The sequence below is a fragment of the Myxocyprinus asiaticus genome, chromosome 15 (genome assembly GCF_019703515.2).
Source record: "Myxocyprinus asiaticus isolate MX2 ecotype Aquarium Trade chromosome 15, UBuf_Myxa_2, whole genome shotgun sequence".
NCBI classification, from domain to species: domain Eukaryota; kingdom Metazoa; phylum Chordata; class Actinopteri; order Cypriniformes; family Catostomidae; genus Myxocyprinus; species Myxocyprinus asiaticus.
The window spans coordinates 13,243,934-13,316,022 of record NC_059358.1 but is presented as its reverse complement, the minus strand read 5'-3'; the positions used below and the strand labels follow the sequence as shown (position 1 = coordinate 13,316,022).

At 41.4% G+C, this 72,089-nt stretch overlaps 1 long non-coding RNA gene across 1 annotated transcript; it reads left to right on the top strand.

Moving 5' to 3' along the window:
- Positions 1-23,599: 23,599 nt before the first annotated feature.
- On the top strand, positions 23,600-66,242 carry LOC127452958 (uncharacterized). Its single transcript, XR_007899339.1, has 3 exons — positions 23,600-23,674; positions 63,559-63,667; positions 66,155-66,242. It is a non-coding gene; the product is annotated as an uncharacterized LOC127452958 (long non-coding RNA).
- The last annotated feature ends 5,847 nt before the right edge of the window (positions 66,243-72,089 follow it).

The following is a 72,089-nucleotide window of genomic DNA, read 5'->3' as shown; positions in this document are numbered from 1 at the left end:
TTCAAATCTTTTGCATTCCCCCGAGAAACTTTGCGTTCTCTCGCAAAAATTTTGCATTCTCTCGCAAAGATATTTGCGTTTTCTCGCAAAACTTTTGCGTTCTCTCGCAAAGATATTTGCATTCTCTCGCAAAACATTTGCATTCTCTCGCAAACCCTGTCACCTGAATGATCATCGCATTCTTGTCTGGTGGTTCCTGCACTTGTGAAAGACGTTGTCCATCTTTCGCGGTAAGTTAATATATATTTAACTGGTATATAGAAGAATAAACCAAACTTCCATGTGATTATACTCAACACGCTGTAACAATTAATTGTTGTAGCTCAACAATGGAGGAGGATCTTCAACAGTTTTTAAGGTCATGACATGTTCCCGAAGAGGACATCATTCACATGAAAAGGGACAAGGTGGGTAATGTGTCATTATAGTTCAATGGGCCTACATTTAGCTGATATGTTAATGATAATGATGTAACCAAATGTGTTGACGTGTATCCCTATGTGTGTAAAGGTTTTAATATTATCGTTAAAAACCATGACCACATTTGTACACGTTTGCATTGTTATTACTAACCAAGGAAACCAAAGCTAGCGTATAGTCATACCACTTCTTAAGTCTCATCTTTGTTTTTAAATCAGAATTGATTTTTCATACCTTAAATACTTACTGGTTCACTAATAATGGTGTCATAATTGTGTCCTTGCAAAATCTAATAAGAGGGATCATTAAAATTGCACTTTTTTTATTTAATACTGTCCTGATGAAGCTGTTTTACATGAGATACTTACATTTAATTCACAATAACCTAAATGACACAAATGAGCCTGTTCAAAACTTTGCATCCTCCTGTTTATTGTTATGTTTGGCTTCCTGTATGATCAGTGACTGTATTTTTATTTTATTTTATTTTTTTTGTGTGTGTGTCCCTGCTTTGTCCTGAGAAGTAAAAATGCTTACTGTTCCTAAGATAAATCCTCCAGCTACTTCACTTTGTTTGGATTTCCAGCATCTTCTGCACAGTTTAGCTGTTCCCTACACTGTCTATATGATGTTGATAACCAACTTTTCACTTAGGACAATTTAAGAGAAATGTGCATAACTATTACAAACAATACAAACATTCATTGATGCTCAAGAAGGCAGTACAGTATTTTAACAACCAAGGGTACATTTATATCAGGATATAATCTGTGTAAACCTATTATTTTGTGGGAAATATGAGGGACAGTACTAAATATAATAATTTATCCCATATATAAATTACACAGATAATATACGGAAAAGTTTTATTTCACCATAGTTTTATATAATGTGTTGCCTTCTTGAGCATCAATGAATGTTTGCACCTTTTATAATAGTTGTGCGTGTGTCAAATATAAAAGTGTGAAAGCTGCATCTCAACCTCATATAGGCACTGCTTGAAAGACTCATGCACCACTATAAATTTACATTTATTAATTCAGCAGAAATTTTTATCCAAAGTGACTTACACTATGAGAAACAATGAATACATTTATCATAAGAGCTATTAAAAATATCTGCAGTACAAGTCTGTGTAGCAGAAAATTAGACTAGGCTAGAGCACAATTAAAAATGCAGAAATGAGAATGAAAAAGAGGAGTTTAAATTACAAAGAATTATGTTTGTTCTTGATCAGTTAAGTGTTTGTTTAAAAGGTGTGTCTAAAAGCTGTTTTGAAAGTTGTGTTAATCACAGCAAATCGGGTGCAGTTTAGAAACCATAAAGGAATAGTGAGAGTAAAGGTTCTTGAAAGTGATTTTGTCCCTTGTTCTAGACTAGAGGAACAATCAGGCACTGCTCGTTCACTGACCATAGATGTTCAGAGGTTTCATACACCTATAGGAGTGTATTTATGTAAGAGGTGCCATTGGCAGACCTGAAGGTCAGCTTAAAAGCTTTAATTTGATGTAAGCAGCTACAGGTAACTAGTGGACAGATACAAGTAGGGGTTTGACATGTGTAACAGAAAAAAAAAAAAGAAAAAAAAAACAGTAATTGATCATCATCAATCCAGTGACATATCAAAATAACAACTATTTTGAACCATTGTATAATCTTAGTTTTTTTTTTTTTTTCTTTTTTTTGTCTTATTTATTTTTAGTCATTGTTATTATGCTTGTGGAATATATGTAAATATATGTTGTGTGAAATAGCTTTATCAGGGCACTTCTAAATAAAATTTGGTAATTTTTAGTAATTCTTATGATCCCTCTTATTTTTAAACTCTTGTAGTCTGCAGGATGGGGACCACACAATGCACTTAACTGTAATTACAAGTTAAGATTAACTATTTTTTTAATTATAATATTGAATATTGGCATAATATTTTTTCTATAACAATTTAACAATTTTATGGTTGAAAAATATAAAAAATTTTCAGCATGGCATGTATATGTAGAGATTTGACTGTTACTTTTATTGTAAGTGTTACACATTTAAAAGTTCCACATTAATAAGTCTAGACTGTGTTAATTCATGTATTATGAATTCATGGGTGCATTTATGTTCTTTCAAGAAATAATATATAAAATCTGATCTTCTTTATATTTTCAGATTGACAAATCTGTGCTCTCTGTTATGACTGATGAGCAAATAGCAAAGTATATCAGTTCATATGGTGACCAACTGGCTGTCCTCTCCTTCTGTCAACAAACAGCAGCCTGCTCTGATAAAGAAACTCTGTTACAGAATTTGAGAGATAAAATTGAAGCAAGGAAGCTGGGATCAAAGTCAGCTGAAGCTTTGCATGGTAAAGCCTGTGTCTTCCCTAAGCAACAGTATTCGATGGCAAGACACAAAAATGTATCTGTAGAAAAAACCTCCCGAAGAATTGAAATTGGATGGCTTCATTTCTGCCATAATGGGTACCAACATGTGAGGACCAGTAATGGTGGTGGCACAAGACATGTGACAGTTCAGAAAAAGACCACTATTTTACAAATCATGGAAATGGGAAAGAACCTTTTTTTCCCAAATGGGGAGTCACCAAAAGGTCCAGAAACAGACTTTAATTTTCATGTCTGTGATTTTAAAAGAAAACAAATTCCCTTGGATAGCACTGTTGGAAACCTGTATGAACAAACCAAACTGAAATTGTTGAGATTTTATATTTGCACTAAACAAGAGGTGTGTCTCTCAGACTTAGAATCTTTATCTGATGGAGATAAAGAGGAATGTAATGAACAATCATTACTACAGGATGGATTAGACAGTGATACTGAAAGACCTGCTGCACAATTGTCCAGCCATGGATCTGACAGCGATGCTGAGGATTCAAGGACACAATTATTAGATGACAGACATTCATCTAACAGAGACACCAGGAGGAAGGTTAGTAAGATCATGAAGGCTTTGACTTTAGGTTTAAACTTTTAGTTACCTGAATGCATTTTTGGCATCATTTTTAAATACAGTGATAGAAGAGTTGTAAATTATAATTTAATTTAAAATGGCTGCGTTAATCATTGAACATTTTGTTGGATGTTCTTCAGAAACAACTAAGAATTAGCGCACAGAGGACAAGGAGAACCAAGGATGTTCCACAGACTGATTTGACCTCAAAGACCATGGATATGGAGACACCCTGCACTTCAAACAACTCTCTTTCTCCATCGAAAGATACCCAAATAACACACACAGTCCAAAGGCTCATAAGCAGCTCAAGTGATGAGGAGACTGATGATTTGCGGAATAATAGTGTGCTGCATCCAAAGAGTCCACAGCATTCACATGAGCTCTGTGATATTCAACGAGGCTATGAGTTCATTGACTTGATTAATCAGATTCCTCCGCTTCAGAACAACATAGTTGAAACCTTTGTAGATGATGATAAGGAAGACACAGTTGAATGGAATGAGGGTGATGACCTTGGATAAACAGAAGAAGACAGAGCAATTGTGATAACATGGAATTTGAACAACAAGAACATCATACTGGTAATGTGTTTTTCTTGTCTGGTTATTGTCAAGTCATATTTTTTATAAAGTGCTTTATACAATACAAATTGTTTAAAAGCAGCTTCACAGTAATAAACAGGAAAATAACAGTGTTAATGTTATTTGTATAGTGTCAAAATTATTCAGTTATGAATTAAATTTCAACTGTAAAGCAGCTCTACAGCAGACAATAGTGTCAATATTTAGCTTAAGTCAGTTCTGTGCTAATTCAGTTCAGTAAGTGTAGATGTTGCACATTTCATCAATTATGAAGCGGCTTCAAATGCAGCTCTACAGAAGACAATAATGTCATTATTCAGCTTAATTCAGTTCAAGTTTTTTTCTCATCTGATAGTGTCAGTGCAGTCAAATCGATAATATTACTGGATATTAATTGTCTTTTTGTCTGCTTTTTGCTACTCCCTTATCACTAGGCAATTGTTATCATCAGAGACACTACTTTTTTACTTTCGCTTAGACAATGTGTCTCACTTTGATTTTATGCATGTTTATTGATCCTCTAGAATGCAGAGCTGAATGAAGCTGAAACTGAGGCACCATCACCACCCTCAAGTAATAGCAATGCTATACTGCAGGTAAGAGCTAAAAACATGTTTTGCATGTTGAAGCCCTTTAGAAAACGGCTGTTGTTTCTTATTGGATAATCAGTCCTAATAGACCTGCACTGTCAATTCAATACACAATTGCATATTTTTGTGTAAGATTCTGCTTTTGTTTGTTTAGAGAAATATTTTTTTTATTTAGAAGAATGCACAGAAAGGAATAAAGGTGGGACAAAGATTGTATAGGTCATATATACAATATATAATACATATATTATGCTTGGCACTTGGTGGGAGTAACTGTTCTAAATTGTTTTTACCTTACTTTTTCTAGATGGATAGTGGAATGCCTTCACCACCAGAACATTTGCCATCACATTCAGGAAACCACCTGTCTCCTACAATTTCATCTGAAAATTCTGCAAATCCAAAAGATGTGCACACTTTAATACACAGGGTAAAAGTTGTAGAAGATCTTGTGGCTGTGTTCATGGATAGCAGCGTAATTCAATCTACACTGACAATGGAATTTGTAAACAAGAATGCTGTAGATGATGCTGGAGTGTCCAGAGAAGTTTACACTGCATTCTGGGATCAGTTCCTTGAACAGTGCAAAGGGGAAGATGAGTGGGTCCCTAGACTAAGACCAGACTTTTCTGAAGCTGAATGGGAAGCAGTAGGAAGGATCTGGGTAAAAGGATTACTTGATCTCGGTGTGCTGCCAGTGAGGCTTTCCAGTGCATTCATTTTAGCGTGCATGCATGGAATTGACTCAGTCAATGTTGATGTCCTGATGTCATCCTTCCAAAACTATCTCTCTTCAACTGAACGATCTGCCGTTGCAAAAGCTCTTCAAGGCACACTGGAGGAATGTGATGAAGAGGACTTGCTTGACCTCTTTACAAGAATGGGCTCTCATTGTATCCCTCCAAAAAACACCATAGAGGCTGCCATACAAACAATGGCTCATAAAGCCATTCTTCAAGAGCCCAAGTATATAATAGATTGCTTCTCCAAAACCATGCAATTTGCACTGATGAAAATACCAGACAAAGAAAACCTAGTGTCTCTGTATGCACAAAGAAGGCCACTGGCAAAAAAGTGGCACAGCTACTTCAAACATCACAGGTGATTCGCTCTCAGAAAGAACAGATGGTATTCAATCATCTGCAACGTTATGTCAGAAATGCTGACCAAAGCAAAGCAGAAAAATTTCTACGCATCTGCACTGGTTCTTTTGTTATATGTGTTGATCAAATCAAGGCAAGCTTCAATGCAGAATCTGGCCTCAGCAAAAGGCCAGTTGCTCATACTTGTGGAGCTACTCTTGATTTACCATATACTTACAGTTCTTACCCAGACCTCCACACAGAGTTTGATAACATTCTGTCCAGTGATTACATTGAAATGGACATCCTGTAAATTTGTTTACATTTGATTGTTGTAACATTCAATTTAGTTTATTCCAATGGGTTTGCAGTTTTCTAATAAGTGGTTCTCTTATATGGTACCATATGGTTTGTTCTCCTCAAAGCATAGCACCAGAACTGTACTCAGAGTACTGTTGAATTTGAGTTTTATTGTTGCTTGTGTTTTGTTTGCACAGAAAAGAAGAAATTTAAGCATGATGTTTTGAAATATACTCTGGACCGGTATGTTTAATTTAGGCTGCTGATGCAAAGTATTGAAACAGATGGCTATTCTGTTTTTAATCTTATACAATATCACTTTTGTTGTTAGTAAGGAAAGTACTCTGAATCTTTAACCTGTTTGTTAAAGGGATAGTTCACCCAAAAATGAAAATTCTGTCATTTAGTCACCCTGAAGTTGTTTTAAACCAGTATGAGTTTCTTTCTTTTGTGGAACATAAAATAAGATATTTTGAAGAATGTTGTTAACCAAACGGTTGTTGGTCCCCACTGACTTCCATAGTATGGAAAAAAAATATTATGGAAGTCAATGGGGACCAGCAACTGTTTGGTTACCAACATTCTGTATGGGATTATAAGCAAGCAGGAAACCGTGCACCCTGAGGCCGCGTTCATTGTGACCAGGGACTTTAATAAAGCCAGTTTCAAATCAGTCGAACCAACATACCACCAACATATTAGTTTTAACACACGAGGGGACCAGGTTTTGGACCATTGCTACCCTCCCTTCCGGGACAGCTACAAATCCCTCCCCCGCCCACCATTTGGCAAATTGGACCACTCTTCCATTCCTTTTTTTTAATTGTATAATGTGTATTCTATATTGTGTGTATTGTATACTGTACATTGTATGTTATTATTTGTATATTGTGTTGTGTGTAATTATGTGTATATTAGATTTTAAATTGTGTTGTAAATCTGATGTTTATTGTAAATTGGTATATGTCTTTATCACTGTCACGACTACTATGTTGCTTAGAACTGCACCCAAGAATTTCACACACTATTTCACTTGTGTATATGGTTGTGTGACAATAAAATTGATTTGATTTGTATCAATATTGTAATGTAGCAAATTCTAATTCTTCATGTATCAATATTGAGGTTTGGTAAATTCTAATTCTTCTTAAAAACATTCTACGATATTGCAGGATTTCTGCAGGAGTATTGTCTTCTAGCTATGTAAGTACATTTCAGATAAAAAAGAACCTTGTACAGTAATGCCCTGATCACATCTCTTAAATGCATGTATAAGTTCACAGCTTGATATGGGTCTCTTGGAAGGATCAACTGAGACTCAGAAATTATAACGTTGCACAGTTCATTTACATCTGGATCACATGGTATGGGGCGTCGGAAAGTGCATTCATTCTTGCACAATTGAACACTTTCAGTGTCAGCTGAGGTGAGGAAGTCTCTGGTGAGGTAGAGTTCAGGCAGTCCACACATCACACTGGGCCTTCCACTGGGGTTGCTGATGGTCTTTGATGACCTAATGGTGTGTGCATTCCAAACCTGTGCAGTGTCATCCAGCTCATCCTGCAAAACGTAACAATAACCCCACCCCCCCCCCCCACCCACAAAATTACTCAAAACTTTTAATAAATTCAAAGGAATAGTTTACTTAAAAAATTAAATCCTGTCTTCATTTCTCAATGCCTCATTGTTCCAAACATCCAGACATCTTGAAGAAAAAAGATGTTAAATTCTGCTTCAAATATACCATTTTGTGTTCCACAGAAAAACAGTCATATGTCTTTGGAACAATAGGAAGTTAACGAGGACAGAATTCTCTCTCTCTCTCTCTCTCTCTCTCTCTCTCTCTCTCACACTCACTCACTCACTCACCACACGCAAACAGCAAAACATAATTTCAAATGAACTCACTTGGATGAGTCCCATGTAGCAGAATTGGAGCAGACTTTTGTCCAAGAATCTGCCATCGAAGAATCCGTTGTCCCTGAGGTCAGCAAACAGGGAAATCCAAAATTCCATGCATTCTTTGCGCAGAAACCCCCACCAGTATTCTATCCTTTGGTTGGCAGTACTTGCACCTTCCAAATAGCTGTCAAGGCTTTCATCTGCGTGATTTATGTGAAGAAAACGCTGAAAGTCTCTAACATGTCCATTTTCATTTCCAAGATCCCCCCTAACAACTCTAGGGTATCCCCCCCAAACGCTGCACCGCTTCAATATAGTAACTTCCTATCAGCTTCGGATCGCTACTAGTTGTGTAGGCATTAAGCCAGATAATTTTCCTCGAAAAGCCATCAATGCAACCATTAATACAAATACCATATGGTTTTAATTTATCGTACGAGTTCAAGTGCCAAATAAAGTTGGGTCCTTTAGCAAAGTAGTTGCGCCGTCTGAGACATCTGGCTCTCCACACGGAAACTCCTCTAGGGTCCAATTCCTTCAGCACCAAGCGCACATCCTCTTTTCTCACACGCAGACCCCTTTATCTGCATTTAGCGTACATCCATCGGTACCCATGAAGTTGTCCAGAGTACTGCAGCTGATTATGGATGAACTCAACAAGGTTCACTAAGTCCGAGTAATGTTTCCGTCGAAATAATCCTCTATCGCGTAATATCCTTTTTAGGTGTCTTTCACTTAAGTGAAAACTATGCCTTGAGCTTAGCACTGACCTTATTTCTTTATACTTGAGTCCAAGCTCAAAGTATAACTCTATGAACCGCTCCATTGTGAACGTGTGATGCCTGAACCACTGCTTGGCTGCCAGCGTGAAATTAAACCGGAAGTACTGTTTGTTCGAACTCACAACTGGTTTTGCAAGAGAACGCAAAAGTTTTGCGAGAGAACGCAAAGTTTCTCGGGGGAACGCAAAAGATTTGAAACATTTTTTTCCTCCCATCTCATAATGTTTGCACCACCATGTCCATTTAGGGGCTCCGTACATAATACAGCATTTTTAGTCATTTTCGCAGATCCGTGTGAACAGGGATCTTTTTGACAACGTTGTCGTCTGTACGTGAAACTTTTCAAAAACGCAATAAATAAAACTGATACTTTTTGCAATGCTTGACATGCTTTTAAGTCATACAAATAATCAACCATCTACATAACTTTTAAGTGCATATGTTTTTATTTATCTTATAACATCAAACAATGTTTTGTTTTAAGTGAACCTCTTAACACTTAACAGAAAAACAAACAAACAAATAAAACAACTAACACCACCACCATTAAAGAATAAAAAGTACAATTCTTGTGCAAAAGTGCTTTTCACTTTTTCTGCTATTTGGCAGCGAAACCATATCGCTACAATTCACAGAAACAACTGGAATCCAGGCACCAAAATGTGGATTTGCAGTTGCCATTTTGTGTCAGGTATGTTGAATTTTGGGGTAAAATTATACCCTAGGTTATATATTGTATTGACTACTCATCAATTAAACATTTAGCATCTTATGTTCATTTATTCTCAGGCTGTGTTTTACCTCTACAAATATACAACGTTAGTGAGTGGCAGTGTTAGCTACAAACAAATTAGGCCTAGCTAGCTTACAATTTTCCAAATAAAAGTTGTAATATAATAAAAATATTTGTACATACCTGTCCACATACAACCAGAATATCCATTAGTGTCCTCGTCACTTTAATTTCGGCAACAAATCCCACCTTGAAGTACAACCAAGCGTCAAGGATTTTGTATGCCTTCAGGCTTTGTCGAAATCAGGTACATATAAATGTCAGGAAATGTAAGCGCAGCGTAGTTCTAGCAGGAAGACTAGCAGCTGTACATCATCACACCATTAGCTAGGTAACTCCTAGCCAATCACATGTAAGCCATTGCTTTATAAGTCTGCTCACAATCTATCACATTGCTGTTTCAGTGTGCTAACACGGCAATCATCAACAGCCACTATGTCCGACAAAGACTCAGTTTCGCTCCACGACGAGTCAATACCCACTCAGGACATAGATTTCAGTCCATGCTTCTTACCTCATATCCAGGATCAAACAGCTCCTCGGCGCAGCGAGCTTCTGCATACACAGGAGCTTCAATGGGATCGCTGCCCTCTCGGAAGTATTTTTGAAATGCTAGCCGACAAAGGCATCTCCATCGATCCCGATCTCTCTAGGTCTCAGGTGAATCAGCTAGCTCTCGACATCCTTGGAAACGCACCTTCTCTTCCTCAAGATGCAGCCACATCTTCTCAACTCTCTGCCCCCGTTTCAAAAACTATGGGGCATGAGTGTTCCACTAAATCCAGAACCCCGGTCATCTCACAGTCACGTCGGAGACTTCCCTCAGGCGAAGCCTCAGCATCTATGTCAACCAGAATTCTCGACTCAGTGCTAGAAGCCGTGAGATCAATCGCCGAGTCAGTTAAAAATATAGATTCCAGACTTTTACTCCTCGAATCTTCGCAACTTTCCATTTCTCCAGCACAGACAGCCCCTCACCCCGTAGCTATTTTAGCTAGCCCTCCCCATACGCACGCTTCTGCTGACTTCTCTTTGGCAAGCTCCTCCCCCGCTTACACGTCAGGTAGGAGTTTTCGTTTCACCCGCGGCAGCAAAGGTCTTGTCAGTGCTCAGAGTTCAAATCATCAAAGGTAAAGACGAAATTCAGCGTCTCTTTTGCTTCCCTCCCCCGCATGCGATCGTCAAATTGTGGACTGCAGGGATGTATCAGTGGCTGTAAAGTCTTCAGACCCCAGACTGTTGCACAACCTCCCCTTTCACAAATTCATCATCGCTTTCGGCATTTATAGAGACATTCTCTGCAGCGCCTTCTCCGAGCCCAGAGAAGAACTAGACTCTTACCTCGCATTGATCACCGATTTCAATCAGCAATATGGCAGCACGCTCTTCTATGAATATCATAAATTATTTTCAGCTAAATCCGCCATGTACATCTCCCAGTTTAATAAAAGAATTAACTGGTCCATCTCCAACACCGAGTTGCTCATCAGACATTTCGGGGGGCACCGAGCGCTCACTTGCGCCATATGCAGCTCTCATGGACATTTGTCCACAATGTGCCCAAAAACTGTATCCACTGCCTCATTACACAAGGTAGAGCCAAGAGGCCAATCAGCAAGGCATTTCGATGTTCGGGGTCGCTCTATTGACTATGTTTACTGCAGGCCCATTTGTAACAATTTTAATGAATCCATGCGTGCATTTCCTAACTGTGTTTTTTCTCATATTTGTAGTTTCTGCAAAGACCCGCATCCGAAATCTGTGTGTCCATGCCCTCCCCCCAAAAGAAAATCAATGAGCTTTTTCAAGGAAATTCTAACCCACAATCCCTCCAGCCCAGTTAATGTTTTGGTTCTCTCACATTACCTTTCTACTAATCCCGACCCAATTTTTGTTGATTTTCTTCTAAGTGGTTTGACACAGGGATTTCGGGTCAGCGTTCTCTCCCCTCATAACACACGCATGTATCAAATAATCTCCAATCAGCATCGGCAGAACCTGCAGTTGTGTCTGAATTACTGGCAAATGAACTAAATAAGGTTATCTTATAGGCCCTTTCAGGTCTCCTCCCTTCTGTCCTTTCAGGATAAATCCTATCGGCTTAGCAACTCGCAAATATTCAGGCAAGAAAAGGCTGATTTTCTATATGTCCGCTCCGCGATCAGGACACATGGCTAGCATGAACTACATGATTCCTCTGAGCCGTTTTCTCTTTACTACACCTCAGTCGATCATGCCATTCAACTAATCACCAAGGCCAGGCATGGCGCCCTCCTCGCTAAAGCAGATATCATAGACGCCTTCAAAATCATGCCTATCCACCCCACTAACTGGCCCCTTTCAGCGTCAGATGGCAGTCAAAATTTTACTTTGCTGTCTGACTCACTTTCGGGTGCAGAAGTAGCCCTCACATTTTTAATTCGCTATCGGAAGGCCTATGCTGGATCCTTCTCAATCATTTTAAGCTCCCCTTTGTACTACACCTGCTCAACGATTTCCTGCTTATCGATCATCCCGCTGCACACACCCCCATTTTTCACACCTTAATTGAGCTTTTTCACAAGTTGGGTGTTCTCCTCTCAAGTAAAAAAACCACGGGCCCCACCACATCTCTCACATTTCTCTGCATCATGCTCGATTCGCTAAACATGCAGGCTTCCCTGCCTAAAGATAAACTCGACAGGATCGTCTATTTGCATGTCGTTTCTCCAGTCAGTTTTGGTCTCAAAACACGATCTCCTGTCCCTATTAGGCCACCTCAATTTTGCCATGCGCATCATTCCTCAAGGCCGCTCCTTCATTTCCCGCCTCCTCGCACTAGCCTATTCCGTAGACAACTTCTCCGACATCATATCAATCGATGACGGCTGCCACTCGGACCTCCTCTTCTGGTCACAGCATTTAAATCACTGGAATGGCATTTCCTTTTTTCACAATGAAAAACCAGAATCTCCGGATGACATGTCCTTCTTCACAGACATGGCTCCCTCCGTAGGATTCGGGGGTTATTTTCAAGGATCATGGTTTGCAGGGAAATGGCCAGATTAATTTCTCAATATAGCTTCCAACGCTCCCTCATCCACTCTCTTCTAAATTTATCCAATTGTCATGGCCAGCGTCATATGGGGTTCCCTCTGGGCACGCAAATGCGTCGTAGTGTTTTGCAACAATTCTGCAGTCGTCACCATAATCAATATAGGCCGTTCCTCCTCCAGCCTCATCATGTCCCTTATGAGACGTCTGACATGGCAGAGCATTTCCTGCAACTTCATTATCTCAGCCAGACACATTCCTGGGTTTTTCAATGTAATAGCTGACTCCCTCACTCGATTTCACTTCCAGGAGTTCCATAGACTATGCCCCTCCGCCAGCATAAAACCCATTCCCTGCCTACCCCTCTCAGACCTCCTGCTGGATTAAGCCCCTCTCTACTACCCCATTTAAATTCCGCAACAACTCTCATGCAGAAAGGACTTGCCCGGTCCACACTTACTTCCTACAACTCCGCCTGGGCCCACTTTTCCTCCTTCTGCCAATCACACAGCACTCCTCTATTTCCCATTCTAATCTCCACAGTTTGCGTGTTCATTTCCTTTTGCTTTCATTCTAGACATATAAAATATCCCTCTATCAACAAAATGGTAGCTGGCATTCAATTTCATGCCAGATGCCACACTCCTGACACCCCCAGCATTTTCTCCAATCCCTCCATTTGACTGCTACTTAAAGGAGTCCAAAAATCCCACCCCTCCCTCCCCAACAAGGGGTTACCTATCACCTTTGACATCCTTCACCTCATGATTTCCTCACTCAGATCAGGTCTCTTCACAGATTATATTGATATTCTTTTAGAAGCAGCCTTCCTTTTAGCTTTTTATGGGTTTATGAGGTGCGGAGACTTCACCACTAACTTTCTCTCCTTTTCACCTTTTCGCGACCTTTCCTTTTCCGACATTTTCTTTTCCCCAAATTCTTTCTCCCTCTTTCTCAAACACTCTAAATCAGACCAAACCGGGCACGGCCGGAAAATAACCATTAAAAAAAAATATCTAGCCCATTTGGCCCCTTCACCTCTATGGTTAAATACCTGCAAACTCGTTCACATTTCGCTGCCAACTCATCTCTATTCATCACTCCATCCCTAGCCCCCATGTCGCACTACTGGTTCAGAAACCACCTCACCACAACCCTCAAACACTGTGGTCTCTCTCCTCATGTCTTCTCGGGGCACTCATTTCATATTGGAGCAGCTACTACTGCCGCTCATCGAGGTATTCCAGAGTCCACTATCAAGATACTCGGCCATTGGTCTTCCTCATCCTACCTGAAATATATTTGACCTAACACTCAAATCATCAAACAAGCTCAACTCTCCATCAGCCATAAGTTTTCATACCTATCTGGTGGTGGTTGGTGGCTCTCTCCCATCGCATCCTTCCCTACACAATGATTCAATTCAAGCACATTCATCATTCACAAGGATAACGCATAACTATGTCTACCCTCAAGCATGGTTTCCTTTGCATAGGTATTGCACAAGCCAGCTCGCCCTCACCAGAAAGTTCACACTAAAATGGGATATCTTTCAACAGGTTATTGCACATCAATATCGCCATTATCGTATGGCTTTATGTATGCTGTTCACCTTGGCAAAGATAACCATTAAACAATCTCTTCCCTCTTTGGAGGGTTTTCATAATCAAACGTTGTTTTCTTTCAACGAAGTGATTGCACGCGACGTCGCCATTATCGTATGGCTTTATGCTACGTTGTTCACCTTTTGGCAAAGATATCTCAAACAACTCTTCACTCATCAGAGGGTTTTCATAATCAAATGTTGTTTATCTTTCAACAAAGATACTGCAGAACAATGCTGGCCTAACGTAGGGCCTCATACCACGTTGTTCGTCTTTGGCAAAGATTCTGCACAACCAGGGGCTCCTCGATGGAGAGCCCAAAATCGCACTCAAGGACAAGGATAAAAAAAAAAATAAATAAAAAAAAAAACGCATGGCTTTTCCTATTGCAAAGGCATTGCACAACCGTGCCAGAGATATTGCGCATTTCATGTCAAATCTAGGTTCACATCTCTTCTTTTTTCCCCCCCTCTTCTCCAGAATGTATGCCTAACACAAGACCTGGTTCGTACCTGACTGGATCGTCTCTTTTGGTGGTATTATTCTACTTTCTCTCTCTTTTGTGGTTGGCTCCTCGCCCCTGCCTACTATCTCCGGCAGGATATGATGGTTCCGAGTACAACTTCTTCGGACCGCCAGACGGGGCTTACGCCAAAGAGAGATATTGCATTTCTGTTTTATATTCATTAAATAAATGTCATCTTAAATTTCACTCAAGTCTGCGAGTCTTCCTGATAGAAATGTAAGCGCAGCGTAGTTCTTGCGGGAAGACTAGCAGCTGTACATCATCGCACCATTAGCTAGGTAACTCCTAGCCAATCACATGTAAGCCATTGCTTTATAAGTCTGCTCACAATCTATCACATTGCTGTTTCAGTCTGCTAACACGGCAACCTCCACCACCCCACCACCACCAGTTGAGTCCCGTCCTGCACGGAGGTAGGCTTCTCGCCCCTGCCTCCTATCTCCGGCAGGATATGACGGTTCCGAGTAAAACTCCTTCGGACCGCCAGACGGGGTTTACGCCAAAGAGAGACATTAAATTTCTGTTTTATATTCATCAAATAAATTTCACTCAAGTCTGTGAGTCTTCCTGATAGAAACCCGATTCCTGGCCGCATGTCAATGTCCATGGACCACTGGTTCATTGGTAAATTGTAAGGATCAATGTTGAGACCAACTACCTTTAATTTAAGCAGATAATAATTTGTTTTACTCCCATTTTCACCGTTCCCTATCTGTCACTCACTCGACGTTGTGTCGATGTAGTGACACTAGGGGTCACTCTTGGGAGCCCGAGACACCTCTGGTCTTAGATAAAATTCCAATGAAAATTGGCGAGTGGTATTTGCATGCCACTCCCCCGGACATACGGGTATAAAAGGAGCTGGTATGCAACCACTCATTCAGATTTTCTCTTTGGAGCCGAACGGTCATGCTCACTGAGCTGAATTCCCACGACTGTTCATTCACCTCTGCTGGATCTGACGGCGCATTTTAGCGGCTTCTCCCCCCTCTGCACTGGTGCACTGCAGAGAATGCCCCTGGGCGCTTCGGCAGAAATAAAAGAGTATATTTCTCTAAAAGAGTATATTTCTCTAAAAGAGCAGCACACACGGAACGTCTTTTTAAAGACGTGTCTTTCTAAAGATGCTTTTCCGATTGTGTGTTATTCCTGGTTGCGCTTGTTATCTCTCGCCTTCTGACGGTCACGATCACTGTCTTTCATGTCAGGGCACTGCTCACGTGGAGACAGCGTTCGTGGATGATCATGTTCTCATTGCGAGGACATGTCCATGGCAACGTTGAGGTCGCGGCTTGCCTTCGTAAGAAAGCAAGCCACCCCAGAGGCTCCCCGCCTTGGTCCTTTTACCCATGGGTATGAGGCCAGCGCGGCAAGCACTGGGGGCTATTTGGGGACCCCAATGGGACCGCCTCCGCCGGGTATCCCCCCACGGACCTCCCATTCCCCAGCATGCTCGTCTGCCCCGATCGGGCTTCCGGATGAGTCCGCCGGCTCGTCTCACGGTAAGTTCGACCTCTTATTCGGAGCCCGCGAAAGTGATGAGCTCTCGAGCACAACATCGGAGAGCGGGCTCATCCAGTCGAAACCTCAGCTGGGCTCCTCTCTTCGGGGACGATTGCCCAGTCAAGGGCTGACGCGGAGATGACTACATGCTTTCCCAGGCAGCCGCGAGCATCGGCTAGAGTGGAACCCTCTGCTCTCCCTGAACCCTCGCGGCTCGGTGATTAGTTCCTGGGCTCGCAGCGCCGCTCAAAGCCACACCCCGCCCCGTTCCTTTCTTCCCGGAAGTGCATGAAGAGCTGACAAGGTTGTGGGAGGCACTTTTTACTGCCCGGTCCCGATCTTTTCAGCTTCCCTGCCTTCACTACCCTCTATGGTGGGGCAGCCAAGGGCTATTCGGCAATCTCCCGGTGGATAAAGATGCTCGCGGTGCACCTATGCGCGCAGAGCGCTGCCACCTGGCGCGGGTGCCCAAAGCCCCAGTCCAAGGCCTGTAGGTTTACGTTGTCTCTGATGGCCAAGGCCTACGGTGCCGCTGGACAAGCCGCCTCCGCCCTGCACACCATGGCTCTCCTGCAAGTCCGCCAAGGCGCTAAAGGAACTGCACGAGGGTAGTTCCGCCCCGGGATTGATGCAACCGACCTCGCTCTCCGAGCGACAGAGGTCACTGCGCAGTCTCTCAGGCAGACGATGGCCACACTAGTGGTCCAGGAGTGCCACCTTTGGCTCAACCTGGTCGAGATGGGCAAGGCCAACAAGACACGGTTCCTTGCTGCCCCCATTTCCCAGGCGGGCCTATTCGGCGACACTGTCGAGGACTTTGCCCAGCAGTTCTCGATGGTGGAGCAGTAGACAGATGCTAGCCGGCATATCCTGCCCCGGCGCGGCTCAAGATCCCGCACCCCGTCTACTCATTGCCAAGGGTGTCCCCCTGCGGTGACTGCACCGGCTCCGCCGCAGCCCGCCCCTTCGGCCCAGCCCTGGCATGGAGCCCACCGCAGGAAGCAGACGCCACCAGTCTCGTGGCCGCCCAGAACCCGTGAAAGGCTTCAAAGCGCCCTTGAGACGGGTTGACCCAGGGACAACGAAACCCGCTGCTCTGGAGCTGGTAAGCAGATCTCTCCATCTTTTTGTTATCTTTTGCATTTAATTGCACTGCATGCCCAAGTGGCTGCAGTACTCAAGAGCTCAGCAAGAGTGGTTTCCTTGTCCCTGTGTCACGTATCCAGTGTGCATGGCCGTCATCATGACCGCCGTCCACCACTCTATTTGGCAGGTTTGGCGCTCCAGCGGCGGTCTCCCGCCCCTGAGTGCCCAGCTGTGGCACAAATCCGCCCCTGATGTGACAGTCTCCACAGGTCATGGGGACAGGCCTCTTCCTACCCCATCCCAGGCTGTTCCGGGGGTGGTCACAAGGAGCCAGGTAAGTGCTTCGATGTCCTTAGACTCAGCATGGCCACGACGTGGTGTGTCAACTCGAGCTCCGCCCCGCCACGAGGCCCCACCTGTCGGTACATCCGATGACGTTGTCCCTTTGTTCCCCCTTGTGCAGAACTTGGACGCATGGCTTGTGTTTTCCAATCCGTCGCGAGGGCTGGTCCGGACCGTCCGACTCGTCTACGCAATTCACTTCGCCGGTGTCCACTTCACCTTGGTGAAGGACAAAAATGCTGCTACTTGCGTGGAGATCGCTACCCTCCTACAGAAGGGCACGATAGAACCTGTCCCTCCAGCCGAGATGAAGAAGGGGTTTTTCAGCCCCTACCTCATCATACCAAAAAAGGCGGTGGGTTACGGCCAATCTTGGACCTGTGAGTACTGAACTAGGCTTTACACAGACTCCCGTTCAAGATGCTGATGCAAAAACGCATTCTGGCGAGCGTCCGGCATCAAGATTGGTTCATGGCGGTAGACCCGAAGGATGCGTACTTCCATGTCTCGATCCTTCCTCGACACAGACCATTCCTGCAGTTCGCGTTTGAGGGTCAGGCGTATCAGTACAAAGTCCTCCCTTTCGGCCTGTCCTTGTCTCCTCGCATCTTTACGAAGATCGCAGAGGCTGCCCATGCCCCATTAAGGGAGGTGGACATTTGCATTCTCAACTATCTCAATGACTGGCTAATCCTAGCTCACTCTCGAGACATGTTGTGCACACCTGGTGCTCTCACACCTCAGCTGACTAGGGCGTCGGGTCAACTGGGAAAAGAGCAAGCTCCTCCCGGTTCAGAGCATCTCTATTCTCGGATTGGAGTTGGACTCAGTCTCCTTGATGGTGCGCCTTATGAACGAGCGCACCCAGTCGGTGCTGGCCTGTTTGAAGGCATTCAAACAGAGAATAGCGGTTCCACTGAAACTTTTTCAGAGGCTCCTGGGGCATATGGCGTCCTCGTCCGCTCGGGTTGATGCATATGAGGCCGCTTCAGCACTGGCTCCAGACTCGAATCCCGAGATGGGCATGGCACCACGGGACACATCGCGTGGCAATCACGCCGGTCTGTCACCATCTTTTCAGCCCTTGGACCGACCTCTCGTTTCTACGAGCAGGTGTTCCTTTATAACTGGTCTCCAGGCGCGTCGTGGTCATGACAGATGCCTCCAAAATGGGCTGGGACGCTGTTTGCAATGGGCACGCAGCTGCCAGCCTCTGGACGGGTCCACGACTGCATTGGCACATCAACTGCCTCAAGTTATTGGCAATTCTGCTCGCCCTGCGGAGGTTTCGGCCGTTGATCCAGGGCAAGTACGTGTTAGTTCAGACAGCATGACAATGGTAGCATATGTCAACCGCCAAGGCGGTCTGCGCTCTCGTTGTATGTCACAACTCGCCCGCCGTCTCCTCCTCTGGAGTCAGCAGCACTTTAAGTCGCTGCAAGCCACTCACATCCCGGGCAACCTCAACACTACAGTGGACGTGCTGTCATGACAGGTTACCCTCAGGGGAGAGTGGAGACTCCACCCTCAGGTGGTCCAGCTGACTTGGAGTCGATTCAACAGGCACAGGTGCACCTGTACGCCTCCCAAGAGTCCTCCCCACTGCCCGCTCTGGTACGCCCTGACCGAGACCCCCTCGGCATAAATGCGCTTACACACAGCTGGCCCCCTGGCATGCACAAATATACGTTTCCCCCAGTGAGCCTGCTTGCACAGACGAGGAGCAGTTCGTCCTGGTAGCACCATACTGGCCCACCCATTCTTGGTTCTCGGACCTCACGCTCCTCGTGACAACCCCCCCCCCCCCCCCCGGCAAATTCCCATGAGGAAGGATCTTCTTTCTCAAGGACGGGGCACCATCTGGCACCCGCGCCCAGACCTCTGGAATCTCCATGTCTGGCCCCTGGACGGGATGCGGAAGACCTAAGCAGTGGTAGACACGATTACTCAGGCTAGGGCCCCCTCTACGAGGAGCCTGTATGCCTTTAAGTGGTGTCTGTTCGCTAAGTGGTGTTCTTCCCATCGGGAAGACCCCCAGAGATGCGCAGTCGGATCAGTGCTTTCCTTCCTGCAGGAGAGGTTGGAAGGGAGGTTGTCCCCTTCCACCTTGAAGGTGTATGTTGCCGCCATAGCAGCACACCATAACGCAGTCGACGGTAAGTCCTTAGGGAAGCACGACCTGATCATCAGGTTCCTAAGAGGTGCCAGTGGGCTGAATCCCTCCAGACCACGCCTCGTTCCCTCATGGGACCTCTCTGTAGTTCTTCAGGGTCTACAGAGAGCCCCCTTTGAGCCTTTGCAGTCAGCCGAGCTTAAGGCACTCTCCTTGAAGACTGCCCTCCTGACTGCGCTCACTTCCATCAAGAGGGTAGGTGACCTGCAAGCATTCTCTGTCAGCGAAACGTGCCTGGAGTTCAGTCCGGGATACTCTCACGTGATCCTGAGACTCCAGCCGGGCTATGTGTCCAAGGTTCCCACCACCCCTTTTAGGGACCAGGTGGTGAACCTGCAAGTGCTGCCCCAGGAGGAGGCAGACCCAGCCCTGTCATTGCTGTGTCTGGTGCGCTATTTACGCATCTATATGGATCGCACGCACAGCTTTAGAATATCTGAGCAGCTCTTTGTCTGCTTTGGTGCACAGCGGAAAGGAAGCACTGTCTCCAAGCAGAGGATCGCCCACTGGCTCATTGACGCCATAACTATGGCATATGTCGCCCAGGACATGCCGCCCCCGGTAGGGCTACAAGCCCACTCTACCAGGGGTGTAGCGGCTTCCTGGGCCCTGGCCAGGTGTGCTTCTCTAACAGACATTTGCAGAGCAGCGGGCTGGGCAACACCCAACACCTGTGCATGGTTCAAGGTTTTGTCCCAGGTAGTGGCACGCAACACAAGCGGATAAGCCCGGGATAGCTGGCCGGGTGTATCACTTGCACATAGCGCCTTCCACCTCCCTTGGAGCTGAAGATGTGCACCATTAATTCCCAGTAGTGTTCACAAACTTTGTTCCCTGGTTGACTTCCTCCGAGCCCTGTGGCAGTCGAGTTTTTGGAGAGACTCGCTGCCGGCCCAGTACACGTGCGAACTAAGAGTCCTGTTCTGGGATAGGTGCTCCGCATGTGGTGGTTCACTGTAAGGCTAACCCCATGCGATATATATCTTCCGCTAATTCGTTTCCCTGTTGGCAAACTGTGTCTTCCTTGGGCAGAGCCCCTCTGCCCCAGTCTCCATGTTTGTAGTAACTCCTCCCCCATTGGGCAGGATCTATATTGAAGACTCTCCACATGGTTGGGTGAGGTGTGGTCTCCGCAGTGTCTTCCCCTTGGGAGGGACACCCCCCAACTAGACCTGGCGGCCCAGTCAGATAATCCCCCTTCTTTTTTAGGGAGTGGAAAAAAAGAAGGGGAAAAGAGGCCACGACTGGGTTAAGCCTGTCTCTATCTTTTGGGTAGTCGACTTGTCCCCAGAAAGGGCCGTTCGACACTCATAACTATGTTGGGGGAGGTTACGTGTCGACCTGGTGTGCTGGCTATGAGGCACACAGTTGTCTGCCCACCACACACCGCCAGTTCACATAACACAGTTCAGCCAATTGTGGCATTTCGTAAAGCGACCCCTAGTGTCACTACATCGACACAACGTCAAGTGAGTGACAGATAGGGAATGTCATGGTTACTTGTGTAACCTCCGTTCCCTGATGGAGGGAATGAGACATTGTGTTCCTCCTGCCACAACGCTGAACTTCCCGCTGAAATGGCCGGACCTTATATCGGCTCCTCAGCATAAAACTGAATGAGTGGTTGCATACCAGCTCCTTTTATACCCGTATGTCCGGGGGAGTGGCATGCAAATATCACTCGCCAATTTTCATTGGCCTTTTATCAAAGACCAGAGGTGTTTGGGGCTCCCAAGAGTGACCCCTAGTGTCACTACATCGACACAATGTTGAGTGAGTGACAAATAGGGAACGGAGGTTCCACAAGTAACCATGACGTTTTCCCTACTAAAGGCAGTCATGTTGCAGGATGTTTTTTTTGCACTCAGTCGACTGAGGGGGTGTGTTCCGGTGGGAAAGTGACATCAGTGCATACCTCTACTGACGGAAATCTGTCGTATCAATGGAAAACTTTAATCCCTGTGTAGAACACTCATGTCAAAACAACATAGTAAACAAACAGATATTTAGAAAGTAGGTCTTCACGTCATTTTTATAATAAATAATCAATAACATAAATATGCATTATTTGTTTTTCCATCAACATGGCAGCCAATTTGAATAATGAAGAATAACCACTGTCTTGCCTAAAGCAGAAAAGTACAACACTTGAACCTGCATCGTATATGTCATCATGTGCTGTGCCCATCGACAATGCCAGAGTCAAATTGAGATGATTTTCAGAAGCCATTGTGCTATGATTGCAGTTATGTTTATGCCATTCAGTAGGCCTATTTTTGAATTAATATGTCATATAAAGGTTATATATAATCTTCCTAACTTATATGCAGAACAGTCAAAGTTCCTCGACAGCTGTCAACGTGGACGTAACGCAGCTGATTTTCAATCCTTTCAATCATTCCGTGTTCTTGTTCGCAAATCCATGAGTCAAGAAAGAGCAGCAAATTCAAAAGTCACGTTTAAGTCATGTTTATGATACTACTATGATCACTATGAGTGCCAACTTCACAACATATCCCGCAGTGTTCTCAACAGCATTAAACTTCCTCACAATGCAAGTGAATGGTGACCTGAAGTCTGCAGGTCCAAAAATGACATGATGGCAATATAAAAGTAATCCACAAGTCTCCAGTGGTTAAATCCATATCTTCAAAAGCGATATAATAAGTGAGAGTGAGAAACAGATCAATATTGATTGTCCTTTTTTGTTTTTTAATGTAAATCTACACTTTAGAATGTGGAAGTGACTTTCACTTTCACATTCAGCCACCTACTGTTTGGGGCTGGTCAAAGGTGGAGATGTATAGGAAAAGGGGACTTAAATATTGATCTGTTTCTCACCCACACCTATAATGCCACTTCAGAATATATGGATTTAACCACTGGAGTTATATGGATTACTTTTATGCTGCCTTTATGTAACTTTTGGACCTTCTGAGTTCTGGTCACCATTCACTTGCAATGTGAAGACCAACAGAGCTGAGATATACTAAAAATGTCATTTGTGTTCTGCTGACGAAAGAAAGTCATACACATCTGGGATGGCATGAGGGTGAGAAATGATGAGAGGATTATAATTTTTGGGTAAACTATCCCTTTAATATGACCAACAGGTTTTTCAGGGCAAATATTTCTGGCCTGGAACCACCTTTTCTACAATGGACACATGCAGAATGGTTGCCGATTGGGGACCAGCTCTGGCACCAGCTTGGTTGTAAAGGGGCATGTGAGGTCCGTACCCTCCCTTAACCCAGAGCACAGTTTGCTGACCACCCACTAACCCCCCCACACACACACGCACACACACACACAACTACACACTCACATATTCACATGGGCTAATGTAATATTAACAGCCACTCTCTCTCTCTTCTAGTCTGGCCCATCCAGGTCATTCTCTCAGTTCACATTAAAAATGAATTAAAATTAAGTTGATTTCTATTATACACACTGAAAAAAATAATGAAGTGCAAAAAGTGAAAATTTTGAATAATTTAAAAATTTAAATGTACCCTAAACAAATTCCATCTGAATAAATATTTATAATTATTCTAAACAAAATTTCTGCAATACAAGTGAATGTTTTTTCTGTATATGCTGTGCTGTCACATTTCCACATTTTTTGTAAAATTATACCAGGTAATTACATATAATTACAGTATATTACATTATGTACATTTTATTAAATATTATACAAAGTTATATAGTTTTATACCATACTTTTTATAGTATACAATTTTTATACTATAAAACATTTTATCATTAAATTATTAGTTATTATATACATTTTTAAACATAATTCATCATTATCATGATGCTAGTGAGTGTATTCTCCATGTCAAACCACATATCCCAAAACTCACTGCTTCATTCATGTCACATGACTACAGGCAAGGAGCAGATGGTACAGAGTCATGTGATGTATTTAGCCGGGGTTGAATCTGAGATGTTTTGCTGCGTCTGATGTGAGTGCAAAGGCTAAGTGCTGTCTCCAGAAAAAGGGTAATGTATGAGAATCAGCTTTGTTCATTTGTCTGCTTAAAAGGATTGTTCCTTTTGCTCAGATTATCTCAGGTGGAGGTCAGTGTTTAAGGATGGAGAGGAGGTGAGAGGAAGGGGGAGAGTAGGCCAGAAAGGATGCTGTCTTGTTACCGTGGAGCATCAGCTACTGCTACAGCAGCATTCAGAAAGAAAAATCTGTGCTATTTTATAGAATGGTGTGTGAGATAATCGCATGCCATGTAGTCCATATAAACATAAAGACCCATCTGTTAAGTGGGTGGATGTCTATGTGTATGAATTTCAATGTCAGTCTCTATGTGTTTCCAGGAAATATATAAACTGATCAAATGTATAAATAAATAAATATTTCTTAACTCTTATCTGGTTGATTATGGCCATGAGAGGGGCCTGGTTTTTATGGCGAGTTAATAGTTCAACTTCATGCAGCACTGCGCAGACCGATCGGCGCTGGACTTGAAGCAGTGCATGCAGTGTGCTTTACAAATTTGTCTTGACTTCCCTTATGTAGCCTAGCCTGCTTAATGATGTGATGATGTGATTTGATTTCTCTGCTGAGGGCCTATTTAGTCAAATTGGGAACCCATTTATTTATTTATTTATTTATTTATTTATTTACTGATGTCTTAAAGGTGCACTCAGTAATTTTTTGTTGTGTCATCTTGGACTTACAGTGACACCTAGTTGTGTGGATGCAGCATCATTCAAAATCAATAGTTTTCAATTACAGATGCCATTAAAGAAATTCACTATTCACAATTAGCCATGATTAATTTAATCCAAGAGTGAAAGTGTCCAATAACAAGACGGTTACTGAGATTAAGCAAGTAGTATTCAGCTGGTCATGTGATTCTAAAATGGCAGCCCCCATGAGGGCGACCCTGCCCCATGTAGAATAAAACAGCTTTTATAAGGTTACTGATATGACTAGAGTCCTCATCTCATGTGCGTGGTCATGATTTTATTCATCTGTTTCAAGATTACTTTTCAGTTCTTTAGGAGTACATTTTTTTTTTTTGAGTGCACCTTCAAAGCTGCTGTGATTAATATATATATATATATATATATATATATATATATATATATATATATATATATATATATATATATATTATAATATATAATATATTATATATATATATATAATGTATGTATTTATGTACATTAAATGACTTTCTTTTCTGCCATCATAATGTGCAGAGACAACTAAGTAAGCCATTTGTACATTTATTTTCCTGCAATGTGCAAACTCTGTGGCACATTCAACATTGCTCACTTTGTTTCTAATGTCCTGACGTAACAACTTTAAAACTATAAATTTTCTTTTAAAAATGTCATGTAAATGCTTTTGTCCGACTAAAATTAAATCAGCCAATATTTGCAAAGGCGGACTAACAGACTGAATCGGACCACTTTTGGCCTCAGCATTGTGTGCATACATACTCTGAAGCACACAGGTGATGCGCGACTTGCATGTACTGCAGTGTATTTGACATCCTTTCTTCAAATATTTTATTATGCATTGTCATATATACTTGGACAGACAGATAAAAACTGTAGCTTGACTACACAAAAACCCACCACAGCTCAAATGAAACTCCACATGTATATGTATTGATTGGCTCAACCAATTATGTGAGTTTGGGATGTGATACTCGTTTTGTACTAAGATTGTAGAAGGGTGGAGTGTTTGGGAAACCATTTTGGAAACTGTCATTATTTTATCAATTTTGCTAGTGGCACAGAAATAACACACTACAGCATTTATGAGAAAGTTGTAATTACTGTTATATGTGTTTTACTTCTCTACCACAACAGGTCTTAATGCATATAATTACATAATTGTTTGTTGTACAGTTGACAGAAAAAAACAGTCCATGATTCAGACACTGATGCACTGAGTTTACCTTTAACATTGCCATGAATTTCAGTATTTGGTATGTTCCTCTTTTGTTCTGTTTTTATTGTGTTATATTTTAAATAGTAAAAATGATAGAATAAGCATAAACAAACCATAATTAATTGCACAAAGATTATTCACATTTTCTGTCAGCCTTTAGTTATCTATACATGAGAGCTTAATGACAAAGCATTGGATTTGGCTCACAGATTCAGCTCACATTCACACTGATAAGACTAATTGCAAAATAATTGAGTTTACATCAGCAGACATCACATAGATCTCATTTCAAATAGGATAGATTACATCATACAGTCACATTAATTTAAGCAGGGCTTCTTGATTCAGTAAAGACTATAGAATAGCAGTTTATTCTAGGTTTAATACATGAAGTAGCTCCTATTTTCCAACAGTAATTCAAATCCTTGTCACTTATCTCACCATTTCACTATATCAAGCAAAATTTCCCTGGCCTTGCGATCAGGGAAAGACAGCTCACAAAATCCTATAGTACTTGGATTTTAAAGAAAACTTTTGGGCCCTCTATAGTTCTCAGAGCTACCAGATTTCTATCCAATTTTAATTTTAAAAAACTGATGAGAAAGAAACAACCCATGTTCCCTACACCATTATAATTCAAATGCAATTACAGCATAGCGGTCCACATCTCAGGACCACTTTCATGATTACACTCACCCTTTCTTTAGGTAGAGAAAGCAAGTTGACACAATGGCATCATAATTAAGAAGGCAATTGTCACATCTCATAAAATGGTGCATCACTGAACAAAATTTCCCTGCCAATCTCAAGAATATGTTGTGCTTGTGACTCAGGTGAGATTGGGTTGTAATTACTTGATTGCATAAGCAAGTAACTCAAAATCTGTGCAATTGAACTGCAATATGAAGCAGGTGGTGGGGGGAAAGCCAGGCTCAGATTTAATTTGTGTACCCCTTGCTGACAAGAGGTTTCACCAAGCCAGATAACAAGCCCTGTGTTCTGGTCATATCTGAATAATGGGTGGACAAGGGCTTAGATCTAATAAATGTAATAAGTGTTCAAAGTGCTAAAAGATAACATCTGAGACACCTGTTAAACAATGGCCTGGTCGAAAGGGCTGAGAGAGGATTGTAACACTGAAAGAGGCTCCAGAATGCAAAGCTCACCTCCAGGCAGTGTTCTCTTGGCTTCCTGTTAATATTTGGTCTGTTGCTCTCAATATGTGACAGGCAGCATGTCCAGACAACACATCCCATTAGTCTTGTGTGGCCAGACGTTTGACGATCGGCATAAAGTATGGGCCATATTGCAGCCTATTCTGACCAGTAACCATCCACTTAGACAGAAGAGACCATATAAACATTTTTTTTTTTTTTTAAGAAATATACAGTACATCTGTGGTTGTGGTTATATCCTATTTAATTTGCACTTCATTCACACTGCACACAAATCTAAATTTAATTTTCCAATCTGATCTTAAGGACTGACTTCTATGCTGTTATTTTGCAAGTTATGGAATCTTATCTTTTTGTTCATACTGTGCTGTCAATATTCAATGTATCTACGGTACATTGGTTGCAATAGTAATTATTTAAGTGTCAAGCGCACACATGAGACATATTGGAAGATAATAGCTGTCATTGTGGAAAGAGAGGTCGGGAAATTCAATCATGACATCTCACCGCGGTGCTGAACTCAAAAGGTGCATGAGAGAACATTTTACGTAGGCAGAGACTGAGGCATTTGATGCATTTATGTATGTAGGGGAAACCGGGGCTATTTGTCACATGGGGAAGTTGTCACGTGGGAACTCTTGAGTAAACAAGCAAATATAATCAAACAACACTAGCGTACATTAAGGAAAGGGTCAACTATATTATGAAGGCAGATTTTTACCGAAAGGTTTAAATGTGTTCTTAGGACAGGTATTGTTCTTTAAAGTGAGGTTGGGGCATGTCACATTAAAAATGTATACTATTTATCACTTACAACATTTTTGTATGTTACCTTTTCCATTTTTGCTGTTTCATTAGTCATTTGTGCCTGATAATCATTTTACTTTTAACATGCTGAAACCCCTTTAATAGGCTGTTTAATGCCAGCGTAGTTTAAAGAGAGGCGTTGATTGTGTTTTAGTCTTGGCGGTATAGGTTGATGGGGGAATGTACCCCTCCTCCTTCAGTGTTCACATAGTTTGACAACATGCCCCACTTTTTTGTAGTCAAGACTGAAAGGTATGTGGCTATGTAGAAATTGACTTTCAAAAATAAACCTACCCATATATATAAATATTCACTTGAGTAAAAAGTATAACAACTAGCCCTGTTGACCCAACTGACTTGTTTACTCGTTCACTATACACTACATAGTAAATGTCACATAGTTCACTATGTGAGGAAAGAGTGAGTGTAAATGAGAATATTTGGACATGGCTCAAGACAAAATTGCATAGTTTGTATGGTGTTACAGACACATTGCGTTTCAAATCGCTAAAAAATAAATAAAAATACTTGAAAAACAGTCTGACTATTCAGACTATAAGACGCATTCCAAAAAATCTAATTTTAATCAGATTTCAAACCACATGTGGATGTGTATTAGATTGTAAACACCTGATGATTTTGTGTTTCAAAGGGATATGCGTCGGATCAGAGCCAACTGTATTAGAACTGGTAATTTCAGCCAACTCTTGCCATTTTTGTGTTTAAAGGAATATTCCGGGTTCAATACAAGTTAAGCTCAGTCAACAGCATTCGGGGCATAATGCTGATTACCACAAAAAAAAAAAAACAACAAAAAAATAAATAAAAAAATTTATTTCAACTCGTCTCTCCTTTTCTTTAAAAAAAGCAAAAATTGAGGTTACAGTGAGACACTTGAAAGAGAATGGGGACAATGAAAATGAATGTGGTCAGTGTTTGCAGGGTTTGAAATGTGAAGCTTATAATTTTATAGATGTACTTGTATTAATTCTTCTGTTAAAACTTGTGTATTATTTGAGCTGTAAAGTTGTTTAAATTGTAATTTTTACAGTTGTTTTAGGGTTTTAGGGTTTGTTGACATCACATCTTCATGGTAACGAAGTTGTAAAATTGGATATAATTTTACACAGAAAAGGTTAGTAAGTGATTTTATCACACTAAAATCATGTTTACATGCATATCCTTTATGTCTTGTGGCTACACTTTTGAAAGAGTGAGTATTTTAAGGTTAAAAAATTGACCCCCATTCACTTCCATTGTAAGTGCCTCACTGGAACCAAGATTTTTGTTAAGAAAAGGAGGGATGTGTCAAAATAAATTTTTGTGGTAATCAATATTATGCCACAAACGCTGTCGATTGAGCTTAACTTGTGTTGAACCTGGAATATTCCTATCAGACAGTCTATAAATGGTGCATGGGCGTGCCATCAGGGGTGAATGAATGCCATTAGTGAATGACCATCTTGTTACCTCTTTTGTCCATTTACGAAGGGTATTTTATTTTTAATTTACTCAGTGAAATGTTGTGCATGACTTATTGGTTATATGTTGAGCATATGGGTTGAGTCTCTAAATAGAGGTCATGTCATTAATCCTGTGAGACAAGGATGCAGTGATGTAGCTGTTCAATCAGCCTGTTATTTCAAAACTCCTTAAAAAAAAAAAAAAAAAAACAAAACAGAACCAATGCTCCTAATACACTCACCTTGGCCTATAACATGCCTGATATATTCAAAAGTTTTTATTATATTCTACTTCATTTTTCCCCCCTCGAGTGATTGGAGGAACCCAATGATTGTATCATATTAGCTGAGTAATTGATTGTAACTGGTTATTAACCTCTAAGAACTTTGTCCAGTGTGCCATTGCATGAGGACAGGCCTTAATCACTCACAAATGGCAGCCATTAATGAGATTAGTTCCTGGTTCTGTTCCGTAACTTTATTTGTTCCAGGAGGCATTGACAAGGGCATCCAGATGCTGAAGTTTACTTTTCTGTGAATTTTTTTTCTCTCTCTCTGTTTAACAACTTTCTTTGCCACCATGATAAATGGAGGCTCACTGAATATAAACTACAATAAATATGACTTTTTAAATAAAGTGCGATAACAGCTCTTGCTCACAAACAGAGGTTTTCAACACACTTATAAAACTAGATCAGATATCATCTAAAAAAGATATTTTCTCACTCTGATTATAGATGAGATTATGGGATATCTGGGATGCTTTTACTGCACAGCATGAGTATCAGCTTTATAGATACTGCACATTATATTTTAGTGTTTATATACATGAATGGTTATTACTTCTACAAAATGTTTTGCAGAGGCAGACTTTGTGATCTGATAACCCTTGAAGTGTACCATAACATAAAGAGAGCTAGAGCCAAATATATATATATATATATATATATATATATATATATATATATATATATTTTTTTTTTTTTTTTTTTTTTTCACATAATCAGATGATGCATTGAAATGACAGACTTTGACAGGTTATGGAAAATTGGCAAATATTGTGACACATCGATGGCAGATCGAGGGGCATGTACCATGGTAGTACTATGGAATTCTTTGAAGTACCTGAGAGTGCCATGTAAATACCAAATTTCCATTTGCCTTTTTGATTAATGACCTAGACATAGTGTAGAATTGTTAATATTTCTTATTTATATTTATTACTTATTTTACATCATAATGTTTCATTCTTTTAAAGTTTTTAAAATCCCCCCCAAAAATTTTGAAATACATTTTGAATCCCACATTTTCAGTGAGGTCTCAGACTTTTGGACACTGTATATCAAAGTACCAGAATTAACATCTGATACCATCACTTTACCATGGCACAGCCACAGTGAGTCCAAGATCAAAGTAAGAGATGTTAATTCAATAAGAATTAATTTCCTTTTTTGGCTTATAACACTATCATTTTACTGCTTTGACATATTTCTGGACCCTACCAAGACGTCATATGTCCTACCCTGTCCCAGATGTGCCAAATATGCCATGATTGTTGGATTGTGGGAAACCCATCACCAGGATGTACTGTAGCTGAAGGGGGAAACATATGTGGTGTGAGGGGAGAACCAGAAGGCTGGAACTTGGAGGTCCATCCATACCATCTGTTTCCCTCCCCTTCATGAGCCAGGCAGCCCTTGGAGCTAATAGTGAGAGCAGCTCTCCCAAACTCCAAATTTTAAAACAGCTTGTAGTCCCAAAGGGGGGGTCAAAGTCATGTCCAGCAATGGCAAACAGCACTGGCAGCCAAAACTGCCTTGGGTACTGTTTAAATATCTACATACTGTACATCACATGCCATCATCTCATTTAATGGCAAATTAGCTGCTATTGTGCAAAAACCAAAGACTTGTAATTTACAGTATTCATCTTGGACACAAATAGTTATGTTCTGCCTCCTGACAAATCTTTAGTCAACTTTAAGTTTGCTAACTAGAAGTTGACCTGCATTTTGCTGATACCAATAACTAAGGACAGAAAAAAAGCAAATTTTTGTATTCATGGTTTTCAAAATCAATAAATTGAATGTAACATATTCTAAGGGTTAAAATATTTTAAGTGTTTACATTTTTTGCAAATTACATTTGCAAATTTGCAAATAAGTTTGGTGCTTTTATTATTTGTGCTGGTGAGCAAATTGTATTGCTGTCATCAGAGGTGGGTAGTAACGCACTACATTTACTCCGTTACATTTACTTGAGTAACTTTAAAAAAAAAAATACTTTTAGAGAAGGTTTAAAAGTTGGTACTTTTTACTCTCAAGTAAATTTCTATTTTTTTTTTTTTTTTACTTTTACTTCTTTACAATGGGTGTCATTCCTGTCGTTACATTACTGGGTTTAATTTTAATTCATGTGTAATTTATTGAGAGATTATTGAATGGGACTTTTACAGAGCAGAAGTTCACACAGAGGTGCGTGCTGCTGTCATAGACTGTCACTCAAGTCATCAGTGCTGCTGCATCAAACTCTTCAAAGTGAAACTTTCTTCGCTCCGCACAGAGAAAAAAAAAATAGTTTCGTCATGCAATGCCTTCATTTAACACCAAGACAAGATGATATTTCAAGATTAAATCACAGCTCCTAAAGCAGAGTGAACATATGAAATTTTAAAATACTTGGGCCTTACTTGTTATTCTTATTAAATAATATATTAATACAATAAATCTTCATTCTTAGTCATTCAGTCATTTTTAATATATAATGTGTGTTAATATAAAGAGTAAACACATTTTATCAAATAAAGATTACATTTTAAAATATTATGTTATTTTAATCAAGTAATGATTTGTCAGAAAGTAATTTACTACACTCAGCATGAAATAAAACATTGCAGGAGTGAAGGAAGCAGTAAACTCCCAGCTCCGTCTTCCCCGTGGTGGTTTGTGGGCAATTAACCATTGTCAAGTGTACATCAAATGTACACTCGAAATTAGAGTGCGTTGTCAGTAATAAAGAGTGAACAAAAGTAGGGAACTAATGGTTTACTAGTTCTAGAATTCAGACAATCCTACAAAATGGCAGACACCCGAAATAGTGCACTATATAGTGGATAGGGGGCAGTTTCAGACACAGGGAGTGTTCCACGACCGTTGTTGGTGCCCTACACACTAGGCTGCGTATATGCATTTAGAGAGCGGCGGTACTGCTGTACAGAACTAATGATCTAAATACTTACGACACTGAAAACTGTAACTACACTTAAATAAGATAAAAAAGATATGAAATAGTGAAAGAAGGCATTAATAAAGCATGATCTTGCTTTGGTTTATATTTCAGCATTATATATAATGTCCTTGTAGGACATTTTCACGTTTTCACCGTAATAAATACTAGAAATATTTCCAAACCTCTCATATTGACAAATTCATCCAGATCTGACAAGTGCCCTTTAACGGATAGTTCACCCCAAAATTACAGTTCTCATTATTTACTCACCCTCATGCCACCCCAGATGTGTATGACTTTCTTTCATCTGCTGAACTCAAATGAAGATTTTTTGAAGAATTTCTCAGCTCTGTAGATCCATACAATGCAAGTGAATGGGTGGCAACATTTTAAAGCTAAACAAAATCACATAAGTCAGCATAAACGTAATCCATAAGACTCCAGTGGTAAAATCAGTATCTTCAGAAGCGATGTGATAGGTGTGGATGAGAAACAGAGAAACAGATCACTTTCACATTCTTCTTGTGTTTTTGGTGATTCACATGTACTTCTCTGCATATTGCCCCCTGCTGTCTAGCAAAAAATAACAAATACTGATCTGTCACTCACCAACATATCACTTCTGAAGAAATGGATTTAATCACTGGAGTCTTATGGATCACTTTTATGTTGCCTTTATGTGCTTTTTGGAGCATCAAAATGTTGGCCTACAGAGCTAAAATATTCTTTTAAAAATCTTAATTTATGTTTGCAGAAGAAAGGAAGTCATACATATCTGGGATGGCATGAGGGTGAGTAAATGATGAGAGAATTTTCATTTTTGGGTAAACTATCTCTTTAAAGTGATAGCTCAGCCATAATTTAATATTCTTTCATAATTTCCCTACCATCACGTTGTTCCAAACCAGTGTGACGCTTTTTATTAGGTGGAACACAAACTATGTAAGACAGAATGTTAGGGACTGACAGTCTTGGTCACCATTCACTTTCAAAATATGGAAAAAACTAAACAAAAACACATTCACTGAAAGTAAGTAGTGACCAAGGCTAACATTCTGTCTAAAATCTCCTTATTGTGTTGCATGAAAGAAAGAAATTCATATGGGTTTGGAACAACATGATGGTGAATGATAACAGAATTTCCATTAATAATAATAATAATTCTGTAATACATGTTAAATGTGTATTATGTAATGGAATATAGGGGAGTTAACGTCTATTATGTCATTTGTGAAAGTAATGAGTAACTCACTACATGATTACTCTTTTAATTGGATCTTTCTTACTCAAGTAATTATTTTTTTAAGTAATTGTACTTTTACTTGAGTACAGCTTTTGGCTACTCTTCCCACCTCTGGCCGTCATAGCTGCTAAAGAAGTGCAAAACTGAAATTTATAAATCTACAACTGGTCATGGACCATTTTAGTATGTTTTCAAATTTTAGACAATGTGTGCAGACTTTTCCCTATGGTTTTTATGCTATATTAGTGGCAATTAATCTTGATAGCATATCACACCTGAAGTCACAAATAAAAGTAGCTTCGAAAGCCCTACAGACTTTGTGGTTTTGAAATGAAGGACAAACCATGTTTGTGTGTGTGTGGCTAATTTAGGCAACACCATGCAAATGGTTTGTTGCGTGTAGGCTGCCCTCAGCTAAAGCAAATTGTTCTATCTCGAATTAAAAAAAAAACCTTTAAGCCAGGATGGCTTTGTCAGTCTTCCATTCACAACAGAAAAAACTGCAAAGGGGCCTTTGGATCCCAGGTGACTCATTTTAAATAAATTATGAGGCAGGATATGTTGATAAAGCCAAATGACACAGACATCAGAGCCAGCATTGCTTTATAACTCATTCAAAAGAACAGAGGATTTTTGGAAATAAACAAAGAATAGAAGTGGGAAGTGTGGCCTGTTGTCTTAGTGCACTCTAACAAAGAAAATCATTAAGGTTTCTCTGCTCCACTCCCTTTCTAACAGAAGGTTACTTAATTCTGCTCTCGCTGTGTGGACAGACTGTGATTTATTTGTTATTAATATTTACCTGGCCCAGCTGTCTTCTCATCTTATACATTTGACAGTATCATCAAAAACAATCCAGCCCATCTTTTCTTTTTAAATAGAGCAGCTGGTCTTATATAAAACAGTTGAAAAAAAAAAAAAAAAAACTATAAGAGATAAAGCTAAAAGACTCATGCTACATCCCAAATTGCATACTTCTGCACTATTGTATGACATTTTGTAGTGCAAGTAGTGGAGTGTGTTCACACTGAAAGGGGAATAAAAAGAAGAGAACTATCAAAACCTGTATGATGTACTTCTTCAACCCCCCCAAAATATGAAGGTAAATTAGTAGCAAAACATGAGAGCTTGCATATTTGGATTTGAGAACTTGTACAATAAATATGTAAACTCATAAGTTGAAATTTACACTAAGAGCACCGATGTGAAAACATGTCAAATAAAAATTTGAAGTTGAATGTTGCAATCTGCACTCACAGACAATATTTCAAAGCTTGTGTTTTGAATTCACAATGACCTTCACATAAATACAACTACAGACACAAACTTGTATTACACATTAACTTTTGTATTTTAATTCATTTTCACAGTACAACCACAAATCGGTACTTATAACCATCTCTCAAATCTGGCACTGCAACTTTAAATCTTCACTTCACTTAAATCTTGACTTTTGCAACTACTTTTGTGAAAAACCTGTAGCAAAACTCACTTGTGCACTTGTAAAATCCTGATGCGAGAGAGCAAGACCAGTGTTTGACGGGGGAGGGGAGGGGCCAATGAAGTCATTTTATTTGTTGATGCCTAGCCAATGAAATGGGACAGTTTTGTATGCGCTGAAGTCACACCACAGCGCCAGCCAGCGCCTTTTTGTTAGGGCAAAGCAGAGCCGGTGTTATGGATCAACCGGGGATCATGTTAACTGGGGATGTGCACATGCATGTGAATAATTTAACTTGCCTTTTTAGCAGATTTGTTCAATGTGAATTGCCAAGGAGCAAAGAAAAGATGTTTTGCACATTATTCAAAAAATGCTGGTATCATTATTAACCCGCTTTGTTTCACTGATGACTGTTCTAATGAATTTGACACAATGAATTTGTTAAAATGAATTTTAAGAGCGATTTCATAGGGTAACATTTGGTTTCCCATGTTAATGTGGGACACTTGTCAGAGCAGTAAATCGCAAGTGGAATTATTTTATTTGCAACATTAAAGCATCATAGGCTGATATGTGTCAATAAAATACTTTCAATTGCCTTTGTCTTTAGAATGAATGATTAACCTAAAAATCAACAAAGTGATGAATTTAATAGAACTGGGGTGCTGGTCCAGTGTTTAGGCTTACTGGCAGTACATTGAGTGACCCAGGTTCAAATCCAGGTCAGACAGGATGCATCTGTAGCTTTGCTGCAGATTTTGATGTATTTTTAACAGATATAATGAAAACAACAACTGTAATTGCTGGCTGTCAGATTCAGTTATAATTTTGATTGGTTTATTTATATTTTATATATATATATATATATATATATATATATATATATATATATATATATATATATATATATATATACAGGTGCATCTCAATAAATTAGAATGTCGTGGAAAAGTTCATTTATTTCAGTAATTCAACTCAAATTGTGAAACTCGTGTATTAAATAAATTCAGTGCACACAGACTGAAGTAGTTTAAGTCTTTGGTTCTTTTAATTGTGATGATTTTGGCTCACATTTAACAAAAACCCACCAATTCACTATCTCAAAAAATTAGAATATGGTGACATGCCAACCAGCTAATCAACTCAAAACACCTGCAAAAGTTTCCTGAGCCTTCAAAATGGTCTCTCAGTTTGGTTCACTAGGCTACACAATCATGGGGAAGACTGCTGATCTGACAGTTGTCCAGAAGACAATCATTGACACCCTTTACAAGGAGGGTAAGCCACAAACATTCATTGCCAAAGAAGCTGGCTGTTCACAGAGTGCTGTATCCAAGCATGTTAACAGAAAGTTGAGTGGAAGGAAAAAGTGTGGAAGAAAAAGATGCACAACCAACCGAGAGAACCGCAGCCTTATGATTGTCAAACAAAATCGATTCAAGAATTTGGGTGAACTTCACAAGGAATGGACTGAGGCTGCGGTCAAGGCATCAAGAGCCACCACTCACAGACGTGTCAAGGAATTTGGCTACAGTTGTCGTATTCCTCTTGTCAAGCCACTCCTGAACCACAGACAACGTCAGAGGTGTCTTACCTGGGCTAAGGAGAAGAAGAACTGGACTGTTGCCCAGTGTTCCAAAGTCCTCTTTTCAGATGAGAGCAAGTTTTGTATTTCATTTGGAAACCAAGGTCCTAGAGTCTGGAGGAAGGGTGGAGAAGCTCATAGCCCAAGTTGCTTGAAGTTCAGTGTTAAGTTTCCACAGTCTGTGATGATTTGGGGTGCAATGTCATCTGCTGGTGTTGGTCCATTGTGTTTTTTGAAAACCAAAGTCACTGCACCCGTTTACCAAGAAATTTTGGAGCACTTCAGGCTTCCTTCTGCTGACCAGCTTTTTAAAGATGCTGATTTCATTTTCCAGCAGGATTTGGCACCTGCCCACACTGCCAAAAGCACCAAAAGTTGGTTAAATGACCATGGTGTTGGTGTGCTTGACTGGCCAGAAAACTCACCAGACCTAAACCCCATAGAGAATCTATGGGGTATTGTCAAGAGGAAAATGAGAAACAAGAGACCAAAAAATGCAGATGAGCTGAAGGCCACTGTCAAAGAAACCTGGGCTTCCATACCACCTCAGCAGTGCCACAAACTGATCACCTCCATGCCACACCGAATTGAGGCAGTAATTAAAGCAAAAGGAGCCCCTACCAAGTATTGAGTACATATACAGTAAATGAACATACTTTCCAGAAGGCCAACAATTCACTAAAAATGTTTTTTTTATTGGTCTTATGATGTATGAGAGAAAATAACAATACACACAGAGCAAACCGACAAACTTACCGGAGCTAAGACAGTAACACCCCCCCCCCACCCAACATCTCTTCTCAGGTCCATAACCCTCCCAGTCAACCAGGTACTTGAACCTTCTGCCCCTCCGCCTGACATCGATCAGTCTCCTGACTGTGTACGCCGGAGAGCCCTCAACAAGACACGGAGGAGGTGGGACATGTGTGGTAGGATGTAAATTAGAATGTAAAACGGGCTTAATTTTGGAGACAGCGTGAATGCATTTGAGGTGATGAGGTAGTTTAAGATGGACCGCCACTGGACTATGACCATGGTGATGGGAAACGGGCTAATAAACTTGGGACCCAGCTTACATGAGGTGAGTAAGAGCGGAATGTCCTTAGAGGACAACCAAACCTTCTGCCCTTTAAGCTGGGGGCTTAGACCGGTGCCAGTCTGCCGACCTCTTAACACGAGCACCAGTCCATATGAGGGCTTCTCTGGCGGCTTTCCAGGTGCGCCGGCACCTCTGAATAAATGTGTGGGCAGACGGGGCCTGAATATTGGGTTCTTGTGTGGGGAACAGAGGGGGCTGATAACCGAGGCTGCACTGGAAGGGTGATAACCCTATAGATGATGACTGCAAGGAGTTGTGGGCGTACTCGACCCAGACTAAATGATTGCTCCAAGAAGACGGATTATGGGAGGCCATACAGCGCAGGGTTTTTTCAAGCTCCTGATTCACCCGCTCCGCTTGCCCATTTGTTTGGGGGTGGAACCCAGAGGACAAACTCACCGTAGCCCCCAGTTGTCGACAGAATTCTGCCCAAAAACGCAACACAAATTGGAGGCCTCTGTCAGAAATCGTATCGACCGGGAGGCCATGAATGCAGAAGACGTGGTTTATGACTGCTACCGCTGTCTCCCTTGCTGTGGGTAATATGAGGAGGGGAATGAAATAAGTGCCTTCGAGAACACTATGTAACACAATTTTTGTTCCTGGGTAGTAAGTGTTATTTCCTAATTGCTTATGCCTCAAAAGTATAGAAAATGGCTATTATTCCCCACAAACTTTGCTTTTGTGACCAGGACAGTGATATTTTACCTATTTCCAATGATAAAACGGGCGAATTTATGTCTTTTTGTTCAAATAAAGTCCGAAAAAACAACAACATATGAATCCAAATTAACGTATTTATAATAAATACAAAAATGACTACAAAAGATTTAGAAGTGAGTAGTTTTTCGAGATTTACGATTATACTGTAAATCACTTTCCCAAATGTAGTCTCCCATCATGTTTTCATTATACTGTCCTTGGTAGCGACGTTCAAAGTCCAGTATATCCTGATGGAAGCGCTCGCCTTGCTCCTCCAAGTACATTCCCATGTTCTCCTTGAATTTACCAAGATGAGCATCAAGGATATGGACTCTGAGGGACATCCTACAGCCCACTGTGCCATAGTTCTTCACCAGAGTCTCAACCAGCTCCACATAATTTTCAGCCTTGTGATTGGCCAGGAAGCCCCAAACCACAAAGCTGTTCCAAGCTGCTTTCTCCTTACTAGTGAGCTTCTTGGGGATTTCATTGCACTCCAGGATCTTCCTTATCTGTGGTCCGACGAAGACAATGGCTTTGACCTTTGCCTCAGACAGCTTAGGGAAGAAATCTTGAAGGTACTTGAAGGCTGCCGACTCCTTATCTAGAGCTCTGACAAATTGTTTCATAAGGCCAAAGTTGATGTGCAGTGGTGGCATCAGCACCTTCCGGGGGTCCAACAGTGGCTCCCACTTGATGCTGTTCCTCCCCACAGAGAACTCGGTCTGCTGTGGCCAGTCCCACCTGTGGTAGTACGCCTTGGTGTCCCTGCTGTCCCAAAGGCAAAGATAACAGGGAAACTTGGTAAAACCGCCTTGGAGACTCATCAGGAATGCCACCATTTTGACCTCCCAGCGATACACATCATACTTCAAGGCATCCAGCAAGGTCTATATCACTTTTCAGTAGTACACAAAAGGTTTGCTTTTCAGCTTCACTACACATAAACTCTGTTGGATTTTCAGCTTAATACATTACACACAAACAGCTTCACGCATCTCTCTCTCCCATCTGCCACTGTCTCTTCTCCTTATGTACTCCCGCTGCTTCTCGCTGGAACGCGAAACGTGTGGCACGCAGGTGAAAGTCATTCACCACTTATCTTCCCGGCCTCGCTCTGCCCAGACGCCGCTCGGCTCTGCCCTGCTTATCACAAAGTGATAATGCACCAATTACAACGAAGAATCTACAGTTTCACAAAACAGCATCCAATACATTTAAAGGGAAACTAACAACAGTAGATTATGGACTTCTGAAGCAGCAAAACATGTGGGTATACTGAGGGTATATGCAAATATTGATCCTTAGAAGTCGTTATTCGCAAACAGCCCTGGGAAAAAAGTGTGCATAAGGCGTATACATGCGTATGGCCCCGACTACACCACTGATGCTAACACATATAATGTTTCAGTTTTTTTGACTATTATTTTGAAATACTCTAACTTTTTTATTGTTGTTTTAAACTGAGGGAGTCAAAATTATTGTCTGTGGTTATTGACATCATGTCACAAATTCTGTCCTTAGAGCTTAATCTGTATTTAACCTGGAATATTACTTTAAAACTATGAGTGCTGTAGCTTGGAAAATGAACTATCTGAGAACAAACATTACTTCTGTAATACTTATGAAATACTCAGTGCTTTTGACCTTGCCTTGTGTGCCAAACAATACTGCTATGAAGATAAGCACCTCTGGCATAAAAAAGCAGACAGAGGCTAACAATTTTCTCATTGTACTATTTTCAAAGCCATGTATTTCCCAGGCCTCTTGTTATGGGCTGATTACTTGGGAAATTGTGTTGCACTATCCTCGGATCTCTCAATAGAATCCTGTTAGGGAATTCTCAGCAGGCTAAGAGTGTAAGATAGAGAAAAAGAGATTACATTTAACTCTCTCATCCTCCCCCTCATCATTAACAAGCTAATTAGAAGAGGTCGGATGTTATAATGATAGAATTTCAAAGTTATTTGTTTGGTGGCTCCTTGTGGTGTCATCTTTTTGCGATTTGGAGGCAAATCATAAATGAAAACATGACCCAGTGTGCTCTTTGAATAACTGCAGAACAGTGAGTCATCAGCTTGGCTACTGATTTCTTATTTTATCTAAAGAGGGCTTGTTAAGTCTTGAAAGATTGTACATAAAAGCACTGACCACTACAGAGAAGTGATACAAAGCTTACAACTTTCAACTTCCTTTGGGTGGAATTTAGATGTCTTGATGTCTGAATGACGCTCATGGTGTGTGATACATGTGTGAGTGCTGTGAAGTGGCTGATGGTGGGTGTGATGCAAAAAGGGTGAATCACTCACACTAGCTCACAGGCAGGACTTGGGTCCCTACCCAGAGCCTGCGCTGATGGTGACCGCTTGGGCTTATAGGCAGTTATTTTTGGGAGAGAACTTGGGCATTTATCTCAATAATGAGTTTTTCTTATATGTGACAGGTCAATTGTACTGTCTAAATTTGTGTGTGCGCATGTGAGTGCATGTGTCCTTCACTCTCTGGTTTTGGAACTGACTGTCAACACCATTTGAGCAAAGACTTTTGAAGGGGCAGCTTTGGAGATTGAAGCTTTTAAAACCTAACGAGCTATCCCACTGTTTACAAGGCTGACAAGAATACAGATAGAGAGCAGAAACAAAGACAAATAGTGCAAAAGCAAAATCCATATCCTGACTAAAAGTTCCAAATTCAAAGAAACTTTAAATGTACTGAAGGTTCAGAACTTGGATCCATTTTGAACAGAGAGTTTCACCAAAAAAATTTAAAAAATATACGGGTCAGAAGATACACAGATACGGGTCAGGAGCTTCATTTAAAGTTGACGAAACAGAAGTTGCGAATGACTTTACTTCCATATTGTGACGTATTTCTGAATGAAACAACTTATCGAACAAGAAAAAAAAATGTAGGTTGGGGATTTAAGTTTATTCATTGGTTGTTGATTGGATTGTGAAAATATGGGCGTTACATGGCGGAACAGAGGCAGATCTGAATGCGAGTTTGCAGTGGACACACACGCCCCTACCACTGTGTTGCTCGAGTCAGAGCCAGTTATCGGTGAAGTTGAGCAGTGATCTCAACAGATTTATGATCAAACAAAAATTTTCTTTTTTTTTTTTTTAAATAAAACATATGCATGGATGAATTGTTCACAATAAGATCAATAACATGCAAAATATTTTAATAATTTATTGAAATTTGCATCCCAAAAATTCTACTAAGAGACTTTAGCATTGCAGAGTGTTTAAGGATCATAAGCATTTCCCTATAAATGACAAAAAAACATATCTATCATATTGTACATGAACTGCTGAGCATGACTTTTTATCAAGCTATACCAAAAATTCAATACTAGCCTAAAATAATAATTATGAGCTTCAATAAAGTCCGTATGCCATTGTAATAAGTTGTTTATCACTATGGCTCACGCTATAGTCAGTCTTATTGGCATGAAAAGCCACCAAAGCAGTCTCGCGCTTCCAGTGCAGGCCGGTCAAAACGTGTGACATGGTTCCACGAGCCGGTCAAAACATTTCGGAGGGCGTATTCAGCCCGCGGGCCATAGTTTGGGGACCTCTGGTCTATATTGGGAAACTTTATAGTCAAAAAAAAAAAAAAAAAAAGAAAACTATAAAACTGTTCCTGTGCACGTGCATTCACACAAGGTGTGCTTGCACTTGGACTTTTGAAGCAGACAAACGGTTGAGCAAAAACAAAAACTCAGGCAGCATATTCATATAAGGTTGGTTTGACAGATCTTTAGTTCTCTCTGAAGGAGGAAGCGGGAGCCGGGTGAACAATCCACTTGAGTCTTTATTTTTACACTTTCCAGCGTCACACAACGATTTGTTTTTCAGCACAATATAAATGAATGAACACAGAACGCTCCACTGCAGGTGTCTCTTTCTCTCTAATCCGGCGGTCTGGATACCCTTTTTACCCTCTCACTGTAACACAAAACAGCTGTTAGAGATAATTTCCCACAGGTGTCAATCCTTACCATTCTTCCTCTCCCAGCCTCGCTCTCCACAGATGTTGCTCGGCCACACCCACATCACCATATACCCCCTTTGCCCGACTCAGACTGGGGAGCCATTCTGCCTTTGACTCACTAACCCCCCCCCCCATTTCTAGAGAGGAAATCCGCCATCTGTGCCCCTGGCTTGTGGATCACCTCAAACTTAAAAGGCTGGAGAGCCTGATACCAACGGGTGATCCACGTGTTGCCGTCCTTCGTGTGTTGGAGCAACTGGAGTGAGGTGTGGTCCAAACAGAGGGTGAAAGCACGCTCCAACAGATAGAACCGGAGGGTGAGGACTGCCCACTTGATGGCCAAACACACCTTCTCTATTGTTTAGTACCTAGTCTCCCTCAGAGAGAGTTTGCAACTAATGTACAGCACAGGGCGCTCCTCCCCCTCCACCACCTGGGACAGTACTGTTCCCAACCCCCTGTCCGATGCATCCATCTGCAAGATAAAAGGGAGAGTAAAGTCAGGATAGTGCAATAATGGCCTGCCGCAAAGTTCAGCTTTCACCTGTGTGAACGCCTGCTGACACGGCTCTGTCCACTGGACCAGATCTGGTGCCCCCTTTTTAGTGAAATCAGTCAGTGGGCTGGTGACAGTTGAATAATTAGGCACAAACCTATGATAATAGCCAGTCATCCCCAGGAACTGTCTCACCTCCTTTTTGGTTTTAGGCTGCAATCGCTGTGGTTTTATCAATTTGGGGCCGCACCTGCCCGTGACCCAAGTGGAAGCCCAGATACCATACTTTCACCTGCCCAGTTGCACACTTCTTTGAGTTTGCCATAAGTCCGGCTCAACTCAACGACCTCAGGAAAGCCCTCTGATGCTGCAGGTGCCGCAGCCAATCATTACTCTAAATAATTATATCATCCAGATACCAGCCTGAGGATTCGGTCCATGAGCCGCTGAAATGTAGCCGGGGCCCTGAACAAACCGAACAGAAGCGTCACGAATTGGTGTAATCTGAACAGTGTGGAAAATGCCATCTTTTCACGGAACATGGGAGTCAAGGGGATCTGCCAATATCCCTTCGTTAAATCCAGTGTCAAATAAAAGCAATCTGCGCCTAACTGATCGAGCAGTTCATCAATCCGAGGCACTGGGTACACATCAAATTTAGTCAAGTCAACCTTTATTTATAGAGCACATTTAAAAACAACAGAAGTTGACCCAAAGTGCTTTACAGATCAAACAAACAAAATGACAGAGTGATATAAAAACAGATTGATTTAAAGTTAAATATAAAACATAATAAAATAAAAACATTTAAAATACAACATCATGTATTTATCCATTTCAAACTATTCAGTGATCTATTCAAAAGCTACAAAATAAAAATATGTTTTTAAAGAAGATTTAAAAATGGCTAATGATGAAGCTGACCTCACATGAAAAGGGAGACTGTTCCAGAGATTAGGACCTGTCACAGAAAAGGCACGGTCACCCTTAGATCTATAGCAGCAACGAGGAACCCTCAATAGAAGTTGATCAGAAGACCTGAGTGCTCTGGTGGGGGAGTAAGGGTGTAGAAGGTCACTGATATATTGGGGCACGAGACCAGATAGTGCCTTGTAGATATAAATCAGAATTTTAAAATTGAACCTGAATTTCACTGGAAGCCAGTGTAAGGATGCTAAAACCGGGGAAATGTGATCCCTCTTTCTTGACACTGTTAAAAGCCTAGCTGCCGCGTTTTGAACCAACTGTAGGCGGGATAACACAGGTTGGGGCAGACCAATGTACAGTGAGTTGCAATAATCTAACTTTGATGTAATAAGTGAGTGGATCACAATTTCCAAGTCTTTATGGGAATTTTTTATTTTTTTATTTTAGCGATAGATCTCAGGTGGAAAAGCTACCCTTGACAACAGAACTGATCTGCTTATTGAAAAGTAACGAGGAGTCTAAAATCATTCCAAGACTCCGCACATGATCTTGTACATTTGACAACAGAGGACCTCTCTGGGCAACCAGGCCAGGTAAGGAGGACATGGAGGAACCTAAAATCAGAACTTCGGTTTTGCTTTCATTTAATTGTAAGAAATTGTTTGCCAGCCAATGTTTAATATCTTTGAAGCAATGTAGGGCCTTCTCAGATGAACAATTCTTGTCTACACTCAATGGAAAATTAAATTGGGAATCGTCAGCATAACAGTGATAAGATATGCTGTTCTTCTGAAAAATAGAGCTCAGAGGAAGCATATACAGTGAAAATAACAAGGGTCCTAAAATCGACCCTTGAGGGACACCACACTGTAATTGAGCCGACGTAGAAAAACAAAATAGCTACATTTACAGAGAACGTCCTTTCTTATAGATAGGATGAAAACCACTGGAGGGCCATACCCTGGATGCCAACCATACATCCTAGACGATTGAGGAGAATATTATGGTTGATAGTGTCGAACGCAGCACTGAGATTTAATAAAACTAAGACGACAAGTGAACCTGAATGCATGGAGAGAAAAATATCATTAGTGACTTTCAACAATGCAGATTAAGTGCTGTGTAAGGGTCTGAAACCAGACTGAAATGTATCTAAAATGTTAAATGTATTTAGATAGGATTAGAGCTGCGAATAAACAACTCTCTCCAAAATCTTGGAAATAAAAGGCAGTTTGGAGATTGGTCTGTAATTGTTGTATATTGCCAGATTTTATTTTATTATTTTTTTTTTAACAAAGGATGTAGAATTGCATGTTTAACCCTCTTGGGTCGACGGACGTGCTGGCGCGTCCTGCTGGATTTTTTTCCTCATAACAGCGGAAACAACTTAAAATACTCCGTCATTTTTGGGCATACAGATAAGTGTAAGACATCATTAGAAACTATAAAGGGTCTACTTTTATTTGTGTACACTCACAATAACAACAAAACCTTGTGCTTTTGTAAAATAAAGAAAATAAACAGGGTGCGCTTTCAGCCGTCTCTGTCTCCACGAGCATCTTTCTGAAACACGTCACAAACTGAAACTGAAACTCCGTGAATACTTATCAGACAAACATGAAACATATGTCTAAAGAAAGCTTAAAATGTCTACTTTTAAATAGAAAAATTCAAATTTAAAACAAATATTCTCCTGCAATGTAATCTGTATGAAACAAAGCGATGTACAGTTTCTCCTGGCTCAGCTAATTATCGCTAATGTGATCCACCCACCAGCAGAGTGCACTATTCATACAGTAATGTGCTGAGGCGATCTATGCAAATGGTAAACGCCCCCAACAATGCCTTACAAAACATCAAGTTAATTAATGTTTCTGTGCATTTGGAAGATGGCATGCTACACACGTGAGGAAGCTCATGGATAGTGATGAAGAGTTCACATTTTCCTCAGAAGAAGAGTAGAAATCCGACGATGAACGTTTGCATTTTGAAGAGCGACTTGATCCAGCCGAGGATACAATTTCGGATGAGTAAGTCTTTACTAACATTAGTTGACATGCTATTTTATATAAACATGTATATATTTTACTATTTGGACTATTTCCAGACTTTCCAGCTAGGATTCAGAGTATTGAAATTTGAAATATGTCCTAATAGGCAAGTTTTAGTTACATTTAAATGTTGTTTCGGCTAAAAAACTTATTTAAATTGTATGCCATATGATATAAATATGATATGTAATATGATATAAAAATAATATGAATGTTTAGATTATATTTTAATTAGTTTTTATGCTGCCTCATTATCGTCAACGAAGCTTGTGATTGCAAATATCTGTTTGGGTGTAAATGTGTAAAATGTGCTGTAAATATGCCCATATTAGAAAATCAGCATATTAGAATGATTTCTGAAGGACCATGTGACACTGAAGACTGCAGTAATGATGCTGAAAATTCAGCTTTGGTCACAGGAATAAATTGCATTTTACAATACATACAAATAGAAAACAGTTATTTTAAACTGTAAAAATATTTCACAATATCACTATTTTTGCTGTATTTTGGATCAAATAAATGCAGCCTTGGTGAGCAGAAGAGACTTCTTTTAAAAACATTAAAAAATCTTACAGATCTAAAACTTTTAAATGGTAGTGTAGGTCTAAAGTTTTTAAGTAAAATCTTTATGTAAAGAAAATGTATAGTCAGATTACTTCTTTTAACTTACACTTGATTTTGTGAATAAGCTACAAACAATACATTCAATCATTAAGTCTCCTCACATTCATTCTCTCTCAGGGGAGGGGTCTTTGTCTCCTCAGGTGTGAATCACATCAATATTCGTGATCATCCATGCCTCCTCACATATGGCCTTTCTAACACTAAAAAGTGTCTTACAAAAGTTAAATGACTATATTGTTTTGTATGAATGAGTGATCAGGATGGTTTTCACATCATTTTGTAGCAAAAACTCTAGGCTACAAGATCCAGTTCTCTTGTGAACAAATGTTTAGTATGTGTTATATGGCCTTATTTCAGTGACTTAATTTTTTTTTTCAAAAACCATGCATAAACGTTATTTTCTCAAAAATTCAAACATGTACATACATGTTGCTCACATATTATTATAGCCCAGTTTGTGCTGAATACAGTGTTATCAGACTTCAGCCATTAATATGTTTTTAAGCAACTGAAAAAAGCACAAATGTCAAGGCATGTCAAAACTTCACCAGGGCCCAAAACACCCTCAGACCCTAGAGGGTTAAAACTTCTTGGAACAACTCCACTTGCTAATGAGATGTTAATTATAGCTGTCACACTGGAACTGATAGTCATGAAAACTTCTTAAGAAGGCATGGAGAAAGAATATCCAGCTTGTAACTGGAACACTTCATCTTAGAGACTACATCTACTAACTGTTCTGACGTAACTGGTTGAAAGTGAGTCAGGGAGCTGGACGGGGAAGGTATTAGTGGTTGATCAAATTGTGAAAATACAATCGCACCTCAATTTTGCACGTAAAGAAGTTTAAAAATGTTTCACAGTTCTCTTGGGTGGCATCCAGAAAAGCATTTTTAGTTGGGTTTAAAACAGAATAAATTGTTTTGAACAGTACTTTTGGTCGATTTGCATTATCAGAGATTAATGTAGAGAAAAACTTCGCTTTCACTTCCTTTACAGCTCTCTGATAGTTTGTTAAACACACCTTTAAAATTTCATAAGAAACCTGAAACTTATCTCGTTTCCACTTGCGCTCTGCTTTTCTGCACTCTTGTCTGAGAGCGCAGGTGATGTCTTTTAACCAAGGCTGTGAAACACCCTTAACTCTCCTTGGCTTAAGTGGAGCGGCATTATCAAGTGTAAAAGTACAAGATTTATTAAAAGCTTCAACCAATGATTCAGTTTCGAGTCCAGCTAAAACATCATCCATGAAATTCGTTAGATAAAATTCTGAAAACAGGTTGGCAGTAGACGAGTGAATAGACCGGAAGTGACATAAGGGCTGAGAAAAAGTAGGGAGAGGACAAGTAGAGACACACTCAAACATTATTGAATAATGGTCAGAAATGCCAATATCTTAGACCTCTAAATTGGATACAGAAAGACCACAATATATGACACATATTGTGAGTATGACCATTGACATGTCGTTCATAAGGGTTTTCGTCTCCCATCTGCTCCAGAGGGAAATCACCTGCAGGGAATCCTCTAAGGCTTCCCCCTCCCTTGTGTCATCCTGACGTGGAACCGATGTAGACGGCCCCAGCACCACCTCCCCAGCCAGCGAATCGCACACCACACATCGATACAATTTGTTACAGGACCCATCCACACAAATTCCCCTCAATAAAGTTGTAAATTACGGCCAATTTGTACCCAAGATTAATGGATGGGAGAGGCAGGGACTAATCGCAGCCTCGACATTATGCTTTTGTCCCCGAGATTGAATAATGACCATCACTAATGATCAATCGTGAATATCCCTGTGCACACACCTCACCTTCACCCGGCGGCTTGTACCCAAAGCCTCGTCTTGAAACAAGCACTGGTGGATCACGGTAGCAGATTCACCAGCCTGTTGGGGAGAGCAGAGAGGGTTGAATGGCCCATGGGACTGGGGAACCGGTTTTGGGGAAGAAGTGGGGAGGAAGGAGAGACAGAGGGAGGGAGAGAGAGAAGAAGAGGGCTCGCCAGCTGAATACACCGCCATGTGGTCTTCTGCCAGCTGGATCGCCTCATCCAGCGATGCCTGGCGGAGGCACTGGTCCCATTCCGCCATCCCTTTCGGTAGTCGGTTGATCAGCTGCTCCAACACCACCAGGTCGTCTACAGCCGCGCCATCACATTCTGCTACCAGCAGCCACCACCGGCAGGAGTCAGGGAGCTGTTGGGCAAAGGCAAACGGGTGGCCGAGCTTGCCAAGCATCAGCGAGTGGAAACACAGGCGATGCTGCTCTTCACTGCGGTGGACCCATTGCAAGATTGCATGTTTCAAGTCCTGATACCCCAGGAAGTTGGTGACGGGAAGTTGTTGGGCTGCCAGTTGCACTTCTCCTGACAGCAGCGGCAGCAGGCAGATCGCCCACTAGGACTCTCGCCATCTCGCCCCATCTTGTCGAACGTGAAGTGGGTCATGGTGGTGGCAGCAGCCAAGGTCGCACCAGTGGAAGCCCCCTGGGGTATCAAGCTCCATAGCACCTGCCGGTCCTCTGCTTGAGCTTGAAGGATGTCCTAGAATCACTGCTCTTGGTCCTGGCGCAGCTCAATCAGAGCTTGATGTTGCATTTGGTGGATAATGAAGAGGGTCTTGATCAGAAGGCCAAGGACTCCATGATGGTGTAAATTCCTCCAAATCCTGGGTTTCGGCAACACTGTGACAGATCTTTATTTCTCTCTGAAGTCGGAAGCGGGAGCTGGGTGAACAATCCACTTGAGTCTTTATTTTTACACTTTCCAGCGTCACGCAATGATTTGCTTTTCAGCACAACATACAGTAAATGAATGAACATACAGAACACTCCACTGTGTGTGTCTCTCTCTCTCCTCCGGTGGTCTTTACCACAGGTGTCGGAGTGGTGGTGTAGTGGGCTAAAGCACATAACTGGTAATCAGAAGGTTGCTGGTTCAATCCCCACAGCTGTCACCATTGTGTCCTTGAGCAAGGCACTTATCTCCAGGTTGCTCCAGGGGGATTGTCCCTGTAATAAATGCACTGTAAGTTGCTTTGGATAAAAGCGTCTGCCAAATGCATAAATGTAAATGTAGGTGTCAATCCTTACTGTTCTTCCTCTCCTGGCCTTGCTCTCCACAGATGTTGCTCAGCCACACCCATGTCACCACAGTTGGAATTAATGATGGACTTACTACTGATAATTAACTTATAAATTCACTTACAAACATAACCTCTTAGGAGCGCTCATGTTAATAATCTGACTGGAACAAATTGGATGCCCTCAAGCTCGGAAATAAAAAAATTAACAGATCTGCACAAATACATAAGTGACTTTTTTTATTCAAAACAGTGTATTAAATGGAATGGTAAGCAATTTCCATCTTTGACTTAACATTGTTATAACCATTCGAACAGCGAATGTCAATTTGCCCATCCTCTCCACCTTGTCGGCAATGCAATTCTCCAGTGCAGCGATTAGTTATAAACAAATTAATTAACAAACCACCTTTGTTTGTTTTGAATGACTGACTTATTGTACCATGACAATAACAATAACGTGTATTGTATACATACCTAGGCTTTTGTCGATGTTTTAAACCCGTTATGTAAATGTTTATTCTATCAGAGGACATGCAGCATCAGGTTGTGTTTTACAGGTACTAGGTTGTGCACTAGGTACTAGGTTGTGTTTACTGGTTGCCAGTATGTCACAATGATTTTTGAATGTGACAACAGAACTATTCATAACTGTTTCTCAATTGAAATAAATGATAGCATTTCACAAATATTGAATGTAACTTTTATAGTGTGGGACATTAACATATAACTGCAGTATGAACTATAGATTATATCCCCTAACCGTAACCCTACCCCTAAACCTAACCCTCACAAAAAACTTTCTGCATTTTTACATTTTCAAAAGAACAGTGTTTAGTATGTTTTTTTTTTAAGCGATTTGAATTATGGGGACATTATAAATGTCCTCATAGACCACATTTGTAGCATAATTCCCTTGTAATTACCAGTTTATAACTTAAAAAAATGTCCTCGTAAACCACCCAAACCCGCCCGCCCACACACACAAACACACACGTTGCTGCGGCTATCCTTATGAGGACTCTCCATAGACATAATGATTTTTAGACTGTACAGTCTATAGATTCTATCCCCTAACCCTACCCCTAAACCTAACCCTCACAAAAAACTTTCTGCATTTTTACATTTTCAATAAAACATCGTTTAGTATGTTTTGTAAGTGATTTGAATTATGGGGACACTAGAAATGTCCTCATAAACCACATTTATAGCATAATACCCTTGTAATTACCAGTTTGTAACCTAGAAAAATGTCCTCGTAAACCACCCAATCCCACCTACACACACACACACACACACACACACACAAACCTCAGGTGGGCACACTGTTGCTGTGTGTGTGTGTGTGTGTGTGTGTGTGAAATAAGCAGGCCATGTGACAGCAGTGGCTGTGTGTCCTAAATGTTCTGCTTTGTGACTGCGCCCTCGTGCTGTGCTAATCCTTTCTGTGGTGAGAATGGGATATGGCGAGCGGAGTGAGGGGACAAATTCAGAATGAGAGGAAGTGATGAAGCATTCTGTCAGCCCCCCTATAGGCATGCACAATACTGCATGGCCTCTGATGGCTGTATTATTGCCGCCCACTTCCACCGCCCCTCTGATAACCTGCATTGACAAACTCTCTCCCACACTTGCTGAACACACACAGACACACACTCATGACACCTCGATGGGCAGCTGTGTGATGATACATATCCTTTGTCTCTATGCTCTTGTTTTGTGCTTCCTCACCTCACTATTCAATGTTCTTTTCAAGGTGAATCCAATGTGAGCTCCTGGACTTTAAAATTCAGACTCTTGTTCAGATGCATATTTTTGAATGATAACACAACTCTGATTTCTAAAGCCATCAAAAGCAAGTTTATTTGCCAAACTCTAGCTTGTTTGCTGTTTGAATTGATGTCTCATTTGTCTTAAGTGTTGAGGTGACTTGCATTGTAAATAGCAGGGGTACAATGCAAGGGTTAAAGCACTTAAGCCTAGGGTTTGCTTTGATTTTGCACTTGCCGTTATGTCTTGTGCATGGTCAAGCATTCTAGGCATTCAAAGTATACTCCAATGAAAGTTAGCCCATATGGATGTGTTTGTTGCATGCCAATGTGCAATTCCAGGCACATACTGATGATGCACACAGGTCTGCACAGTTTTCATAACTGATGCCATAAAAATAGCTTATTTGCAGGCATACATCCATGATTCATTTATTCTGCAATGAAAATGTTCAATAATAGGGCAGTTAGATTATTTGGCTAGTAATCTTAACAGTGAAAATAAAAACAGCCTGATGTCATGAAAATTACTTGAGTGTGGTTACATGTAAAATTACTTATGGTTCCTTGCATTTAACGCTTCAGTTCCGAGGTGAAATGTCCACTGTGTTTTGCTGAAAGCAAGTTAAATTTTCACGATATACAGTTGAAGTTTATATGCACCGTAGCCAAATAAACTCAGTTTTTCACAATTCCTTACATTCCTGTCTTAGGTCAGTTTGGATCACTACTTTATTTTAAGAATGCGAAATGTCGGGGGCCTGAGTAGCTCAGTAGTAAAAGATGCTAGCAACCACCTCTGGAGTTCGCTAGCTCGCTAGTTCGAATCCCAGGGTGTGCTGAGTGACTCCAGCCAGGTCTCCTAAGCAACCAAATTGGCCCGGTTGCTAGGGAGGGTAGATTCACATGGGGTAACCTCCTTGTGGTCACTATAATGTGGTTCGTTCTCAGTGGGGCGCGTGGTGAGTTGAGCGCGGCAACACGCTCAACAAGCCACATGATAAGATGTGCGGGTTGATGGTCTCAGATGTGGAGGCAACTGGGATTCATCCTCCGCCACCCGGATTGAGGCGAATCACTACACGACCATGAGGACTTAAAAGTGCACTGGGAATTGGGCATTCCAAATTGGGTGAAAAAGGGGGAACAATCACCCCCTCCCCCCCAAAATAAGAATGCGAAATGTCAGAATAATAGTAGAGAGAATGATTTATTTAAGCTTGTATTTCTTTCATCACATTCCCAGTGGGTCAGAAGTTTACAAACACTTGTATCAAACCTTTTGGGTAGCCTTCCACAAGCTTCTCACAATAAGTTGCTGTAATTCTGGCCCATTCCTCCAGACAGAAATTATGTAACTGAGTCAGGTTTTTAGGCCTCCTTGCACACACACACTTTTTCAGTTCTGCCCACAAATTTTCTATTGGATTGAGGTCAGGGCTTTGTGATGGCCACTTCAATAGCTTGACTTTGTTGTCCTTAAGCCATTTTGCCACAACTTTGGAGGTATGCTTGGGGTCATTGTCCATTTGACCAACTCCCTGGCTGATGTCATGAGATGTTTCTTCAATATATTCACATAAATTTCCTTCTTCACAATGCCATCTATTTTGTGAAGTGCACCAGTCCCTTGTGCACAAAGCACCCACACAACATGATGCTGCAACCCCCATGCTTCACGGTTGGAATGGTGTTCGTCGGCTTGCAAGCCTCACCCTTTTTCCTCCAAACATAACGATGGTCATTATGGTCAAACAGTTCAATTTTTGTTTCATTAGACCAGAAGACATTTCTCCAAAAAGTAAGATCTTTGTCCCCATGTGCACTTGCAAACTCTAGTCTGGCTTTTTTATAGCAGTTGTGGAGCAGTGGCTTCTTCCTTGCTGAGCATCCTTTCAGGTTATGTCGATATAGGACTCATTTTACTGTGGATATAGATACTTGTCTACCTGTTTCCTCCAGCATCTTCACAAGGTCCTTTGCTGTTGTTCTGGGATTGATTTGCACTTTTCTCACCAAACTACGATCAACTCTAGGAGACAGTATGTGTCTCCTTCCTGAGCGGTTTGATCCTGCGTGGTCCCATGGTGTTTACACTTACGTACTATTGTTTGTACAGATGAACGTGGTGCCTTCAGGCGTTGGAAATTGCTCCCAAGGATAAACCAGACTTGAGGAAGTCCACAATTAGTTTTTTTCTGAGGTCTTGGCAGATTTCTTTTGATTTTACCATGATGTCAAGCAAAGAGGCACTGAGTTTGAAGGTAGGCTTTACAATACATCCACTGGCACACCTCCAATTCAGTAAACCTCCTATCATTGGCTAATTTTCTAAAGGCTTCACATCATTTTCTGGAATTTTCCAAGCTGCTTAAAGGCACAGTTAACTTAGTGTATGTAAACCCACTGGACCCACTGGAATTGTTTGCTAATGTTAAATCTGTGGAATGGTTAAAAAATGTGTTTTAATGACTTCAACCTAAGTGTATGTAAACTTCTGTTCCCTATCTGTCTCCTTCCCTATCAGGAGGAGATTCTCCTCCTAGCCTTCCACCGGGGGATGGAGTGGTCTGTTTACCATCTCCATCTGCTTCCTGCGGTGGGCTCCATGCCGGGGCCGGGCCAAATCCGGTGCAGTCACCGCAGGGGGACACCCTTGGTGACGAGCAGGCGGGGTGCGGGATCTTGAGCCATGCTGGGGCAGGATGTGCTGGATAGCCTCCATCTGCTGCTTCACCGTCGAGAACTGCTGGGCAAAGTCATTGACAGTGTCGCCGAATAGGTCAACCTGGGAAATGGGGGCAGCAAGCAACCGTGCCTTGTCGGCCTCTTCCATCTCGACCAGGTTGAGCCAAAGGTGGTGCTGCTGGGCCGTCAAGGTGGACATCGCCTGCCCGAGAGACTGCGCCGTGACCTTCATCGCCCGGAGAGCGAGGTCTGTCGCCGAGCGCAGTTACTGCATCAATCCCAGGGTGGAACTACCCTCGTGCAGTTCCTTTAGCACCTTGGCTTGGTGGACTTGCAGGAGAGCCATGGCGTGCAGGGCGGAGGTGGCTTTTCCAGCGGCACTGTAGGCTTTGGCCATCAGGGATGAAGTAAACCTACAGGCCTTGGACGGGAGCCTTGGGCGCCCGCGCCAGGTGGCAGCTCTCTGCGGGCATAGGTGCACCGCGAGCGCCTTATCCACTGGGGGAATCGCCGTATAGCTCCTGGCTGCCCCACCATAGAGGATAGTGAGGGTGGGGGAGCTGAAAGATTGGGACCGGACAGTAAAAGGTGCCTCCCACGACCTTGTCAGCTCCTTGTGCACTTCCGGGAAGAAAGGAACTGGAGCAGGGTGTGGCTGTGATCGGCGCCGCGAGCCCAGGAACCAATCATCGAGCTGTGAGGTTTCAGGGGAGAGCGGAGGGTTCCACTCTAGCCCGACGCTCGCGGCTGCCCGGGAAAGCATGTCCGTCATTTCCGCGTCAGCCTGTGACTGGGCGACCGTACCCGAGGGGGGGAGCCCAGCTGAGGCTTCCGCGTCCGACTGGACGAGCCCACTCTCCGATGCTGCACTCAAGAGCTCATCAGCTTCGTGGGCTCCGAACAAGAGGTCAAACTCGCCGTGAGACGAGCCGGCGGACTCATCCGGAAGCCCGATTGGGGCAGACGAGCATGCAGGGGAATGGGAGGCCTGTGGGGGGATACCCGGCAGAGGTGGTCCCATTGGGGTCCCCAAATCGCCCCCAGTTTTATCCGCGCTGGCCTCATACCCATGGGTAGAATGATCGAGGCGGGGAGCCGCTGGGGTGGCTTGCTTTCTTATCCACTTCACCTCGGTGAAGGGCGAGAATGCTGCTACCTTGCACGCGGAGATCGCTACCCTCCTACGGAAGGATGCGATAGAGCCTGTCCCTCCGGCCAAGATGAAGAAGGGGTTTTACAGTCCCTACTTCATTGTACCGAAAAAAGGCGGTGTGTTGCTGCCAATCTTGGACCTTCGAGCACTAAACCGGGCTTTACACAGACAAAAATGCATTCTAGCGAGCGTCCGGCATCAAGATTGGTTCGCGGCAGTAGACCTGAAGGACGCATACTTCCACATCTCGATTCTACCTTGACACAGACCCGTCCTGCGGTTTGCATTCAAGGGTCGGGCGTATCAGTACAAGGTCCTCCCTTTCGGCCTGTCCTTGTCCCCTCGCGTCTTCACGAAGGTCGCAGAGGCAGCCCATGCCCCGCTAAGGGAAGTGGGCATTTGCATCCTCAACTATCTCGACGATTGGCTAATCCTAGCTCACTCTCGGGATGTGTTGTGTGCACACAGGGACCTGGTGCTCTCGCACCTCAGCCGACTAGGGCTTCGGGTCAACTGGGAAAAGAGCAAGCTCCTCCCTGTTCAGAGCATCACTTTTTTCGGCTTGGAGTTGGACTCAGTCTCATTGACGGCGCGCCTCATGAACGAGCACGCACAGTCGGTGCTGACCTGTTTGAAGGCGTTCAGACAGAAGACAGCGGTTCCACTGAAACGGTTTCATAGGCTCCTGGGGCATATGGCATCCTCAGCGGTGGCCACTCTGCTCAGGATGATGCATATGAGACCGCTTCAGCACTGGCTTCAGACTCGAGTCCCAAGATGGGCATGGCGCCGCATGGCCATCACGCCGATCTGTCACCGCCTCTTCAGCCCTTGGACCGACCTCACATTTCTATGGGCAGGCGTTCCCCTAGAGCAGGTCTCCACGTGTGTCGTGGTTACAACAGACACCTCCAAAATGGGCTGGGGCGCTGTATGCAATGGGCACGCAGTGCTGGCTCATGGACGGGCCCGCGGCTGCATTTGCACATCAACTGCCTATAGTTTCTGGCAATTCTGCTCGCCCTGTAGAGGTTTCGGCCGTTGATCCAGGGCAAGCATGTGTTAGTTCGGACAGACAACACAGCAACGGTAGCATATGTCAACCGTCAAGGCGGTCTGCGCTCCCGTTGTATGTCACAACTCGCCCGCCGACTCCTCCTTTGGAGTCAGCAGCACCTCAAGTCTCTGCGAGCCACTCACATCCCTGGCGACCTCAACACTGCAGCGGACATGCTGTCATGGCAGGTTACCCTCAGGGGAGAGTGGAGACTCCACCCTCAGGTGGTCCAGCTGATTTGGAGTCGATTCAGGCAGGCACAGGTAGACCTGTTTGCCTCCCAAGAATCCTCCCACTGCCCGCTCTGGTACGCCCTGACCGAGGCACCTCTCAGTATAGACGTGCTGGCACACAGCTGGCCCCCTGGACTTCACAAATATGCGTTTCCCCCAGTGACCCTACTTGCACAGACCATGTGCAAGGTCAGGAAGGATGAGGAGCAGGTCGTCCTTGTAGCACCCACCCTGGCCAACCCAGACGTGGTTCTCAGACCTCATGCTCCTCATGACAGCCCCCCCACAGTGAATTCCCCTGAGGAAGGACCTTCTTTCTCAGGGACGGGGCATCATCTGGCACCTGCGACCAGACCTCTGGAATCTCCATGTCTGGCCCCTGGACGGGATGTGGAAGACTTAAGCGGCCTACCACCCGTGGTGGTAGACATGATCACTCAGGCTAGGGCTCCCTCTATGAGGCGGCTGTATGCCTTTAAGTGGCATCTGTTCGCTAAGTGGTGTTCTTCCCGACGCGAAGACCCCCAGAGATGTGCAGTCGGATCGGTGCTTTCCTTCCTGCAGGAGAGGTTGGAAGGGCGGTTGTCCCTCTCCACCTTGAAGGTGTATGTAGCCGCTATAGCGGCACACCACAACACAGTGGACAGTAAGTCCTTAGGGAAGCACGACCTGATCATCAGGTTCCTGAAAGGCGCCAGGAGGTTGAATCCCTTCAGACCCCTCCTTGTTCCCTCATGGGACCTCTCTGTAGTTCTTTAGGGTCTACGGAGAGCCCCCTTTGAGCCCTTGCAGTCAGCTGAGCTGAGACTCACTTCCATCAAAAGGATAGGAGACCTGCAAGCGTTCTCTGTCAATGAAACGTGCCTAGAGTTCGGTCCGGGCTACTCTCACGTGATCCTGAGACCCCGACCAGGCTATGTGCCCAAGGTTCCCACGACCCTTTTTAGGGACCAGGTGGTGAACCTGCAAGCACTGCCCCAGGAGGAGGCAGACCCAGCCCTGACGTTGCTGTGACCGGTGCGCGCTTTACGCATCTATTTGGATCGCACGCAGAGCTTTAGAGTCTCTGAGCAGCTCTTTGTCTGCTTTGGTGGACAGCGGAAAGGAAGCGCTGTCTCCAAGAAGAGGATCACCCACTGGCTCATTGACGCCATAACAATGGCATATCACGCCCAGGACGTGCTGCCCCCAGCAGGGCTATGAGCCCACTCTATCAGGGGTGTAGCAGCCTCCTGGGCCTTGAACAGTGGCACCTCTCTAACAGACATTTGCAGAGCAGCGGGCTGGGCAACACCCAACACCTTTTCGAGGTTCTACAATCTCCGGGTGGAACCGGTTTCATCCCGTCTAGTGGCACACACCAGCATGTAAGTCCGGGGCAGCTGGCCGGGTGTATCGCTTGCGTATAGCGCCTTTCACCTCCCCTGACCTGAAGACGTGCCCTGTTGACTCCCAGTAGTGTTCACAAACCGTGTTCCCTGGATGATTTCCTCTGAGCCCTGTGGCAGATGAGTTTGCGTAGAAACTCGCTGCCGGCTCAGTACACGTGCTAACTAAGCCCTGTATTGGGGTAGGTGCTCCGCATGTGGTGGTTCCCCATAGGTAACCCCATTCTACATATATCTTCCGCTAATTCATTTCCCTGTTGGTAAACTGCATCTTCCTTAGGCAGAGGCCCCTCTGCCCCAGTTACCATGCTTGTAGAATCTCCTCCCTCGTAGGGTAGGACCTACCATGGGACTTCTCCACATGACATACTTCCGACAAAGCTCGGCAAGGCCATGTGACATGTTTCCACTCAAAATACCCCCCCCCCCCCCTCTGGGCGGGGTGTGGTCTCCGCGGTGTCTTCCCCTTGGGAGTGACACCCCCCTGACTAGACCTGGTGGCCCCAGTCAGTTAATTGCTTTATTTTGGGGGAGAGGAAAAAAAAGAGGATAAGAGGCCACGACTGGGCTAGCCTGTCTCTATCTTTTGGTCAGTCAACTTGTCCCCAAATTGCCATTCGACACTCATAACAGCGTTGGGGGAGGTTACGTGTTGCCTGGTGCGCTGGCTATGAGGCACACAGTGGTCTGCCTGTCACACACTGCCAGTTCACGTAACACAGTTCAGCCAGTTGTGGCGTTTCATATAGGGACCCCTAGTGTCACTACATCGACACAACGTCGAGTGAGTGACAGATAGGGAATGTCCGTTCCCTGATGGAGGGAACGAGACATTGTGTCTCTCCTGCCACAATGCTGAACTACCCACTGAAATGGCCGGGACCTTGTCTCGGCTCCTCAGCACAAAACCTGAATGAGTGGTTGCACACCAGCTCCTTTTATACCCGTATGTCCAGGGGAGTGGTATGCAAATCGCCAATTTTCATTGGCCTTTTATCAAAGACCAGAGGTGTCTCGGGCTCCCAAGAGTGACCCCTAGTGTCACTACATCGACACAATGTCTCGTTCCCTCCATCAGGGAACGGAGGTTATGCAAGTAACCAGGATGACTTCAACTGTATTTGAGGAAAGACCCAAGATGCAGGATGGAAATGAAATGTGTTTTATTGAAAGAATAAAATAAAATACAAATAAAACTCTCATGAGGAAGAAAGAAAAGATAAGACAAAAATAGAACTGAAAACAAACCGACAAGGAAAACTAAACCAAACAGGAAACAAAAACTCTCACTAGGGAGAAAACACAAAACAACAAGACAAAAGGAACTGAGAACGAACTGACTGGATAACAGGACAGGATACAAACAACATGACTGGAACTGGAGACTGAACATAACACAACAATCTAACAGGGAAGACAAAACAAAGGATAGAATATAAAGAGGAAGGGAAGATTGAACACAGGTGCTGCCAATAACCACAAGCAGCGCGAATCAGCGCGAATCAGCGCGAATCAGCGCTGTCATGACAACGCTGACTGTGCTGCTGAGCAGCACCCATGGGAAACACGAGGGAAGGAGGAAAACAAAAGCACATGGACAACCTGAGAGAGAGGTGGAGGAAACTGTCACAATCCTGCCACATAATGAAAAAACCAGACCAAAATGGCAGGATCATGACAAACAGATGAGGTTTTGAAGTTTAAGGTAATGCTTTATCGAGTTTTAAATCAACAAAACATCCCTACCCTAAACCTTAAACCTAAACCTAACCGATAGTGTCAGAAAAAGCAAATGTGAGATGAAAACCACAATTTCTGATGCAGCCATGTCTTTTTATTGTGCTTCTATTACATTCTGTTGAGTTTGATCACACCTGAATAAGCTTGTAAATGTAGTTGTGTATGTAATGCAATCATTAAAATTACAAGTCATGCTCTAAAAGTGTTTAGAAGTTATAAGATAGCATTGTGTGAGGAACCGAGTGAAGAGTAAGTGTTTATGAACTGATCTGCTGTTTTACTGGTGATTTGTGTAAATCAAATAAAAGTCATTGTCATTGTAGCGCCTCTAGTGTTCATTTTACCGGGATAGTGCTGTGATACTCAAAGTGCCTCTCACTCAATTTTCTCTGGCACATGTTCTCACACTCACACGTTTCCTGATTTTTATTTATTTATTATTTTGTGGAAAGATTCTTAATCTCCTGTTACATAATGTCCATCTTTGTTCCATAATTAACCACAGACTTAGTTCATCTTCAGAAAACAATATCAATTCTGAGAGTCACTTGTACAGTACTTCAGCTTCTTTAAACATTGGGCTTCATTCATGAACATTTCGTAATTACATAAAGTATTAGTATTTTATACATAAAATGGAGATTCCCGAAAACTGTCCACCAGATTAACGAACACTTCACATTTCCCAGATTTTTTAGTAAAATGTGTATTTTAGTGAACTCCAAACGTCGATAAATAGAGCACGCGTGCACATTCATTCACAATTATCATAATCCACGCCCGTGAAAACACAATATAAGGAAGGCTACAGACTTGCTAGTAAATGAGAATAGGAAGCTTTTAACATCTATGTGAACAGCAATAATTTTTGAGTGCATTCACATCGTAATATATTGATTTAGTAAACACTCACGTTTGTTCTAAAAAGAAATTGAGGAATTTACAGTTATCACATGCTTTTGGTGTCATCAGAGGTTCTTTTGTGAATTAAACAGTCCAAGAGGTCAATAAAAAATGGTTTGACATGAAGCTTTAGTGTAAAAAATGTTCAGTTCACGCTGGCAGGAAGATGTCCACCACCATTAAACTTGTCTGGATCAATTGAGCGCATTGCCAGTGTCATTGTAGAAACTTCTTGAGTAAATCCAAGACTGTGTGATATACTTCCCTTGCAACAGGAAACATCTTTAAAGAAATTGATAGAATGCCGTAAGTAGGTCTTTGATCAAATTAGATTTGCAAGCTATATGACAGTGTGCAGGCTTTTTCTTTTTTTTTTTTTTTTTCTGTTGTAGGCTGTTGAGTACACACCTGCCCGCGATGTGTTTGTTTATGTGTTTATTAACAGCATTACCATTGACCATACATTATCAACCAAACGTGATTTACCGATGCCTATGAAACCTAAATTATAGATTTCATATCAAATAAAAAAATTCCAACCAGTCATGTTAGAGGGCATTATTTATTTTTAAGAAAATCAAACGCAAACTGCATCTTTCCATTAACTTTTCACCCCATGTCAAGAACTTCTGCTGGAAAAATTATGAAGCAGAGTTTGCCAAAAAAAAAAAAAAACAAACAAACAAAAAAAAAAAACTATATTTTGAAAAAATGAATGCAAGCAGCAAAGAAACATTTCTAAATAAAAAATATCTATATTTTCTATTTAATTACTAGTTCATTTTGTCATTACTTATTTAATTTGTCTTCTATCAAAATGTATGGCAGTTTGTCTGAAAGATCACAACACATTCGGGTGTCTCAAGCTCGATTTACATATGGTAGGGAGCAGGTGTAAATGTTGTACGTAGCGATTAATGTTCTGAAAATATGAAAACTTTCATGAATCGTAAAATTTATGTCAGACCGGCTTTACGAACGATTTACGCAAACATTTGTTTTGCTCGTGTTTCATTAATGCGTCCCATTGTGTTTTTCTGACTCCTCTAATGCTGACATGCTGTCAAATCAAATATATACCTTATGAAGATTAAATCAATTTCAAGGAGAAATTCAAAAGGGAGAATTCCTTGATTGTATATATGATTGACCTGTCTGTCAGAGTATTGGCAATACAGGCAGTCATGATGGAAGCCTGTGCAAACCTGGAAACTGATGACATCAGCAGTTACATACCTAAGACTTGGAAGCCCTAAGATTTAATGGAAGTAAGATGTTGTATAATTAGCATCTGAGAACTAAGTTATGTACATCATACATAGTTTTAAACAGTGTGAAAATAAAATATCAAATTCCAATTTGTTGGAGTAAATGAGAAATGACAACTGCATGAAATAAGAAGTTAATTTCTGTGAACTGTGATAGCTAAAACAGAACACTGTATTTCAGTGGTGCAAAAATAAATGCAATCAAAGAAAATACTGTCAAAATGAAAATAGAGTCAAAGTAAATATCCTCCAGGATTTCCGAGAGAGTGAGCAGGAAGCAACAAAACATTGTCTGGGCTCCAAATCAAGAAACACAGAAATTGTTTACTGCTGCCAAAAGTAATTAATCTTCCCGCTCTATGGAAATTAATCAGATTATTTGGCCACGTGGCCCAGAAAATTTGATCTTCCATCTCATTCTTCCTGCAGGCTTGGCCACCTTGCCCACCTTCATTCTCTTCTTCAGAAATGACAGAATCTTTTTCAGCTGAGACATTTGTCAACATCTCCCCATGTCCTCTCACTTTCTCCTTCACTAGTTAAGCTTGCATATCTTGGTTGGATAAACCATCAAAATAAAATAAAAATAAAAAAGCCTAAAAATAAACTTGTAATGAATTGATATCCTTTTCTTTAATTCTTGTATCCTACATTCATAAAATAAAAACATGCTATGATTACATGATATTAATTATATATGTAGTATATATATATATATATATATATATATAAACATTTTACCAAACGTTGGCTATTGACAGTATTTTTTCCCTCTGGCACACAAGACATAAGGAATAAACCATTCTGATATTATTAGAGAACTAAATTACTCATATTACATGAACAGTAGATTATTCAACAGTATTATAAAATATATAATGCCTGAGTAATTTCCCAAGAAATCTCCATGTTTCATCAAAATCTCCAGTGGATGGTTTTTAATTGTCAAATTAAGTTTAATAATTGTGTTACATTATCTCATTTTAAATACCTGAACAAGCAGCAGCAATCTTTTTTTTATTTTTTATTTTTTATTTTTTATTATTATTATTATTTCTTTTTTAGATTTGTTTGACAAAGCTTTTTGCTAAATTATTCCTCCTGGATAGAAATTCAAGAATTATTGAATCTGAAGGGGTATTTGTAAAGCGGTCAGACATTGCATAGATGATGACATTTATGCTGTATAGGTGACACACTGGTGGGTGATGCTGTCAAGCAGGCTTTGCTATCAAAAGTGTTGATGCACAACACACAGAGATCTCTTTGCACTCTGTGTCAAGGCTGAGGTCCCAACAGACATTTTCCCAATCCATTATTTAACCTTTTTGACCATGTTACACACACCTCAAAAAGTAATTTTGAATGTGAATGGGCAATGCAGATGACAGAGCAGTTGTGGGAACTGATTCATGGTGAGTATAGTGTAACTATGTCACAAGGGGTTTAATTCATTCTAACACTCACACACTCATGAAGTACATGTCACTGTGGGGTGAAATCGTGCCTCAGATGCATCCAATCAGCTCACACCTTCAGTATGTTGCTAATGAATGTAACTGATAAACATTCCCAGTGCTTTCATGAACCAGGACATGCGCCTCTGTTGATTGCACACTAGGTCCCATGAGATAGCCAGGTCATAATTCAGATGTGTTAGACCTAACTTTTCTCTTATAGTACTATCACACATGTGGATTCCTTGTGTGTGTTTGACTTAAATAATGTATAGTTGGTCATTCTTATGTAATAACTCTGTAATATGAGCTTTATAACAATGTTATGACTCTTTGCATTCTGGTAACATTGCTTAGAACATTTATTTTGTCTGTCTGTTCAGAATAAACCCATTCAAGGACCCAGAATGTCTTACGAAACCATTGGCACAGGATCTTTTGGAAGCAGAAATCCGTTTGGTGGGCCCTCAAGGCAGGGCTACCAGCCTGTAGGTATAGACCCATTTTTTTTTTCACACTCACAGGCTGAAGTCTCTCTATTTATCACCAGGCATTCTTCAAAAAATACTGTAAATCATAAGACAGAGATCCCTCCTCATTTATTAAAGCACAACATTCTGCATTTATTCTCTCTCCATAAACCATTTTGGGATTAATCAGCCATATGGTTAATTTGGCAAAGCTCTGCCTCGACAGAGTTCTGGTATGCTTAGTATATGCATCTTGTATTAAACATTGCCTTTATGACACTGAAGTTATAATGCATTGTCATAGCAACGAAGAGCTCATTACATCTTTCAAACTGTGTTGTTTTATACTATAGTTAAATCAACAAAAAAAGAGCTCCAAAATATTATATCCCCAAGAGTATAAAAAGAAGTTTCTTTCTTTTTTTTCTCCCCAATTTGGAATGCCCAGTTCCCAATGTGCTCTAGGTCCTCATAGTGGTGTAGTGACTCACCTTAATCTGGGTGGTGGAGGACGAATCTCAGTTGCCTCCGTGTCTGAAACCGTCAGTCTTATCATGTGGCTTGTTGAGTGCATTACTGCGGAGAAATAGTGTGTGTGGAGGCTTCACACTATTCTCTGCGGCATCCACACACAACGTGCCACACCGAGAGTGAGAACCACATTATAGCGACCAAGAGGAGGTTACCCCATGTGACTCTACCCTCCCTTGTGACTTGCCTCAATCTGGGTGGTGGAGGACCTGGCTGGAGTCACTCAGCATACCCTGGATTTGAACTTGCAACTCCAGGGGTGGTAGTCAGCATCTTTACTCGCTGAGCCACCCAGGCCCCCAATAAGTTTCTTTTTTAGCAGTTCTGTAGTTGGCAGATTGCAGCTGTGAGCTGTAATATGTATTTAACCAGGGTTTAAAATTAACTTTTTGGCTCACTGGTCACTGTAGTAGTATTCCAAAGGCAAAAGGCATTTTCACTTGCCAATATCTTCTGCCCCACATAAACTGATAAAGGTAACTGGAGACTGTAACTGCATGCATTTGTTTGGACATTTTATTTGAACGAGAATGATATTAGTTTAGCAGGACACAAGCCTAATGATTTAGGTCACCTTTAAAATATCTGGAGGCAAACATGACCAGTTAGAACAGAAGTAGGATATAACAGGAGGATAATTTGTCAATAGTCTGTCCATAATCCATGAAAGTATGTGATTATTCCCTTCATTCTAAATTATACTTTGCATAGTTAAATATAGTAATTGTTCTGAAAATAATAATAATAACCTAATCACATTTAAAACTTTAACCCTGTCTCAGAGATCTGGCTATTTTATCTCTGGAGCAAGCTGACGTGCGCAGCGAGGTTCGTGCAAAAGCATACTTCATTCGCCCCGCACAGATGCACATATAAGTTATGAAAGGCATATTTAGTGCCCATATAGTACTGAACATGAGATTAATACAATAAAATATGCTTCGGCAGCAGCGCGAGTTGCCCGACATTCACATCATTTTCAATGCAGGAAAACCCGTTAATTACAAACCGTGGTTTTTACCATAAAGAAGGAATGCCAGCTTTTAATTTATACACACGATCTAATCTGGGTTATAAATGTCTGCATGATCGAATATAATTTATATGCAGGTCAGCTTAATCAACTACATAGAAGTGCACTTCTTGTGTTTAAGTTACTCTGTAGTCACATAATCTAGCTGACCTTTTGTTTTTGTTTTTTTTTTGACAAAATACAATCAAATAAATATATAAACAATATGGTCAAAGACCAACTGACAAGTGCCCCAGACCCCTCTAAAATTATCAAAATAGACCAGCCTAACTAGCTTTGCAGGAATGGGAAACCACCCTCCTAAAAAAAAAAAAAAAAAAAAAAAAAATCAGCTAAAACTAGCCCAAGCTGTTTTAATATGGTCTTTACTGGTTTAAGCTGGTCACCCAGCCTGGCCCAAAATGCCTTTAAAATCTGATTAGCCTCAGTGACCAGCTAAGACCAACACACCAAATTTGTGGTTGGTTGTGGCTGTTTATTTATTTATTTATTTATTTCCTCAGCAGGGACCACCTTAAGCATGTTTAAGGTGCTTACATAATTTGTTTTATTATTATTTATTTATTATAAAGATTTACACATTTTAATTTCATAAAGTTTAATTAAATTGAATTGAGTAATCTTTTATAAAATAAAATATAATAAAAACCGAAATTCATAACACTGCCGCCTATGGCCAAAGCAGCAAGTGTTGTTGGGTGTATGGGCATGTGTCGGGTGTAATGTCCACGTAGGAGCGCCAAAAGCAAGATGTGAAGCAAGTTGTTTTCATCTGTACAGGCATTAATACAGTGAAGAAAAACACCTGTTTTATAAAGTCTACCACCCAACCCAAACTTATGCCTAACCCTAACCATTAGTGTAGTAAAAATGTTATGTTAGAGGTGAAAATGCACCATCCAAATCACACTTGTCACTAATTATGTGATTGTGATTACTCCCTAGTCTTGACACAGGATCTGAACCCCGGTCTCCCCTGCTGCTGATGTGATGTGCTTACGGACACAATGTGCTTCCAGGTGCGCCACAGGGGTAAGCAATTGAATTTACATATCTGATCGATGCATACATATCTGATAGGAGATGACAGCGGTCTGTAAGTCAGCATATCATTGCCGATTCTAGTGTACCGGAACTATCGGGAACAACATGCCAACCTCCTATGTGATCATGTTGTATGATGGCAGTACAGAAGGCCAATGTCATTAGTGTGAATTTAAAACAACATATTCAGACCACATGAATTAATTTGCATGAAAATAATATGTTTTACAGGGGGGACATGGTATTAAGAAAAACGGGCAGTGGAAATAGCTGTCTGTCTAACAGATTATTTTTTTGGCTATAGTTTGTCTTGTTAGTTTATTTTTATAAGAGCAGTACAGGAGAAAGAGATGTGACAAAAATAAGAAAACACCTTTATTAAAGGAAGACAATGACTCCCTCACAGAGCCGTCACACAATCAAAACATGCAAAAGCAAATACCTTTCTATTTCATACAGCATGACCTCAGTAAATCACACGTTCTGAGATATCTCTTTCTCACTCTGTGAGAGAATGAAAAAGTGTGAGCATTTGGCTGCCGCCAGTCCCACAGGACAACAGCAAGAGTAAGGCAGCTTCAGTTGTAAGAGACAGGCCTTTGATCACAGGCAGACCTGTGTTCAGGATCCTGTCAGCTTTGCTGTGTTTGGGCATTCCTGCATCAGCCTGGCTGAAGAGGGGCTCAGGCAATGATCAAAGACGGGTTTAAGTCTCTAATGGAGCTGTCAGTCGAGCTAATCTTTCCCCACCTCTCCCCTGCCAAACCTTTCACCTCCCCTCCAGCATATGCATTTTCATGACACTCTCTCTTTTTTCTATCACTCCATTGCTCAGTCGTTTCCATTCCATCATTCCTTCCATCTGCACACTTTTCAAGCTAAGCATTAATCACACTCTCCTTCCTTCCTTCCTTTCTTTCTTTCTTTCTTTCTTTCTTTCTTTCTTTCTTTCTTTCCTTCCCTTCCTTCCTCTCTCTCTCTCTCTCTCTCTCTCTCTCTCTCTCTCTCTCTTTCTTACTTTCTTTCCTCCCACAAAGAGTCCTGCAGGTGCTCTCACAACACAGTCTGACCATCTCTGGCCCCATCTTGGTCCTCACCATGTGATTTCTCAGTAATAGTTAACTGCACTCTGGTCTCACTCCCCTCTCACAACACTATCTGACTATCTGAGCAGAGCCAGGCGCATGTGGTTAGCCCGTGTCTGGATGAGGCTTCTGGCTCTGCTGTGTTCATTAGGGAGGTTTGCTGGTTTGCTGGGTGGGTCTGTCTGTGTGGAGAGAGAATAATGAAGGGACACTGAAACACCAGCAGGTACCGAACAGCCGACATGAGTGGCCAAACCCAGGGCATGCTCCATGGCCATGCTGGAGCAATCCAAACAGGAGGAGGCAGAAATGAGCTCAGGGGTCCTACCTCGCTCAGAAAGAAAGAAAGTTGAACACACAGCGTAACACCACAAACACATACAGCGTACACACTATGCTATGTAGTGGGTGTGGTTGTTTTTCTCAATATTTATGGCTTAAAAGTAGTGGTCGACCAATATAGAGCCGATTGTTTCTTGAGTGCGCTGAGAATCACCTGCAACTGAGACATTTAAACGACCAGTCACGGTTTGTTTTGTTGACTGGTGTGCAACAGAGTGTCATTTAAATGGTCCGCATATCAGAGCCGTGGCAGATGCGTTTGAGCTCATAATGTTAAAGTGCTCATCTGTTTCATTCTCCCTCTCTCTCCTCAAAAGTTCCCTGTAAGTTTTAACTGTCTTGTCTAATGATAAAAAGCAAATATCAATAAAACTAATATCATATACCTTCTGCAAATATGCACATATCTCATTTAAACAGATGTAATAAACCAACCTCACACAACTTCAGCAGATCCAGCATCCTGTGGAATGCTCATAAATCTTCCTCTGAAGCACACATTCTAACAGTCTCTCCTCAACAGTTCCCTGTAACTTTTCTAATGATAAAAGGCACATATCAATAAAACTTATATTATATTCTGTCTGCAAATATGCAGATAACATAAAAATATGTAATTCATGAACCCCACAAAAATCCAGTGTTTTTTTCCCTTCGAGCACTCATCAAATTTCTTACTCTGAAGCGCATATTCTATCAACCAGAATAAAAAACCTCAGGATCAGGATCAGGATCAAAAGTTCCTCTGATTCACAAATCATGACGGTCAGTCCATGACAATCCAAGCAGGTGATCCAGGCCATTTAAACTGTCAGGAGATTGCTGCTTGCGCTGGATCCGCATGAGCACATGAGTACAACTTCAAAGTAAAAGTGTTTCACATGTGCAATAAGTAAATGTCTTATTCACTATGCACTGTATGTGCAATTGGTATTTTTTTAGAAAATGTGATTGCTAACGTGGACATGCCATCCATGGTTGCTGGACTACTGTTATTTCTTCTTCCTAATATATTAACAATTTCTTAATGTGCAAATAAATTACAACAATTTGATGAAAGAAGAAATCAGAAGAAACTACTATCTACCATTTAAAATACAACATTATTTTTTTAGATTGTTTTTTTACAAAGTTAAAGTTTAGTGTGAAATTGAGTAAACATAGTGCTAAATAAGAGTTTATTAATTTTTTTTGTTTTTTTAGCAATTTTATATTTAAGTTATTAAAATGTTATTTATTTATTTATTTATTTTTTGTTTTTGTTGAATTTCTCCCCTTTTCTCCACAATTTGGAATGCCCAATTCCCAATGCACTCTAAGTCCTTGTGGTGGTGTAGTAACTCGCCTCAATCCGGGTGGCGTAGGAAGAATCTCAGTTGCCTCTGTGTCTGAGACAGTCAACCCGTGCATCTTATCATATGGCTTGTTGAGCACGTTACCTTGGAGACATAGTGCGTGTTGAGGCTTCATGCTATTCTCTGTGGCATCCATGCACAACTCACCAAACACCCCACCGAGAGCGAGAACCACATTATAGCGACCACGAGGAGGTTACCCCATGTGACTCTACCCTCCCTTGCAACCGGGCCAATTTGGTTGCTTCGGAGACCTGGTTGGAGTCACTCAGCATGCCCTGGATTCAAACTTGTGACTCCAGGGGTGGTAGTCAGCGTCTTTACTCACTGAGCTACCCAGGCCCCCATGTTTAAGTTATTATACTATATTACATTGTGTGATATTTCAGCATTGTATCAGCCTATTGGCCACCCTGCTCTCTGGATATCGGCATCGGCCATTTAAAAAAAAAAAAAAAAAAAAAAAAAATAAATAAATAAAAAAAACATATATTTTTATTTATTTATTAATTATTATTATTATTATTTCAGTTCCTATAGCCAATTAGACAAAAACAATTATGATTTAAGAAGTAAATTATAGTAAAAATCTTGAAAATCATCAAGAAATGTTTCACCCACTTATTTACACTAATTTAACACAAGGAAGAATTATATTTTATAATTTGTAATTTGTAAATATAACAATACATTATAAAAATAGCTATATTTACCTACAAATATTTTACTGAATAATTTTAAGAAAAAATGCATTATAAATTAGAGTAGTTATTAAGAATTTGCCAATGCTGTTTTTGCTACTGAAGTTTAAATCAATTTGAACTCCATTAAAACATCTCTTTTGTAATGCTCTCATACTCGTGAGTTGCATTACATTTCCATGAATCAGCTCAAACTGTCTGTTTAAAGAATCATTTCATAATTCCAATTCATAATTCTAATTCAAAGATTTAGGTTTAGATCATCAACAAGAAAGGATCACAAAACTACTGTAGCTCTGAGAAACTTAATGGCCAAATAAAAATTGCATTTAAATGATCACAAAACTGTTCCCAGAGTGATTCTTTTCAGAGTGTAATTTCACTTATGCCAGTAATATTGTCTGTAACCATACTGCATGTTTGGAGTGACAAAATATGAAAGGCAAATTGACTGAGGAATAAAGGTTCTTTCACTCACAGGAGTAATCAAGCATTTCATGATTACCAAGAAAGGCCACATTCTGCATCTTCTCTTGATTGCATTTTAACCTTTTCATGAGTAGGGTCTAAATTCCTCAGAAGTGCCCCCTGGAGTGAGTTATTTTTGCACGTGACACTGCACAGCCAGTAGAGGGGGGCAGAGTGTAGACGAAATTGTTTTTGATTGATTGTCATATTTATTTATTTATTTATTTTTTTAAATTAAAAAAATACTGTACATAATATAGTAAACGTGAACAAATGGGTTATGTCTGCTGTATTTTTTATTTATTTATTTATTATAGCTGTAAAAAATAAATGAACATATAATATCAGCAGTCCGGTTTTCCTATGCACTGTTTGACATATCAGACATTGTGTGTGTGTGTGTGTGTGTGTGTGTGGGCAGGTTTAAGTGGTTTACGAGGACTTTTTGTTAGGTTACAAACTGGTAATTACAAAGGTATTATGCTATAAATGTGGTTTATGAGGACATTTCTAGTATCCTCATAATTTAAATCGCTTAAAACACATACTAAACAATATTTTATTAAAAATATAAAAATGCAGAAAGTTTTTTTTGTGAGGGTTAGGTTTAGGGGTAGGTTAGGGTTAGGGGATATAATCTATAGTTTGTACAGTATAAAAATCATTATGTCTATGGAGAGTCCTCATAATGATAGCTGCACCAACATTGAGTGTGTGTGTGTGTGTTTGTGTGTGTGTGTGTGTGTGTGTGTGTGTCTGTGTGTGTGTGTGTGAGAAGCGCTAATGTAAACAGACTTGGCTGCATGCATCGGATAATCACGCCCGATCAGCATGTTTTCACTGTGAGTATACGAGTTTTAAACTGTTATCGTAGTGCTTTTGTGATAGTTTGGCTGTCTATTTCATAAAACAAATGTATTATATTCCTGAAAAGACTGTTTGAGTTGCTGTTTGTGTGAATGAAAACCGCATCTGCACCTAATAAGTAGACGTGACTGCGTGCATGGGAAGATCGCGTTTAGATATGATGGCTGTACATATACAAGCTGTGAAGTGTTATCGTGGTACTTTGGTGACAATTAGGCTGTTTGTTACATAAAATAAACATATTATGTGTTTGAAAAGACTCTTTGAGTAGCTGTTTGTTTGATGAATGTCAGCCGCTACTAATGTAAACAAATGGCAGCACGCATCTGAGGAAAATCATATTTGATGTATTAACTGTGCTTATAAGAGCTGTACATTTTTATCGTGGGACTTTGGTGACGAGTTGGATGAATGTATATAAAATAAACTTATTCAAATCAAATCAAATCAAATCACTTTTATTGTCACAAAACCATATACACAAGTGCAATAGTGTGTGAAATTCTTGGGTGCAGTTCCGAGCAACATAGTAGTCGTGACAGTAATGAGACATATACCAATTTACAATAAACATCAGATTAACACAACACAATTTAAAATCTAATATACACATAATTACACATAACACAATATACAAATAATAACATACAATGTACAGTATACAATACACACAATATAGAATACACATTATACAATAAAAAAAGTATATATAGTATATATAGAATGTACAGTAGGTTGTATTGTACTGTATTGACATTCAGGCTGTCGGTTGATAGTAAGTTGCCAGTGTGTTGTTAAGAGAGAATATAATATAATAATAATATAATTTATGACAGTCTGGTGTGAGATATAAGAGTAATAAAGTGCAGTGCTGATGTATTTTGATCGTAGGAGATCAAGAGTTCAAAAGTCTGATTGCTTGGGGGAAGAAGCTGTCATGAAGTTGGCTGATGCAGGTCCTGATGCAGCGATACCGCCTGCCTGATGGTAGCAGTGAGAACAGCCCATGGCTTGGGTG